The sequence below is a fragment of the Antennarius striatus genome, chromosome 2, assembly GCF_040054535.1.
Source record: "Antennarius striatus isolate MH-2024 chromosome 2, ASM4005453v1, whole genome shotgun sequence".
Classification (NCBI taxonomy): domain Eukaryota; kingdom Metazoa; phylum Chordata; class Actinopteri; order Lophiiformes; family Antennariidae; genus Antennarius; species Antennarius striatus.
This window is the reverse complement of record NC_090777.1, coordinates 7,000,482-7,071,887: the sequence shown is the minus strand read 5'-3', so window position 1 is coordinate 7,071,887 and position 71,406 is coordinate 7,000,482. Positions and strand designations below refer to the sequence as shown.

Genomic DNA, 71,406 nt, shown 5'->3' with positions numbered 1-71,406 from the left:
AGCATTCAGCTCCCTGAATGCTTCGATAGACTCATAACGGCCCTGCTGCGTGGCGGAATATCTCAAAACCATTTTCCGAAGTCTCAAAATTATTCCACATGTTGCAGTACTTATCTCTGCTAGCGCCACCTCATAAGATCCTTGTAATTCTATGGGCTGCAATAAAGTTATTTTAAAATTGAAAATGTTGTTGTCCGGGAAAATGTCATGACAGTCATTGGAAGGTAGTGTCACATAGAAAGACTCGCCCATTATTTTGTCAGTGTTTCTTGCTTCTTTTTCTTCTTCCCAAGCTCTAGGACCTCTTTAGCAGGAGTCAACCTGGCTAGGCCACCCTTGCCAATGGACTAAAACCATTTTCTGACCATTTTTGATTTTCTTATCTAAAATATTTTCTGTCCTAAATAGAGTGTCAGATGTGTTTCTCGCTATCTGTCAGTTTTCACAATTTCACATTAAATAAATATAGTGCGAAATACTCCTCTGAAAGTCCCAGTTAGCCCGTTGGATAAATATAAGATAAGAGAAAAAGAAAACTTGAATATGTAAAATATTTACAGTATGTGAACAGCAGTTTTATGTACAAATTGACAGATTAAAGTGTGTGAGTGTTCAGTCTATTGCACTTAAAAAAGAACCATATTGCACTAAATCCCCTGTGCGATTGTGGTGACATACAGGGCATCGTGGCTTCGTGAGGGTGACTACAGAGCACCACTGGAGTTCTGACAGCCTCTGGAAAGAAGCTGTTTTTCAGCCTGATGGTCCTGCTCCGGAGGCTCCGTAGTCTCCTGCTTGAGGGGAGGGGTTGGAAAAAACTTTGGGTTGGGTGGGTGGGGTCTGCCACGATGTGGGTGGCCCTCCTTCTATACCTATTCATGTACATATCTGTGATGGTAGGTAGGCCACCCCCTACAGGGGAGTGCAGCTGCTGTGTTGCTAGTTAACATGTTGTTACTAGTTTGTGAACCCATTAGTTAAATATTTTTAACTCTAACGTTGAAGTTCGCTTCTATCAGGAGTTATTTCTCCTACACCTGCTGGGATTCTTGTTTGTTTCTACTCATTATGGGGGACGTAATCTAGCTAATGGAGAAGAATCCAGGTGCATTAGGACACCCGGGACAAGGAAATAGAGCAGTACAGTCCTACATTTTCATTTGTTGCTGCTTGACTGAGGGGCTTGATGTCCGGACAAGCTCCTTGGCGCTGTCACTGTCCTCAAAGTACGAACTGGAGCGGTGCAGAAGATACAGTTTTTACTTCTAAAAATTTTTTTCCAGCTTTTACTGGAAGATCTCCGTTTTACAAAGGTAACAAGGAAATACTTGTGTGGTAACTAGCTAAAGATGCCTCTCCATGAATGATTACAGCAAACTCCATCAGAAGATCACTGAACTTGAATCAAAAGTACAACGGCTGGAGGTAAACACTGAAGTAAATGGACTGTGTGGGAATGATACTACTCTACCACTTTATCAGAGTAAGGGACAAGAGCATGCTAATATGCTGAAAATTAGCACCAACAAAGCCGCTGAGAAACGTGAGGGCCGTGTGCCTGTAAATAAATCTGCGGGTACCAGTCCTCCCTGGAATGCTCTCGGGGCAAAACCCAAGATTAAATCATCCTCCCATCACACAGGAGGACATGGTGCAGGCAGAATCCAGCGCCCAGAGATCTGCGATGCAATGGGCTGGCCAGCCTTATCGTCCGCCTCAACGTCTGTACAGAGAAGGGCACAGACGACCAACAAAAGTCCAGAGCAACCAACTGTGCAGCTACAAAACAGATTTGCTCCACTACTGCTGGACCCTGGATCTCCCTCTGACGACCTGGAAAATTACTCACACTCACAGAGAAGGGTAAGGTCTGAAAGTAAATCAGGACATAAAAAGCTACAGAGACAGCTACCAACTGGACTTCAAACTCTGATTGAATGAATGCTGAAGTGTTTATCAGTGGGCCTCTACCACCAGTCAGAGGAGGAATTGAAAGATTCAGCCGGTTGTTCGCACGGGATACATGGCTTTCAACTGCATGTGCTGTTCATTCAGTGCATTTCATTGACAATTATAACTTTTTCTGGGACTGCAGACATCTACTCAAGGGAGATGGATTTTCCCTAAATAAGTCAGGAGTAAAGCTTTTCACCTCCAACCGACTTCTTCCTGCGCCACACTGATCCCGCTGCCATGGCCATGCTGCCAGGGAAACCCAATCAGAAGGATGAGGTACCACAACATGCAAAGGAGATAACACTCCCTCTACCTGACACATGTCACTACAAAAGACATCAGAGCAAACATGAGGACACGCCGCTCCCACCAGCTGACTCTGCCGATGAGGATTCACCCCATCCGACCCTACCCAGTTCACCATCCATCCGGTCCCCCTCTCCCCACTGCTGGAGTTCACCAACTAAATGAAAAAACTTGTTAATATTGGCATCCAGCTAACTGCACGGACATGTACAATTTTTTCTCCTCAAATTCCACTTCGCACCCTTCAATCATCTCTGACCCTAAGCCCACCACCCCCACCCCCTCCACGACTGCATCAAAATCATCTTCAGTCTCCTGATAAGAGCTCAGCACCATCAACTGTCTGTAAAATCTGATATGCACTGGCTCTGGGTTTCAAGGCAAATACTTTTCACTTTTCCAAGAAAAAACCAGGGCCCAGTGTGCTGGAAGTTTCGTCAATTGATGTCTACGTAGGTAAGAGAAGAAGAAAGTTTTCCAGAACGGTCCCCATTAGATCAAATTTGATACTTACTCCTTGTCAGCCACATTCTGTTCCAAAACATGGGAAAGATAGGGCTTTTAACACATCACATTTAGCACTTTTAAATGTCAGGTCTTTGGTGGGGAAATCATTTTTAGTCAACGATTTTGTTGCTAAGCACAAACTTTTTGTGCTTAGTAATAATAAGTTTTGTGTTTTTAACAGAAACGTAGTTAGGACAAGATAACAGTGCAGCAGTTCTTATTGAGTCAACCCCTCCAAACTTCAGTTTCATGAGTGAAGCTAGAATGCATAAGAAAGGAGGAGGGGTTGCCATTATGTTCAATAACAATTTCCAGTGTAAACAAATATCCTTTGGGAAGGTCGATTCTTTTGAATATGTCGCTCTTCAGTCAAAATTCTAACATTGAGCAACATTTATAACTATTTACAGACCTCTTAAATACAACACAGAGTTTATTGACGACTTTGCCAAGCAGTTGTTAATTGTGTGCATTGAATATGACTATGTTGTTTTAGTGGGTGATTTTAACATGTTGATAATGTTACGGTTGCACGAAGAACCAGGCCCGAGAGTTCAAAAGTCAAAAATCCAAATCCTTTAATCAGTTCAAATTCAAATGCCAGGAAAAACTCAGAGCATACAATACCAGTGGGATATCAATAAATCATCGTCGAACAGGCAAGAGGTCAAAACCGAAACAAGAACAGACAAGGCAAGGCTAAACTCGGGGTCGTACAGAAGGTGGTCAGGTAAAACAGTAAACAATTAGCATACAGGATACTCTGCTACAAGGGATTACTGAAAAACGCTGTGACAGCACTGAACAGAAAAGACACGCCTTAAATAGGCACGCCAGGGTGCTAAATTGGCCTCAGGTGAAACAAATGACAAACTAATTAGCTATGGGGAGAACTAAACACGGATTGGCTAAACTCCAAACAAAACAATCAGGAAAAACAAACCAGGTGCAACAAATCACTAAATGTGGCAGAAACAGAAAAGTATAAGAACTGAACCCATAAAATAACATACAAAAGCAAGACAGACACAGACCATCACAGATAATATGAAAAATGGAAATGCTAAAGAACTCTTGAACCTTTTGGACAATTTTGGGCTTTCTCAGCATGAAACAGAGTCCACACATGACAAGGGGCATACACCGGATCTAATTATTTCCAAAGGTTTTAAAATTTCGGAGGTTGTGGTGACTGACTTTCTGATCATTACTGTGTTTCATTTAAAACAACCGCTCCTGCTAATCTGAACAAGGGTGAAACAAAAGTAGTCAGAAAGCGTTATATTAATGATAATACCTGTGCATTATTCATTCAGGCTTTTACACCCTCTCCCAGCCTGCCGTCAGATTCTGTATATGATCTTGTAAATGCATTCAGTTCTGACGTCTTAGCTGTTATGGATTCCATCGCCCCGATTAAGACCAAAGTTCTATCAGTCAGGGAAAAGCCACCCTGGAGAAATGCCATGCTGGTTAAAACCCAAAAAAGAGTTTGCAGACAAGCAGAGCGCAGGTGGCGCAAAACTAAACTCCAGCCAGGTTCATTATGACATCTACAAAGACAGTCTTCACATTTACAACCAGGAACTGAAAAATGCAAGACAATCATTTTTCTCTGAGATTACCAATAGAAATGGTAATAATGCTTGCACACTGTTTTCTGAGGTGGAGGTGGTAGGTAGCTACAAGTACCTGGGAATGCAGCTAGACAGCAGACTGGACTGGTCACTCAACTCGGACTGTATGTACAAGAAGGGGCAGAGGAGAATGTACTTCCTGAGGAGGCTGGCCTCCTTCAACATCTGTCCTAAGAACGGGATCAGTGGTCGGGCTGAGCCTGACCCTACTGAGCCTGTTAACAGTGGCCCCCAGGGAAAACCCTCCTGTGTCTGACTGAAGGGGGCCCTAACGTGTGACAGTCAACAGTGCAAAAGTGGACCCGAAAGAACCCTTTAAATGTCCAAAACTTTCTCTACCATAGTTTTCACCATACTGTTCTCAGTTTATTAGGAGCAACAAAAGAAGGTGAGGGGGCGTACCTCTCGTACATAGTTTGTTAGGTTGTAGATGGAGTCGGTGAGGTTCTCCTGATGTTTCTCCTTGTAGGTCGATTCAAGTTTAGCATGGGTTGGACCCTTCTTTGCTTGTCGGTCCACTCTCCTGTAGGTCAGCCTCTGGATCTGCTCCATCATTGTAGTCGGAGGTCTGAATATCTTCACGGTGTCCTCTGCTGGATAAATCCTCCGCCGCCTCTTTTATCGTGTTGTACATTTTCGTGCCATCTTTGTACTTGACTTGAGGCCTGGCCGGGAAGAGGGTCTGGAACTAGATTTGGTTCTCTTTCAGGATCTTACGGACCTCGGCATATTCTCTTCTTTTTTTGAGGATGAGCGGTGGATAGACATGGTCCAGGTTAATGTGGTTCCCCTGCCAGGTGAGGTCTTTACCTTGCCAGGCCTTGTGGAGTACTGTTTCTTTGGTTTTAAAGCTGAGAAACATGGCTATGATGGAGCGTAGCAGAGCGTCTTCTGGCGGCTGTGGTCCAGCCGAGCAGTGCGCTCGTTCAATATTGAGACACGGAGCGTCTTCAGGCAGACTGAGAATGTCTTGGAGCAACTTCTCCACAAATGAAGTGATCGTTGATGAGTCCTTCTTGGACCCCTCCGGTACTCCGTGAATCCGTATTTTGTCCCGTCTGGAGTGGCTCTCTAACTCCACAAACTTCTCCTCCAGCCTACCATGTAACTTTAATATCTCCGTCACAATGTCCTCAGTGTTTTGAATCCTCTCCTCCGTTTTCTCAATTTGCCCCTCTGCTTTGTCCAACCTGGTGTTCATCTCTGATGACACTGCAATTGTGGCATGGTTCCGGGAGGGTGATGAGGGGATGTACAGGGCATTGGTGGCTGACTTCGGTGAGCGGTGCCAACAGAACCAGCTCAAGCTCAATGTCTCCAAGACAAAGGAGATGGTGCTGGATTTCCGGCGGGCACCCCCCTCTTCACAGCCAGTGATCATCGAGGGCAGTGAGGTGGAGGTGGTAGGTAACTATAAGTACCTGGGACTGCAGCTAGACAGCAGAGTGGACTGGTCACTCAACTCGGACTGTGTGTACAAGAAGGGGCAGAGCAGGATGTACTTCCTGAGGAGGCTGGCCTCCTTCAACATCTGTCCTAACATCTGGCCTCCTTCAACATCTGTCCTAAGCTCCTTATCATGTTCTATCAGTCCGTAGTCTCCAGTGTGCTGTCATACGCCGTTGTGTGTCGAGGCCAGGAAAAGAAATATGGAACTTCTTAAAAGACTCATCCGCAGAGCGGGCTCAGTGGTCAGGCTGTGCCTGGACTCTGTGGAGACACTTCTGCAGAGCAGGACCGTGTCTAAAGTCAGGGCTATCATGAATAACACCAGCCACCCCCTGCACACCACCTTTTCTCAGCAACGAAGCACCTTTAGCGGCAGACTGCTGTCACACAGCGCCTCCACAGAGAGGCCGATGTCCTCCTTCATGCCCCGTGCCATCAGGGGTTCAGTGACTCTCTCAGGAGGAGCAGATGGGAGGTGGCGAGGTCTGCACGCGGTTGAATGGAGGGGAAATGTCAGCCTGTGCTGCAGTGTTGTGGGGCCAAGGTGTTGTGATGTTTTGATATTAGATATCCATCCATCCATCTTCCACCGCTTATCAGTAGTCGGGTCGTGGGGGCAGCAGCTTCAACAGGGAGCCCCAAACTTCCCTTTCCTCGGCCACATCCACCAGCTCTGACTGGGGGATCCCAAGGCGTTCCAGGCCAGTGTTGAGATATAATCCCTCCACCTGGTCCTGGGTCTGCCCCGAGGTCTCCTCCCAGCTGGACGTGCCAGAAACACCTCCCTAGGGAGGCGTCCCGGAGGCATCCGCACCAGATGCCCGAACCACCTCAACTGACTCCTTTCCACGCGAAGGAGCAGCGACTCTACTCTGAGCCCCTCGCGAACAGCAGTGTTTCTCACCTTATCTCTAAGGGAGACACCAGCTATCCGTCTGAGAAAGCCCATTTCAGCCGCTTGTATCCGCGATCTCGTTCTTTCGGTCATGACCCATCGCTCATGACCATAGGTGAGGGTAGGAACGAAGATTGAATGGAGAGCTTTGCCTCTCGGCTTAGCTCCCTCTTTGTGACAACAGTGCAGTAAAGTGACTGCAATACTGCTCCTTCTGCCCCAATTCTCCGTCCAATCTCACGCTCCATTGTTCCCTCACTCGTGAACAGGACCCCAAGATACTTAAACTCCTTCACTTGTGGAAGGACCTCATTCCCCACTCGGAGAAGGCAGTCCACCAGTTTCCTGCTGAGGACCATGGCCTCAGATTTGGAGGTGCTAATCCTCATCCCCGCCGCTTCACACTCGGCTGCAAACTGGATCAGTGAGCGCTGCAGGTCACAGACTGATGACGCAAACAGGACCACATCATCTGCAAAAAGCAGCGATGCAATCCTCAGGCCACCAAACTGTAAAGCCTCCTCACCACGACTATGCCTCGATGTCCTGTCCATGAAAATCACAAACAGAATTGGTGATAAAGCGCAGCCCTGGCGAAGGCCAACAGCTACTCGGAACAAGTTCGACTTACTGCCGAGAACCCGAAGGCAGCTCTCACTTTGGGCGTACAGGGATTGGATGGCCCTGAGGAGAGGCCCCCTCACCCCATACTCCCGCAGTACTTCCCACAGTATATCCCTGGGGACCTGATCGTACGCCTTCTCCAAGTCTACAAAACACATGTAGACTGGATGGGCATACTCCCAAGCCCCCTCTAGGATCCCTGTGAGAGTAAAAAGCTGGTCCGTTGTTCCACGACCAGGACGGAACCCACATTGTTCCTCCTCAATCTGAGGCTCGACAATCGGCCGGACCCTCCTTTCCAGCACCTTGGAGTAAACTTTCCCATTTGAGGAGTGTAATGCCTGAGGAGTGTGATGCCCCTGTAGTTGGCACACACCCCAGTCCCCAGGGACAACATGCCCCTGAAGGCCTCCTTCTTCAGTTGGACGGTTCAACTAACACGCACCTCTGTGTATTGGTAGAAATTGTACCCCCGTATTGTTATATTTTGTAAGTATTTTTTAAGCCTGGCTGGGAGTAAAGGTAATGTTTCTCGGGTTCGGAACGGGAGCTCTCACACTACGCGATCATCTCAACGATGTCCTGACCGGAAGTGAAGTTACCAGCAGGGGGCATCTTGGCGTATGTGTGCCTGCCCAGGTTCTCAATCTCATAGGCCAGCATATGAAGCGACTCGCCAGGAAGTCGGACACAATGCTTAAACTCACAGCGCACACAGTCTCTCAAGTTGGGCCCCCCAAACCGTCTCTGTAGTGCTCCCACCAGTGTTGTTTTGTTACGCCTCTCCTGCAGGTCAACCAGCAGCAGGCAGGCTGCAGCCTCCTCTGTCAGCGCCATTGCCAGCTGGAGGGTTTTTGTCGCATCAGTCCTGCCAGCTGCCTCAGCTAAAAGTTCAAACTGTGCCCGGCATGCCTCCCAGCTGCCTTTACCCGTGAATATCGAAGTATTAGTTTAGCTCACACACATGATTACACATGGTTAAAAGAGCCAGAATTAGCCAAAAGGCTTAGGACCAGGGCTTTGAACCGGTGCATGGAAATAAAACCAGAAACTTTTGGTATTTTGCCAGGAACGAAAACAAACAGAAAAACTTCATACTTTTTAATGTTCCGGAACAGAATGGGAAAAGAAAATAATTGTAATGGGTTAATACTGGGTTTTTTTTCATTCTTGAAAAAAATATCTGACCTCATATTTCCCTGACTGTCATTCACTCAATGCGTGATGACAGCGGAGAGAAGTTGAGGTATATCACCAGCAGTCAAGGAAATCTCCCAATCTAGATTATATTCATAACAGGTGTAAACACTGCTGTCCGTCAATCTGAAAAAATGTTTGATTTAGGCATTAACTCATTGGCTGACAGTCATTTTCAGTAAAGTGTGTCCCCGTACTGTCAGCACTTTATAGCAATTAATCTCCTTCGGTGGACTTCCTCCGACACTCCTGACATTTAAAGGAGTTTTCTTTCTATTCTTGACTGATCACAAAGATGCTTCGTTCAGAGCTCCATGTGTTCTCTCCCCACAGTGAGCTCTAACACTCTGACATACACAAACTTTGTTGCATCATAAGGTGCCACAACTTCTCTGTCATCATCTGATTCTCCATCCTCTGCTCCAGAACTCGATCAGTGCTGTTGTTCTATTTACTGCAGGGATGTATCTACAGTATGCAAACAAATTGATTTGATTGCCAATTTAAGAGTCCTAAGGCTACCTAGCTATTTATTTACAAGTAACATTCTTAACCGGTTTGGGAACTGTATTTTTCTGTTCTAACTGGTTCAGGATCGTCATTTCATGGGTGGAACTTAAAACCGGAAACAATATAATACTGTTTCTGTTTGGAACGAACCGATTGGCAAAAAAATTCCAGTTCAAAGCCCTGCTTAGGACCAGTAGAACGACAGCGCAGACCACCGCCATCTTCACAGACACCCACCTTGTGCCGTGCAGGTGCACACGTGTCGCGCTGGGCACCGCCATCTTTGTCCCTCCCGCCACTGCACTCTCTCTCTGCCAGCAAGCCGCTCCTGGCGCAGCCGCCCCCGTCCACTCGGCAGCCAGCACGAGGGTCCGACGGGTCACTCTCTGACACCCGACGTCCGCATGCACCGTGGGGTGGACAGCCGCTGTAAAGCCCACGTGCAGCTAGCAGTGGCAGTCAGGCATACACACCGTGCAGTCATCTGTCTCCATCTTCACCTTCACTCGTCGAACACGTGGGTATCCATATTTAACTCCTAACGAGCTCCAGGATAGCCGTTCTGAAGCAGGGTCGAAATCTCTAGCTTTGGGGGTCACCACAACAAATCAGTTGCCTCCATCTAACCCTGTCTTCTGCATTATCTTCTCTCACACCAACTACCTTCATGTCCTCTTTCACTACATCCATAAACCTCCTCTTTTGTCTTCCTCTAGGCCTCCTGCTTGGCAGTTCAAAACTCAGCATCCTTCTACCAATATATTCACTATCTCTCCTCTGGACATATCCAAACCATCTCAGTCTGGCCTCTCTGACTTTATGTCCAAAACCTCTAACATGTGCTGTCCCTCTGATGTACTCATTCCTGATGCTATCCATCCTGGTCATTCCCAAAGAGAACCTCAGCATCTTCATCTTTGCTACCTCCAGCTCTGTCTCCTGTCACACTGTCTCTAGACCAAACAACATTGCTGGTCTCACCAGTTTTGTACACCTTTCCTTTCATTTTAGCTGAAACTCTTCAATTACACATCACACTTGACACTTTTCTCCACCCGTTCCATCCTGCCTGTACATGCTTCTTCACCTCTTTTCCACACTCTCCATTGCTCTTGACTGTTGACCCTAAGTACTTAAAATCCTCCACCTTCTTGATCTCTTCTCCCTGGAACCTCACTCTTCCACTTGGGGCCCTCTCATTCACACACATATGCTCTGTCTTACTGCGACTAACCTTTTTCCTCTCCTTTCCAAGACAAACCTCCACCTCTCTAGTTTCTCCTCCATCTTTTCCCTGCTCTCACTACTGATCACAATGTCATCTGCAAACATCATAGTCCATGGAGATTCCTGTCTAACCTAGTCTGTCTGCCTGTCCATCACCATAGAGAACAAGAAGGGGCTCAGAGCTGATCCCTGATGCAGTCCCACTTCCACCTTGAACTCCTCTGTCACACCTACAGCACACCTCGCCACTGTTTTACAGTCCTCATACATGTCCTGCACAGCTCTAACATACTTCTCTGCCGCTCAAGATTCCTCATACAATACCACAGTTCCTCTCTGGGCACCCTGTCATAAGCTTTCTCCAGATCTACAAAAACACAATGCAGGTCCCTCTGGCCTTCTCTGTACTTATCTATCAACATCCTCAAAGCAAATACTGCATCTGTAGTACTCTTTTTTGGCAAGAAACTATACTGCTGCTCACAAATGCTCTCTTCTGCCCATAGTCTAGCTTTAACTACTCTTTCCCAGAACTTCATTGTATGGCTCATCAACTTTATTCATCCATAGTTCCCATAACTCTGCACATCTCTCTTGTTCTTAAAAATGGGCACTAGCACACTTCTCCTCCATCCCACAGGCATCTTCTCATTATCTAAGATCTTGTTGAACAACCCAGTCTACTGTCACCTCTCCTAGACACTTACATACCTCCACAGGTATATCATCAGAACCGAATGCCTTTCCACTCTTCATCCTCTTCATTCCCTCCTCACTTCATCCTGACTGATCTTTGCTACTTCCTGGTCCATTACAGCCACCTCTTGTAGTCTTTGTTCTCTCTCATTTTCCTCGTTCATCAACTCTTCAAAGTACTATTTACCTGTACATCTTCCCATCACACTACTGGCAACTGTCAATAGACTTCCATCCTTATCCTTAATCATCCTAACCTGTTGCACATCCTTCACATCTCTGTCTCTCTGTCTTGCCAACCTATATAGATCAGTCTCTCCCTCCTTACTGTCCAACCTAGCATACAAGTTATCATAAGCCCCTTGTTTGGCCTTTGTTCCCCCTACTTTCACCTTACCCTGCATCTCCCTGTACTCCTGTCTACTCTCAGTCCTCTCAGTGTGCCACTTCTTCTTAGCTAACCTCTTTCTATGTATACACTCCTGTACCTCCTCATTCCACCACCAAGTCTCCTTGTCTCCTTTCCTTCCAGATGACACACCAAGTACTCTCCTACCTGTCTCCCTCATCACATTAGCAGTAGTTGTCCAGTCATCTGGAAGCACCTCCTGACCATCCAGAGCCTGTTTTAACTCCATCCTAAAAGTCATGCAACACTCTTCCTTTTTCCTCTTCCACCATTTCGTCCTGTGCTCTGCCTTTGCCCTCTTCATCTTCTTCACCACCATAGTCAACCTGCACACCATCATCCTATGCTGTTTGATTACACTCTTGCCTACTACTACTACTTCGCAGTCACTGATCTCCTTCAGATTACACCGTCTACACAAGATGTAGTCTACCTGTGTACTCCTACCTCCACTCTTATAGGTCACCTTATCTTCCTGCCTGTAGAAAGTATTCACTATAGCCATTTCCATCCTTTTTGTAAGGTCAACCACCATCTGTGCTTCTGCATTCCTCTCCTGGATACCAAACTTGCCCATCACCTCCTCATCACCTCTGTTTCATGCACCAACATGTCCATTTAAGGCTGCACCAATGACAGCTCTGTCACTTCTTGGTATGCTCAGCATCACTTCATCCAAGTCCAACCAGAATTTCTCCTTCTCCTCCTGCTCACATCCTACCTGTGGAAAATACCCACTAACAACATTGAACATCACACCTTAGATTTTTAGCTTCAGATTGAAGAGATTTAAATACATGCTATTATTATTTTGCTGGCTACAAAAGTATTTAGTTTTAATCATACAATTGTGGTGCCGAAGAATTGGAGTCGGAGGCGGAGTATCGAAAGGAACATAAACTTTACTGCTGAACATTGAGCATCGTAAGACAGACCGTGTAACACTTTTACCTGTCCGTGTAGGAACCCCCGAACTACACCCAAAGTACCTGGGTGAATTATGTGACCCCACTACACAAGCCCCCCCAGAATTCACCCATAGACAAAATCCCTCTCCCGGGGAGGAACCACAGGCCGACCCTTGCGGGTGCGAAAAACGGGGGCCGAGGAGGGAGAACAGCCAGGACCAGAAGGGCTGACGGGGGGCGCGGCTGTTGGCGGGCGGGGCAACGGGGGCCGTCCCCGGCGCGGGGCCCGGGCCAACTCCAACGGCCGGGAAACATCCCTGTGAGCTGGTTTGACCCTATCGATAGACACGGTCTCGGGTCTACCGCCGAAATCCACCGTCAAGCCTTTAGCACCGTGTCGCAAGACCCTGAACGGTCCGTCGTAGGGGGGGCGCAGGGGTCCACGGTGGGCGTCGTGGCGGACGAACACGAACTCGGCCCCATGTAGGCCGGGGAGCACCCGGAAGTCCGGGGTGCCGTGTTGCGAAGTGGGGATTGGTCTAAACGTCCCGGCTACCTCTAGCAGGGAGGAGCGCTGCTTGGCCGCGGACCACGGGGTGGTGGCATCCGGGATGAAGTCCCCGGGTACTCTCAGCGTCTGGCCGTAGACGAGTTCTGCAGACGAAGACTGCAAGTCTTCCTTGGGGGCGCACCGTAGGCCGAGCATGACCCAGGGGAGCTTATCCAACCAGTTACCGTCGGTCAAGCTAGCGCGTAGTGCCGCCTTCATGGACCGGTGGAAGCGCTCACACAATCCGTTTGCTTGCGGGTGGTAGGAAGTGGTCCGGTGCAGCTTGACTCCAAGGCTCTCAGCCACTGCGTTCCACAGCTCCGAGGTGAATTGCGCGCCGCGGTCGGAGGAGAGGTTGGACGGAGTTCCGAAGCGCGCAACCCATGTGGAGATGAATGCACGGGCCACGTCGGACGCCGCAGTCGAGGAGAGGGGTATGGCCTCTGGCCAGCGGGTCGTCCTGTCCACCATGGTGAACAGGTAGGTGAAGCCGTGGGAGGAGGGAAGTGGGCCCACTAGGTCGACGTTGACGTGGTCAAATCTTCTCTCGGGGACCGTAAAAGGCTCGAGGGGGGCCTTTGTGTGGCGGTGCACTTTGGCGCGCTGGCAGGCCACGCAGGAGTCGACCCATGACCTCACGTCCCTCTTGAGCCCCCGCCACACGAATTTCTGGGAGACCAGCTTCACGGAAGGCTTCCTGCCGGGGTGCGACAGGTCGTGTACCGCATCGAAAACGTCTCGCCGCCAGTTCGCGGGGACCAGGGGGCGGGGCTGGCCAGTGGAGACGTCACACAGCAGCCTGACGCCGGAGTCACCAACTGCAATGTCCTCTAGGCGGAGTCCAGTGTCGGCGGACCTGAGGGACTGTACCTCACCATCCGAGGTCTGGTCGGCAGCCATACGGGCGTAATCGAGGCCAAGCTGGACGGTCCCGACGGCGGCCCTGGAGAGGCAGTCTGCGACCGCGTTGTCTTTACCGGCGACGTGCTGGATGTCCGTCGTGTACTCGGAGATGTACGACAGCTGGCGTTGTTGTCGAGCAGACCACGGTTCGGCCACCTTGGACATCGAGAACGTGAGGGGTTTGTGGTCTACGAACGCCGTGAAACTCCGGCCTTCTAGTAGGAAGCGAAAATGGCGGACGGCCAAGAAAAGGCTCAGGAGTTCCCTGTCAAACGCACTGTACTTGCGTTCCCTGGGGGTCAACTGGCGGCTGAAAAAGGCAAGGGGCTGCCAGGCACCACCGACCCACTGTTCGTGCACTGCACCAACGGCGTAGTCCGAGGCGTCGGTAGTGACTGCGACTGGGGCCCCAGGCACCGGGTGGGCCAACATAGCGGCGCGGCTTAGCGCCAACTTGGTCGCGTCGAAGGCGGTCTGCCGCTCGTCCGTCCAGTCGATGGCCTGGTTGGGGGACTTGTTCTGCAGGGCCTCGTACAGCGGGCGCATGGTGTGCGCTGCTCGGCGAATGAACCGGTGGTAGAACGTCACCATGCCGAGGAACTCCCGGAGTGCTCGGGCTGTGTGTGGCCTGGGGAAGGCAGAGACAGCTTCCACTTTCGAAGGGAGGGGGACAGCGCCATTTTTGTCGATGAGATGTCCGAGAAAGTGAATGGAGGTCTGCCCGAAAAGACACTTGGCCAGGTTGATGATGAGGCCGTGCTGGTTAAGTCTCGTGAAGAGGTCCCGGAGGTGAGTCAGGTGTTCCTCCTCTGAGGAGCTAGCGACCAGAATGTCGTCTAAGTAGACGAAAACGAAAGGCATGTCTCTTAGCGCAGAGTCCATCAGCCTTTGGAAGGATTGGGCCGCATTTTTAAGCCCGAATGGCATACGCATGAACTCAAACAGTCCAAAGGGCGTGACCACCGCCGTCTTGGGAATGTCTGAGGGGTGTACGGGGACTTGGTGGTAACCACGTACCAAGTCAACTTTAGAGAAGACGACCTTACCCGCCAGGTGCGCCGAAAAATCTTGGATGTGGGGAACCGGGTAGCGGTCCGGCGTAGTAGCATCGTTGAGGCGACGGTAATCGCCGCAGGGTCGCCAACCGCCATCTGGTTTAGGCACGATGTGGAGGGGCGAGGCCCAGGGGCTGTCCGAGCGTCGGATTATCCCAAGCCGCTCCATATTAGCGAACTCTGCCTTGGCGATCGCCAGCCTCTCCGGATCGAGCCGCCGGGCCCTAGCATAGATGGGAGGGCCTTTAGTGTCAATGTGGTGCTCGACACCATGCTTGGCCGTGGCGGCGGAGAAGGTGGGTTGGGTCAAGTTGGGGAACTCGCTGAGGAGGCGCTGGTACTTGTCACCCTCCGAAAGAGAACTGGAGAGGCCGTTGTATTCTGCCTCGTCGCGGACGCACGGTAACGAGGAGAAGGTCAGTGCGTCCACCAGGCGGCCATGTTTGACGTCCACGAGCAGGCCGTGGGCACACAGAAAATCGGCGCCGAGGAGAGGGAAGGAGATGTCGGCCGTGACAAACTCCCAAGTGAAGCGCTGGCCTCCAAAACACAGTCTAACGGTTTTTGTGCCATAGGTGCGAATCGGGGTGTCGTTGGCGGACGTCAACGGCGGTCCCTGGGTCCCACCGGCGGTGTCACTCACCGTGGCTGGCAGGACGCTCCTCTGAGCGCCGGTGTCGCAGAGGAACTTACGTCCCGAGATAGAGTCTTTAATGAACAGTAGCTGGGTCGTGACGCCCGCGCTCACAGCCTTCACAGAGCGCGGGCCATAGCTGCAGGGGGCGCGGCACTGCTTCGCCTTCGCGCCGAAGCGTGCGTGGAAGTAGCATAACCCCGGGTCAGCACGGTTGGAGGTGGCGGGGGCGTTTCTGTCAGTCTGTACACCGGCGTACGGGGGTGTGTGACTGCGTGCCGGGGGAGCGTGACTGCGCGCCGGGGCCAACATATCGGGGTTGAAACGCTGTGTAGCCAAGAAGAAACGGTCAGCCTCCTCTGCTAGAGCACGGGGTTCGGTAATGGTCGTATTGGCGAGCGCCGTCTGCACGTGCGGCGGCATGTGCCTCAGGAAAAGTTCAATGAACAGGAAATTCGGTTCTTCCTTCCCCAGTAGGGCTAACATCATTTCCATGTGTTCTGAAGGTTTGCTGTCCCCCAAACCTTTAATGGCAAACAAACGCCTGGCTCTCTCAGGTCGTGACAGCTCAAAAGTTTTGAGGAGGTATGCCTTTAATGCTGGGTACTTATCACTCGCAGGAGGGGATGTGATGAAACCCACTGTCCTGGCTGCAGTAGAGCTCCCTAGGGCTGCGACGACGTGGTAGTAGCGTGTCGCGTCGTCATCCACGCCGCGGAGGGCGAACTGAGCCTCCGCCTGGGCGAACCATGCCGCGGCGGACGTCTCCCAAAACTCCGGCAATCTCAGGACGATAGCGTTGTTCGTCATGTTCGGATCAGTCTCGGAAACTTCGTCGAGACTGACGTCGGGGTCACCAGTGTGGTGCCGAAGAATTGGAGTCGGAGGCGGAGTATCGAAAGGAACATAAACTTTACTGCTGAACATTGAGCATCGTAAGACAGACCGTGTAACACTTTTACCTGTCCGTGTAGGAACCCCCGAACTACACCCAAAGTACCTGGGTGAATTATGTGACCCCACTACACAATAAACATTTATATCACTCTGTCTCAGTAAATTTCCATACACTTGAACTCGTGTAATTTACACACACACACACACACACACACACACACACACACACACACACACACACACACACACACACACACACACACACACACACACACACACACACACACACACACACACACACACACACACACACACAGGCACAGCATATTACAATAACAATTCATCATCAGGATGTAGGCGGGTTTGTTTACAGGATGAGACCGGAAATGGAAACTACACCGAGAAGATGCTGCCAAAAACCTGTCACGTTCTGAGACCGGCACAATAAGCCACTGGATTGTGCCCTCTTGCGGCTACATTGACAAAACACAGATTTTTTTCCTTATTTTTGCAAAAACACTTTAATCACGTTCAAACATTTTACAATTGTACATTAGATGAAAGCACTAAAGTGCTTCAGAAGAAGAAGAAGAAGATTTTTTTTTGCAAAAAAAACTTCAATCACATTCATCAACTAAAGTGTATAGGACATTTTTGTAACACCAGATGTTCCTAAAGTTATTCAGGTCTTTTGTCATTTTATAGAAACCAAATTCTAGCTTTAAGCGACATCTGATGTTACAGCAAAAAACAGTAGATGCTTCTTGAACAGTATTGTTTTCAATTGTGTTTAATTATATTTATTTTTTTGTTATTTTATATTTCGTTATTATTTGATTTTTGTCAAAACGAAATGTTTGCATTTCCTGTCAGTATCAGTAACGAACTTAAAAAAAACACCATTTCTCGTTATCATGATCATGTGGGAAAGGACGACGGTTTGTATGAGCCAATGAGCGTCAAGTCCGTTTACATGACAGTAGCTATTGGTTGGTTCAAAATGCAAGGCTTTGAGCGGTAACGTATTGTGAGCTTCGTTTGTTACTGGGAGAGCGTCACTGCGGTATGTTTTTCAACAAATAGCCTACTTAGTAAACCTAAAAATGTCACGGCAGTATGCGTTTCTGAATTTTCATATTTAAGGTATACTCAGTTGATTGGTTACTTCATCATCTACAAGTGCTGATTTGAATGAGAGGAAACTTTGAACGCTACTGAAGGTGTGCTTCGGACGGTAGCGGTAATGCTAACTAGCTTGATGTTTTTCGTAGGTAACTTAAGTAACGATACGCACAGGTTTTATCGGAAAATATCTTGTATGAATTAAAAGAATCCGGTGCTCTCGCAGTTGGTCTGGGTAGGCAAGCGCAGATGATGAGCAAAGGTAATTTCTAATTCGACTCTTTCCATATTTGTAGTGTTTTTTGTGCAGGGGAAATTTCGGATAAAACAGGTTAAAGTATGGCTGAAAGAGTCTCTGAGGATTCGTTGGATCGGTACGAATATGATGCCCCATCCGAAGTAGTCGACCTAAAAGAGCTGGATAATGCGGATGCCGATGATATGTGGTTTGGTAAGTTTCAAATATTTACTTGTTTCTAAAAACTTGTTTTAATTTTTGTTAATGTATACATGACACTGTTGCACGATGCACCATGAGAATTTAAAATAAGGTCCATCAGGGTTCGTCAATATTTTTTTTATTGAAAATGCTTAGGAAACGGTATTTTTCCTTCTGCGCGAGCGTTTTCCGTAGGCAGTCATCCATCCCCTAAAACCATGTTGGGTTGGGGTTATACAGGTCTGCTATTAATTCCAAACTACTGTATTGCTTGCACTATCCCAAAATAAGCTGTGATATTTAAGTTACTTTGAATGAACAGAACATGACATTGGGTGCCTCTCAGCGACTGGAGAGCAACTTTAGAAGTTCTCGTACAGCTGTACTCAGCATGTCTGTTCAGAATGGGTAATTTTGGTTTTGACCCGTTTGAGCTTTTTTGAGAAACAGTTGTTGAAAGAACTTCTCACTTTAAGTTTCCTTGTACCCTAAGCAACACATCTCCCAAAATAGGGCTGCATTTTATCAAAATCTGACTTTTAAAATGAGAAATAAAAATATTAGAAATCAAGAAGTTAATCTGGTACTAGGTTATTATGAGGCATGGCTATTCGGTTAAAATTGCTTGTAGTCCAGCAAGTCCACCATCCTCCCCTGTGGAGGCCTGAATGTTAAGATACCGAGGCACTCATGTTTTTTTCAGCTGTAAAAAATAAATACTCCGAGTGCCTCGATAAACAGTATTAATTTAACATTTCAAATTAATTTCATTGTATAAAATCCAAAAATTGTCAAAGAAAAATTAAACACTGTCCAGGTATACCCATTTCAAGAGTTGTTCATGATGTTTTCTAATCATTCATTCATTTTCTGCCGCTTCATCCGCCGTAGCGGGTCACGGGGAGCTGGAGCCTATCTCAGCTGGCATAGAGTGTGAGGCGGGAGACACTCCGGTCACGATGCCAATGCACCGCGGAGCCACACACAGAGACAGAAAACCATGCACACACACATTCACTCTGACAGGCAATGTGGGACTGGCCAATCAACCACCGTGTTGTGAGGCGACAGTGCTACCCACTGCACCACCGTGCTGCCATTGTCTAATTATAAAAATTGTATTCATATTTTAATTCACAAGCATTGTCCTGAGTTTCATTTCAGTAGAGATATTGGGCATTCTCCTTTACTCAGTTCTTTAGACATTAGAACAAATGGGATTGGTGCCAATCTGTAATAGCCAAAGGAGTATTAACATATATTGGTATTTTCCTGCTATGTCAAAAGGCTTTGTGGTGTAGATTTGGCACATAATCTGCCCAATGGTGACCCACTTTAAAGGATTCCAGAGTATAACAAGAAATGCTCATCATGAACACAAATGATGCTTGTAAATCTACATATCAGTGATATGCCATAACTGCATCATTTAGGTTTTTAACACTGGTTAAAAACCACTTTTCTCTTGATGTTTATGTCCTCAGGGATATGAAATTGTCATACATTTTTGTTTAACTTCAAACTTGCTCAAATAAGATGTTGAATCATTTGCTGGATTTGAGGCATTTGACTGCTAGTTGAAAAGTTAAAATTACTGATTTACTTTCAAAAATGACAGTAATTGATCAGCAGGTTATATGAAAATAAGCACTTTTTTTCATAGGGGAGGGGGCTTGGGATGAATATTTAAATGTGAACCACTGCATGAGGGATTATGGGTAATTTTGAGTTATGTTTTAAAAAAAAGAAGATATGAAAACTTGCGGTGTTGCTCTTCGACTATATGTTACGGAAATCGCTTAAGAGGACCTGTAAGTGGAATTCACACCGTCCTGATCATTTATCATCTCTTGTCCCTTGCATGAAGAACAACGAGCTTTAGGTGCAGATATAAGCTTGGAAACACCTCTGAGATCGGACAGACCCTCTGCGAGAGGTGATTTGGTCAGCTTGCCAAAAGCCATTGTAAAGCCACATTTTGACATGGAAACAGCCTCGGGTGAGATATCTTTTTGCAGTATAGTTTAGGAACATGTGTTTAATCATAGTTATGTGTTATGATGCCCTAGTCTTGTGTGTGCTGGTTACTCCAGTGTCAACTAGCACACCAGTAGTGTGTTTGTCTATTCACATTGGTCAATGAATTGTAAAATTAGCAAAGTATAAGCAGTTACGAATTCAGAGATCTTGTAAAAGTAGTAATCATTAACAAAAATGTAGTCCTCATTAGTATTCCAGGAATAATTATGACTTTTCAATGTTGGAATTGGAAATATTCGAAACTTGTGTGGTTCTGTATATTTTTCAGTAACTATGTGAATGATCATGGTAGGTCTGTGCTGAATTAAGTCAACTGAATTTATGGGAAAAGCTTAATTGTTTTTCCTGTCATCCAAGAGACGTCACCAGTTCTGGAAGGCTGGTCTACAGATCCATATATTTAGTCTAGTTGAACCTGGTCAACTGGAAGAGAGATGCAGTTTTTCCCCACAAGTGTAGTTGACTTTATTCAACATGGAGTTCTAGCATGACATAGATGACAGGTTCTCCACAGACATTGAATATTTGTGGTTTAATGACAGGGACCTCCTCATATTAATCAATCTTTTAGGCTCAAACACATCTGTACCTCAGCCTTCAAATATCGTCCCATCCTGGGATACTGAAAGTCCTGCGGATTGCACCTGGCAAAGCTCTCAATCCTCTGCACAGCCATGCAGGTACAGTTGTCAATATGGCTTGTTTAAAATTTTTTGTAATGTCACTGTTATTTATTTCAAAGTTAACCTATTTCATGTGCGTACTTGGTTTTATCGTATTTCTTGAACAGAATCTTGCTATTTAAGTCAACTGCCATTTCAAGGACAAACCAAATGGAAACCGCTCTGCACTAATTGGCAGTAAATTATTGGCAATACATATATTTTCCAGCATCATCTGTTAGATGACAGCTCTTGTTCACTCTGTAATTCTGTTTATTAGGTGTTTAACACCTAGTTTACGTTGCCTGCTGACTAAACAAATTACAGTAACCAAACTGTGTACAAAACTGCATCTAAATGGAGAAGAAGAAAGCTATACATGTGTATACAGTTTTAGACTCTGATGATTTTCTTTGCATATTATTAGGGTTTCCAAACGGAAAGGTCAAACCAGCTTACCAGCTGCACCAGCCTCAAAGAAATACAAGAAGTATGTATCATGATGACTCTCTTTTCACACAGCAGTTCATACAGACCTAACATGTTTCTTAATATTTTGGTAGGGGTCCTGTGGCTCAACCAGACACTAAACGAACCACTGTCCGATGTAAAAGTGGGCTACTGAATTCCAAGACCACCAATAAGACTGGTACAGTGGCATCCGCCATGGGAAATGCAGAGTAGGTCTACTGCAGCGTAATGCTGCTAGTTCGGTTGAGCCCAAGAAATAGTTTTGCATTTCACTGCATTAAATGAATTGAATTATATTACAATCGTAGTAAAGTGTATCTATACTACGATTTGAATAGTTTAGATACACTATATTGTGAGATCAAAATCAGTATAATCTAAAACCTGTCACTATCTTTTTTTGAACAGGCCAATCGGCTCAGAAGAACTGGAGTTGGAGCGCATCAGAAACCTCCAGAGGAAAGTAGCCTTGCATCGTAGGAAAAACGAGGCCAGTCTAAAAGCTGCTCTGGCTGGCAGTATGTACAATATGTTTCAAGTATTGTATGGTAGTCAGTTGTTACCATTTTAGATTTGCAAATGCCTCACCTAGTTCCTGAGATTCTCAGTTACTTGGGCCCTGTCCACATGGTGCAGATTCTTTTCAAAAATGCAATTTTTTTGTTGCAGTTACGCATTCCGTCCACACAACAACGCAGATATCCGGGAAGAACATGCAACTTTTTGAAAACGCTGGCCAAAGTAAAGTTTTTTGAAAATACCGAATCTGCATTGTCGTGTGGACGCTGAATCCGTAACTTTTCCTATCCGGGGGGCGTCTCCCTGTGACAAACTGCTGGGACGTCAGCGTGGGTCCCGTGTCATCATATACAAACTGAGTGGAAAGAGTGAAAACCGGCTATTTTCTGGCGTATAAAAGCTCCATGTCACAGACCCGTTGATAAACATGCTTGACAGTTAGATATTTGTTTCTTTCTTTGAGTCAAAAAATTTATTTATTCATTCGTTCGTATTCCTCGCCTAAAATGCTGACACCAGGTCTGGGTCAGACCGGGACGCGCCGTCTGCTGATGGGAGAACTCTGACAGAAGTCGTCCTCCAGGAGGATCAGCGTGAATTTCTGTGTGTCCCGGTCCTCTCTCCTGTCGTTTTCGGAATTGTTCTGCTCATAAACATGCTGATCAACGCACTTATGCGGTTATGTGTGGGCAGAGTTTTTTTATTTTATTTTTTTTGAAAACGCTGTCGTGTGGACTCAATTTTTTTTCTATACAAGGTGAAAAAAGTTGCGTTTTTGAAAAGATCCGGCTACATGTGGACATGGCGTTAGATTCTCAATTACTGTTGTTTCAGATCAACCAACAAAGAAGATGGTTTTATCAGCCACTGTGCCAAAAGAATTCTACTTCAACACAAACAGGCGTGCAAAATCTGCTTCATCTAATGCAACCCACAAAAATGTGGACTTTATCACACAGTTCCGCAAACCATCACTACCAGTGAGTACTAAATTAAAGTGATTGATGTACATAACACACTTAAATGTTTATTTCATCTTCCCATTCAAAGGTTGTTTTTATTATTGTGACTAAACATTGTACATTATAGATATGTGTGTGTGTGTCGATATATCTGTGTTCATGCGTGTTCGTATAAGTATGCTGTAATTCCTCGTTACTCGCGGTTACTGGAATTTCCGCACTATAAGGCGCACTGGATTATAAGGCACACCTTCAATGAATGATCTATTTTAAAACTGTTTTGACCAGAATAGGATGCACCACATTATAAGGTGCATAGAATAGAAACTATTGTAGTGGATGTGGTTGCGTTATGCATCCACAGATTGAGTTGCGCTAAAGGGATTTCATTCTCTACTGCAGCCTTTTCTTAAATTTTAAGAGCCAAGTCTCTGCTAGCCAAAGGGTGCCTGGCATGCTACAAATGTTTTGCAAATGTGGTTGACACTTGAAACAGCAGGTAACTGGGGGGGCGGGAGCGCAGTTTAGGCCCTGTTCAGACTGCAGGCATATCAGATTTCCTTCCATGTGTGATTTTTAGGGTTGACTGTTCACACTGGGCGGCACGGTGGCGCAGTGGTTAGTGCTGCCGCCTCACAACACGGCGGACGTGGGTTCGAGTCTCGCTCCATGCGGAGTTCGCATGGGTTCTCTCCAGGTTCTCCGGCTTCCTCCCACCTCCAAAAGCATGCGCTTCAGGTTGATTGGCTGTTCAAAATTGCCCGTAGGAATGAGTGTGTGTGTGCATGGTTGTATGTCTTTGTGTGTGGTTCTGCGGTGCACTGGTGTCGTGCCCGGAGTGTCCCCCACATAACGCCCTATGCCGCCGAGATAGGCTCCGGCTCCCCGTGACCCGCTGCGGCTGATATAGAGGTGGTAATCTGAAGCTGACTGTTCACGCTGTTTTTAGCGCATGTCCAAATGTGATCTGGCTCTTTTCAGACTGGGCCATCTGATAGGTTGCCGTAGCAATGATGTTGGGGCAAAGTCATTGTTGAGTGTGCGTAAGGTGTGAGGTCATATTTTGACGGCGGCAACCATGACGATGAATGAGACGTTTTGTTACCTTAGCGCAGGGATATTCAACAATGTGTTATGTTGCCCCAAAACCCACTATGTCTTTATTGAACATTCGTTTGCATTTTGCTCGGTTATTTTGCCCTCAGCTCGGACTTCAGGGGATAACTTTGCTCAAAAGCTCTGTGCTTTGTTTCGTAGTGGCCCTTCACGTTCTCATTTTCAATTAATGCTATGTGTTCAGACCATATGAGACACAATGGTTTTGAACTGCCTGACGGAAGAATAAACTTAAATTTCTTTGTCTACTCATTGTTAACCAGCGGTTTTCCTCATTAACCTTCCTTCATTTGGAGCCATGCTGTCTTCACCATCTGCCTTCCTCTGTACTCCGCTGTAGCGGTAAACTCAGCGGCAGCGAGCTTTCTCACTTCGAGCTGCGCTGACAACCAGGGTAAAAAAACAATCTGATTGGCTGAACTGAGTGGCGCAACTACTGTATTAACTGGAGCAGCAGTTCTCGCCGTTTGTAGCCGCGACTGTCAGAAAATGTCCTCAAGGAAAATCTCTCGTGAATTTATCATGGAGTGGTCACGGGTCCAGACAGAACCATCAGGACCGCGGTCCACCATTTGGTGACCCCTCCCTTAGCGTATTAGCGATATTACTGTGGTAGAGGTGGGGAAAACACACAACCGACATCGACAAATTCTTCTTTCGTGTTTTACCTCTCCGTAACGCGGGACACTCTTATGTCTGGTGCCTGGCTCTCGCGTTGCGAATATGACGTTGTGGTCCGCCATATCTGATTTGAGTGGTTGGAGCTGTTCAGACTGCAGACGCCTCTGTCCCTATCCGACACAAACTACCTCTCAAATATGGTTTCAATCCATTCCACAAAAATCCGATTGGGACTGTTAAGACTACACACGAGATATGCAACATCAATCTGCATGGGCAAATAATCGGACATAGGAGACTAGTCTGAACGGGGCCTTAGACTTGTGTATTCTGTCTGGGCTGCTGACTAGCAACAATGTGGGGGTTGAGGTTACAGCTGAGAGCTGAAAACTTCGATTTTTAAAACTTCATATGTAAGGAGCACTGGATTATAAGGCGCACTGTCAGGTTTTGAGACCAAGGTTTTTAGGTCGTCCTATAGTGCGGAAAATACTGTAATGTGTTTCAGGTCCATTGTGAAAACAAAATTCCGCGATATAGCAACAAACTATTCTATTGTTAACGGTGATTTAAAGTTTATGAAGCCTCCCTATACTAATATTAAACCACTTTTATATCTGTATTACTCTTTCCCACTCTCCTATAGACTCTTTAAATATTAGTGTATCACAGAAGTATTTTAGCGCACTTTCAGATGCTGTCAGCCAATAGCATGCGCGTACAGTATCACTACTTACTAAGAATCTGCAATGTAGTGAAGCTGTACGTCTTGAAGCGTGAACAAACGAGGGATTACTGTATTTGTGGGGAAAAACTTACACGTGTATATTAATATATATACATAAATATACGTGTGTGTGTGGGTATGTACTGTATATACAGTATGTGTACAATGTGCCTTCGCCCATCAGCGCTCACGACTTCACCTCATCGCAGATTTTTGGCAGGCAGTTCTGGGCTCTTTGGCTACCTTGGCTACCTTTCGAACTATCTGTCTCTTCAATTTATCGTCAATTTTCTTCTTGCGGCCACATCCAGAAGTTTGGCTACAGTCCCTGTGGATCTTAAACTTTTATGTGCCACTGCTGTCACAGGGACATCAAGCTGCTTAGAGATTGTCTTATAGTCTTTACCTTTAATTTTCTTTCTAAAATTTTCGTTATAAGCTCCTGAGACAACTCTCCCTGCTTTCGCCTTTCCATGTTCAGTGCGGTACACACTATGTCACCAAACAGCACAGTGACTATTTGTCATCCTTTAAATAGGTAGACTGACTACTTATGAGATTCAACACACCTGTGATGCCAATTACAGGACACACCTGAGTGTGTGTGTGTGCGTGTGTATATATATATATATATATATATATATATATATATAAAATATATATAAAATATATATATAATTGAATGCGTGTGTGTGTACACACATATACAGTATGTTATTTATTTTCTGGTTGTGCTCTATTTTAGGCAAAGTCTACAAAGGGTGCTACTGTGCCTCAACCCTTCAACCTGTCATCAGCAAGCAAGAGAAATTTGGAGGAGTCATCTGTCTATATACCCATGGCTCAGCAAATACAGGATTTTCAGAAACGAACTCCAGACCGCTATCATCTGCGCAGTCATAAGAGTCATGACAGAGGTGTGAATCATATCTCTCTCGGTAGATAGGTAGAAAGGTGTAAAGGTGTGTGTGCCAGGGCATTTGGAACACAATTGGTTCCAAGACGTCTAAGTTGTTAAATTTAAAATGTGTAAGTGATAAGTTATTAACTTACACAGAAACAGAGACACAGCTCTAGCTCATAACTAACTCACTAGCACTCGTTGGCATATAAACAGTGCTACGTGAACAGGGTGGGGGGGGGTGACAGATTAGAGGCCCGCCCCTTTTTAAACGTAGCACCTTGACCAGAAGTGATTTTATCAATGTTCAATTAAAAATATTGAGGCCCATTGATCGGTTTGGAGCAAATACATTTCAAATGCAGTGTAGTTGGACATCTGGCAGGTGAATGACATGAATTTAAAAAAGCACAATAGAGTTTTTTTAAATATATACATGTGGTTCCAATACCCGCTGTTTTGAATACTCATTAGTTCGGGCATGGTAAGCATTTCCTTATAATTCAATCCTCGAGGAGAAGTAGACAATTTCTGAATTAACCTGCTACTAGATTTTAAAACGCATCAAACGCCATCAACGTCGGCTAAAATTTTGACAATCCACTGTACAGTTCTGTTGTCCCGGGATGTAGCTTACCTTTAGATCGATGGAGGAGGGAGAGGTTATTGTCAGGATATGTGTTTGTCATATATATGTATATATAAATGTATATGACACACAGGCACGTATTATTCCCTAGGACCATCCCCCGTGAAGGGTGACAACATGAAGCTCACCCATCCTCACACACCCCGTCTGATGACCCAGCAAAGGAGCCGGCCATCCACAGTCAAGAGCTTCGCTGAATTAGAAACAGAGGAGGTCGACCAACTTCAGAAGTAAGAGCCATAGATTTAATCCTACGCCAGTTGGTAAACTTGAATTAGTAGATTAGTCCTTTATTCTTTATTATGACTCGTGCATCAGATATTGGAATTTCCACAACCTTTGGCTCATTTTGAATGACAGGTTCAAATTCAAGGCCCGGAATCTGAACTTGAAAATACTAAAAGGCGCAGAGGTTCCAAAGAAGCCTGTGACAAAGGCACCCACTGTCCCAGAAGGTTTTGAACTGCAAATTGAAAAAAGGCTCCAAGAGAGACAGGCTATCAAGCCTCAGGAAGGCGAAGAGAAGCAGCACACTTTTAAATCACAGCCTCTACCCAAAAATATCCTGGAAGGCGTTGTGGTACGTTGAAATACTGCTGCCAACTTCAGTGTCACATTAAAAACTGTTTTGTGAAACTATTGGGCTTCTAAAGGCTATGTTAATTTGAAAGCTAGACATCATTTCTCCCGTTAATAGGGTGTACCAGTGAAGAAAGTTCTTCTTCCAACTGTCGCAGAATCTCCAGCATTTGCCCTCAAGAAGAGGATTCATAGGGAACTGAAGCTTGATGAGGTAACCAGTTAGATTGTCTTGAATTCAAAACAAGCCAACATTACCCCGCTAAACACGCATTGACCGTCCCACTACTCCTTTTTCCAGGTGAAACAGCCCTCATCAATCAAGGCCCCTAAAGTGCCTCATTTTGGCCTCCCCTTCCAGCCCTGCTTACCAGAGCATCACCTTATAGAAGTCTGTCCTTTCTCCTTTGAAGAGAGGGAAAAACTGAAGAGGGCACTGAAAGAGAAGAATATTGACGAGAAGCCAAATGAAGAGGTAGAGACCCACTTGAACATGTGTACTTACACTTACAGTGTAAAAGTAATAGTTTTATTACAATGCTGTCTCTCTTTAACTCCAGCTTCCGCAGTTCAAGGCTCAACCACTGCCAGATTTTGGCAGTGTGGTCCTCCCAGAGAAGCTGAAGCTGGAGCCCACAAAGCCAGAGCCCTTTAGACTGATGACAGATGAACGAGGAGCTGCTAGCAGCACTCGCTTGGAACAAATGGTTCGGAAGGACATTTTAGTTTAGTGATTTCTTTCTCAATGAGAAGTATTTCTAAAGTTGAATTTAAATAAAACATCTATGTCTTGTAGGTAAAAGAAGAGCAAAAACAATTGGAGGAAATGGCCGCATTCAAAGCCAGATCCAACACAGTCACACGTAAGGAGCCTTTCCAGCCCAAGAGGGAGAGCCGGGTTGCAGTTGGTAAGACTTAAAATGCAGGGCCGCACTAGTAACCTATTTGTCATATATAGAACTTAATTACCGTATTTTACAGGACCATAAGGCACAATCTCAATTACAGGTCTACAGTAATCCCTTGTTACTCAGGGTTAACACGTTCCAGTACCACCCATAAAAAACAGAATTCTGTGATACTACAACTATTTTTTATTATTTATGATAATTTAAATGTTTATGAAGCCTCCCCATACTAATATTAAACCACCTTTTATCTGTATTATTTTTTTCCAAGTCTTTGGGCTGTTAAATTTTAAACTTGTTTAAATGTTAAATTTTTGTGTTTCACAGAAGTGTGTTGTGCTCCGTGAGTCTCGGAGGTATCACGTGACTACCTTCTAAAAATCTGCAATGTAGTAAAGCCATGAATCTTGAAGCACAAACAAGCGAGGGATGACTTAAACCATACATAGGGAGCGCCATATTATTAGGCGCATTCGAAAAACAAGTTAACAGAAGAAAACCAGCAAGTTTGGTTCAACATTATTTTACTACGCATTTGAAACTTAAAAATACACCCATTATTTTTTGATCAAACTGTCAAAAATCCATCAAAGTCATTATCTCTGTCTCTCTTACAATGAAGATAAGGACACGGTATTTCTTTTGCACCCAACTGGTCAAGGTGAATGGCAACCCTCCAGAGTCTGGGTCCTGCCCGGAGTTTCTTTCTCAATGAGGGAGGGAGTCCACTTAAGCTTTTTTTAATAGAAGACATTAAGGACCACACATCGGTTTGGGGCAATACATTTCAAATACGGTGTACAGTGCGCATTCGCGCATCAACACCTGCGACTTCACGTCATTGCGGATTTGTGGTAGGTAGTCATGTGATACCGTACGCACATTGTATTTGCTGACTGCGTCCGGAAGTGCGCTATGTTCTCTGATTCTTGGAACACAACGCACTTCCATGAGACAAAAGCGCTTTATACAGCAATAAGAATATGTGGAAAAAGGTAACACGAATGTTGGTTTAATATCAGTATGGGGAGGGTTCATAAAGTTAAAATTAGCGTAAATAATAAGAGGAATAGTTTCTCGCTGTATCGTGGAATTCGTTATTTCTGTGTGGTTCCTGGAACGCATTAACCGCAAGTAATGAGGGCGCACTGTAGTCGGACATCTGGCAGCTGTGTGAAATTATTAAAAAATCTTTGAGAAATAGCATCAAATAGCAAGTAATTTACTGTCCCTGTTGCTGGTAGATCTCAATTTAGACACATTTTTATGAAGACATTGACTGATTTTATTGTTTCAGCTTGTTGCTTTTTACATATCAATGGTTGTCACTCAAACCCTGTCCTATCCTGTGACCTTGTTGGTGTACCGTTACCTTCATAAATTTACAAGGTAGACTACAGTAATCCCTAGGTCAGGGGTCACCAACCTTTTTGAAACTGAGAGCTACTTCAAGGGCACTGAGCAATGCAAAGGGCTACCACTCTGATAATACACTTCTGAAATAACAAAGTTACACAGTGTACCTTTAATTTTATATTATTATTAATGATATTCTATGTCAAGACACTGATCGTTAATGATCCATCTCAATAATCAGAATGATTAAACAAGGTAGGAAACAGATACATTTTAATATGCAATATCCAGTTGTTTTAATTTCAAATGATCACTTCCACAACATTTTGTAGGAAATCTTTTTTATTAGCCACTAACAGTTTTTATCAAATCAAACTCTGAACCATGTTTGTACAAATTATCAATTATGTAAGATTTAACAAAAATCGACTCCTTTTAAAATAAATCTTACCACATCTGTACTAATCACTATATTTGCAGCCATTAAAACAAATCACCACGTCTGTTATGTGTTAGTAACACATCTGTAACAGTTTTTCAATATTTTAATTTATCTTTGCCATGGCACTAACATGTTGCCACCAACAACATCTGGTGTTTGTTTCTTTGTTAGTGGGAAGCCTGGCATTGCATGCTCTTCACCAATGTACTGTAATCTGGGATGTATGTTGACACTGCAACTCTGAGTGGCTCTTGCAGATGTGCATCAGTGAGGCGGGTTCTGTGTTTGTTCTTAATGAAGTTCATGTCAGAAAAGGCTGATTCACACAGATAGATTGAACCAAACATGCTGGCAACCTTCATGGCTGCTGTGCATACACCACTGTACTTTTCAGTGTCTGCAAGGTACCAAAAGTTTGATGCGGCCTGGTTGGCTTTGAGGTGGAGGTCATTTTGCAATGTTACAATTTCAATCTCCACCTGTCCCACATCCAAGTTGAATGTTGCACTTAGTTTCTCAGCAATGCATGTTGTATCCACTTGCATGAAAGGATTGGAAATGAATGACACACATGGCTCAAGCTGATCAAAGTCACAAAACATGTTCTCAAACTCTTGCTCAAGTCTGTTAATGACTTGAGAGTACTTTTCTGCAGTTTTGTCAAAAGTCTCAGATGCAGAAGCATTGTCTTTCAGCACTGAGTACACAGAGGGAAAGTGCAGCACCTTTTTCCTCTGTAAATGCATGGAGAAAATAGTCATCTTGGCTTTAAATGCATTGACAGAACTTATCATGTCAGCAACAGTCTTACCTTTGCCCTGCAGCTCACTGTTCAAAAGATTTAGTTTCCCAGTGATGTCAGTTAAAAATGCAAGGTCAAGTATCCACTCAGTGTCCTCCAGCAGAGAGGTGTCTTCACCTTTGGACTGAATGAACTCTGATTTCACCTAGTGACAAAAAACGTTGCAAAATTTGTCCCCTGCTCAGCCATCGTATTTCTGTGTGCAGTAACAGGTGACTATATTCAGCTGACAAGCTCCTCCAATAGCACCTTGAAACTCCTGTGCTGTTTCGCTTTGGAGTGGACGCCGTTTATGATCTTCACGATGGGACTCATCACATGCTCAAAGCCGGTCACTTTTGCACATATCGCCTGCTGGTGAATGATGCAGTAATGGTGGGAAGTCTGTGTCACCTTTACAGTGTGCGATGAATCCTGCATGCCGGCCGGTCATAGCAGGAGCTCCGTCTGTAGTCACTGATAACAACTTTTGCAGTGGTACTTTTTTCTCCGCAAAAAAACTCTTTACCGCATTATAAATTCCCCTCGTAGTTGTCTTCAGGGGCAGTAGTGTCAGGAGTTCTTCTTTAGTGGAGAAATCATCAAATGCCATCCGAATAAAGATCATTAGCTGTGCAGTACTGCTGTTGTCCATAGACTCGTCGCACTGGATGCTAAACCAGCTGCACCTCGCCAGATCCCGGTCCAGCTGCTCTGTCAAGTTCCCAGACATAGCACTCTTCTAGCCATCGTGCTCGCCCCCAGCTGGACATCGGACAGAGTGGAGAGGATATCAGTTCCATTCTTCTCATCTTTAAGTACAGTGTTCGCAATAATCATCATTGCTTCTTTGAAAACCTCCCCGTCTGAGAACGCCTTCTTCTTCTTTATGAAAAAATGTGTACTTCTCAATGAGGCTTCGGTTGCTTTTTGAGAGTTTTTCACCGGCCTCGCAAAAAAAGACTGCCGTTTGCCCAAAGCTGCCTTTAACTCGCAGGCTTTTTTTTTCCGTTCGTAGTGCGCTGCCTGGTTGGTAGTTAGCATGGTAGCTTTTGTGGCATGTACGAAAGTGTCTCTCCACGTTGTGCCGCTTAGCCGTCGCCACAGTCGCACAGCAAATGATAAACGGTTTTCTTTCATGTTAGTAAAAAAGAACTCGTCCTCCCATTCACTGTGAAACTGATAAATTTTCTTCATTTTTTCTGCCATGTTTCTGTGGGTAGAAAACACGTTCGTCTCCTAATCTTAGCAGCGCTTATGAGCTCCTCTCAGCAAAGCTGGTTTGTCATGCGCACTAGACTGACCTCCAACCCATACAACGTCAGAGTTCGTATATTAAACTTTTTTTTGATGTACTTTTTTTAAACGTTTTTATGTATTCGTTTTTAAATTTATATCACTGTAAATGTAATTAAAAAAGAATAGCAACACAAATAAAATTTTAGACGGAGCTAATTTGTAATTAGTGCTATTTTTAGAACTTGCATACGGGCGACTGATGTGGTCGCTGCGGGCGACCTGGTGCCTGCGGGCACGGGGTTGGTGACCCCTGCCCTAGATACATAGACTACAGTTATTTGTGGTTAATGCGTTCCAGGATGACCTGTGAAAAACAAAATTCCGCGGTATAGCGACAAACTATCTATTTTATTACTTACGGTAATTTAAACGTTTCTGAACCCTCCCCATACTAATATTAAATCAACTTATATCTGTATTACCATTTCCCAGACTCTAATAGACTGTTTAAAACAATTTGGATTTAAAGTGTTTCTTTGATGTGCTGCAATGCACACACGGATGCTGTGAGCCAATAGCAGGCGCATACGGATTACGTGACTACCTACTAAAAATCCACAATGCAGTAAAGCCGTGCATCTTGAAGCGCAAATATGCGAGGGATTACTGTATTTAAAGGGGTTATTGAAACAACATTCGGAAGGCAGTTTCATATTGCATTTGAACAGATGCAGCTCAATCCGAACAGCTCCAAACACAGCGATCAGTTTTTGACTGTCCATGATGTAACTCCACGTGCCGCAAGAGCCAATATGCATTGCGGAGCGTGGAGGATGCCTCCCCCCGACGTCATTGCTATCTGTCAGGTCAGCCAATAATGTGGCCCAGTCTGAACAGAGCAAGATCACATTGCTAAAAACCGTGTGGACGGTCGGCACTAAAAATCAGATTTGAAAGGAAATCGGATTGGAATTTACCTGCAGTCTGAACGCAGCCTAAGTCTATGAAGTTATTGTTCTTATCAATTATTTCACTCTAAATCTGAATCCACCCTCACCCCCAAATCATTGTTTTAACATTTCTAGTTCAGCTGAAAAACATTTTACTCTCATCCCTGTTTAAAGCCTTTTATTTCCTTCCAGTTCCAGAGGTTTTTGAACTGTCAACAGAACGACGAGCACTGGAGCGGCAAGAGTTTGACCAGGTGGTTAGTGAGAAGGAAGCTCACAGAACATTGATGGAGGAGAAGCGGAGGCAAGAGGCGAGCCAGAAGGAGAAAAGGGATATTGCCAGGCTGCGGCAAGAACAGGTACCTGCAAAACAGTATTTAGAAAGGAAATTCTTGGCAAATTTATATTCCATTCTCTGATGCAGGTGAATAATGCATCCATTTGTTTAGGTGTAATTGACACTGCGATCCAGAAAGTTTTGATAAAATTATGCCTGGGTTTGTCTGGATTCCTTTCCAGAATTGTATGAATTTCTTTTGACGCGTTCTCAGCTCTGAAAATTTGTTGTTTTTTAGTTAGACAAAAAATGCTGGCAAAACCATTGTCATCTTTGCTATGGTTTTCCTGTAAATATCAGTTGTGACTGACATCTGCTAGACATGGTTAGACATGTTCTGTGACACAGACCAAAACACATTGAATCCTCAGTGATTAATTAACCCCTTGGCTGCCGGCTGTTTTCACAGCAGAGGGCCACATATTGCCATCAGTTTTAGAGCATTTTGACCAATATTTCAAGACCCACAGACTATTGTGTTCTATGAGTTTGTAAATATTGATCCTCCTGAAAGTCATTAAGAAAGAAGTTTTCTTTTTGTGTTCTTAAATAATTGGTACTACCTTGACATGTGAGCGACTTGACATACAAGTTTTTTGAATTACGAGCTGTTGCTTGGTCTGTGTTTTTGTTCTACATATGAGCAAAAATCCAAGTTACGAGCCATGCTTCAGGACACCACCTCCAGCTGGTGGACATCAGCTAAGACTGCATCTAATTTGTTTCTTGTCGTACTTTATCATTTTTGACGTAACTTGTGTATACTTAATTATACACAGGAACAGGTTGGTTAATCAATTTTTTCCCCATAGTTTAGGGGGTTTGGTGCTTTCTTGCAAGGCTGGGATGGATCAAAATTATTGTAGTTATTTAAATGAGGAAAATTAGTTTGAGTTACGAGTAGACTTAAAAGCTCAGTCACAGAATAAATTAAACTCATCTCTCTGTACAACATAAGTTGGTTATAACAGAAACACTAATTTTTGGTTTAAAAAAAAGTCTCTCTGATGAAGGGCTGTCTGCAGTCTGCTGCTGAAGGAGCTTCTCTGTTGAGAGAATGTGTTGTGCAGGGGGTTGCTGGTGTGACTCATGATAGGCCTGGCCTTGGGTATGGTCCTACTTTCCAGGCTCTGACGACCACTGTGCCAGCTCTGCTGATGAGTCTGTTAAGGGTTAGGGTTGGTGGAGCCAGCTCCCACCACCCCATCACATAATGGCATGGTAGAAGAACAATTTAATTACAAAATATTACTTTTCAATGTCCACTATGTTTTTAATGCTTTTGCAGCTATAGTAAATGTGGTGAGCTCCACAGCAACTCTCTGCAGCCCAGGGGTTGCAGTGAAGGGAATTTGATTTGGAATACAGTTGTGCTGTATAACTGAAGTCTGCTTGAGATTGTAAACCGGAGTCTCCCTCAGAATTTTCAAATACAAAGCAGAGTTCATGTTTCTATAAAACTTGGATAAACACTCATGTTAAGTTTTTTTTTACACCGTATGCCCTTCCTGCCACAAGCCTTTAGCATTTATCCAGACTTGGGACCGGCCTACAGTTGACACTGACTTCTGCCCCCATAGAGCTGCGGAAGCCAGATATTGGACCTTGGGCAGCTTACATGTGAAGTATGCGCTCTACCACTGAGCCTACATCCCCAGTGATACAGAATTCATGGTTTTATCAATAATGGAAAGTTGTACCTGATTTAGGCAGCTTACGACACGAATACATTTGCCTATGTCAGCAATTATCTGCGAGCTAACACAGCATCAGTCTGAGTGAAGCATTTGCATTTGGTCAAGAACAGAAAACAAGGATAAATGTCCGGCATGTCGGAGAAAGTCTGCCGAAGGAGATCAATTGCTACAAAGTGCAGGTGGCGAGTGAGTTAATTAAGTCTGGCCATGTAGTACTTGGCTCATCGCTCACCTTCCTCGTGATCACAGATCTTGCATGAGCCCCAGACCGAGGGAGATTAGCTGTCATTTTGAACTTCTTCCATTATCTAATAATTGTCCCAACAGTTGTTGCCTTCTCACCAAGCTGCTTGCTTATTTATTTTTGTTTTAGATACTGTCTCACATTTAAAAGTATGACAGTTAGATTCTACATGCATTAAGTGGAAAACCTGCAAAATTGGCACTGTTTGAAATGCTTGGTCTCCCTACTGCATATCTTCTAAATTGGTCAATGTATGATCAAAAACGCCTGTGTTTATTTCCACCCACAATAAAATCTATTGACATGTTGTATTCATCTCTTCTCCAGGTTCACAAGGCTCAGCCCATCAGACACTACAAATCTGTGGAGCTGAAGAAGAGTGATGTTCCTCTTACTGTTCCCCAGTCACCAAACTTCTCTGACCGTTTCCGCCTGTGATGAGTGTCCTTCAGGCTCTTTTGAAATTGTTTCATTTATTTCTGCTAATTTTTCTACTTCAGACGTTAGACCTTTTTGAATGCTTTCTTTCCATGCTGTATTTTTATTAAAACATACATACTACTGTTGAGAAGGGTCTTAAATCTAAAATTCCGACAGGATTGAAATCACAAGTTTAGCAAGGTAATACTCAATGTATCCTTACTTCTGGTTTGTTAAATGTTTTATGGCAATGCAGCTTAAATGTACTAATTTTGACTAGATTTAAATGAATCTTTTCTGTACTCTGTACCTTACATATTGACCAACAGCTCAATTGTAATTTTTCTGGGACTGATCTGTTTTACTGGTCTAATTTGTTTTCTTTTGTAGGTGCAAGTTTATTTTATATCTAAAGTATATTCTATGTCAAGTCCAGTTCCTTCATTAATAAATGGTACATTTATTCTCATCCATCTGTGTCTGTCCATAAGAGTGCTGGCCAGATGTACTGCTATCTGAAGATGGCAGTACATCTGGCAAATCAGATTCAGCTTGGCTGAGATAAGGAAGTGACAAAGCAGTTGTAGCAGACTAATAGTACTGGTCAAATTGATGCATATAAAATTAATTTCTCTGGTTTAATTTTGCTCAGTGTAATTAATTTTTTAAGGTAACAAATTTTACAAAAAGGACTAAACAGTAGTGCAATGAGGTAGATGGCATTCTGGGCTATTGCATAGTTTTGCTACAAACTTCAATCCTGATTATTTAGGTGTTCATGAGTGACAACTAAGGAAGGAAATTCTATGAGAAAATGTTCTGTAATGCTGATCAGCGGGGAGGAATTTGAAATAAACTGCCTAGAATGTACAAGGTCTGCAGTTCATTTTGCTGCTTGACTGAACTGACAGATCCCTGGAGGGATGGTAAACATTGATACTCTGCAGACTGGATTTTTCCTTGTATTCTTGTCCTGTTGTGAAAATTATATTTTTATTTTTACAGTATTGAAATTAACAAATGTGTCACCTCCTGGAAATTTGGGTTAAATAACCCAAGACTGCAATTAGTCTTGGGTTATTTAACCTTTGCAACTGGCCTTTATAATAGTATACTGTATATAAACAACACAACTTAAAAAATATAACATTAAGAGTGGCAATATTGGCAGTTTTCCTTGATAAATTTCATTACATCTACACCAACATTCACATGCATATACAAAATCTGTGTATGACGATGTAATGTCATGAATAGAGGCAGAACAGAATATACCCTACAAAACGCATGATGTCATGCAACAGGCAAGTTCATTAAGGACTGCAACGTTAAAATTGAAACTGCAGTCCTTTATGAACTCACCAATTTAAACTTTAAATGCAGAACAAGATGGCCACTCATTGCTATGTACCTAAATGTGGATGCACAACAGTGTGTTAAAGGGGTGGAAGGAGAACAAAATAACCAGGGAAAAGGAGGATTCCAGTCATTGTGTACAATGACCAATATGTATATTGCTGACAGCTCACAGTTTTGAATACAACACAGCTCAATCAGTTCAACAAATCCATCAAAAGTCAAACTTTATTTGTCATTATACACACACAGTGATGGTACAACAAAATTAATTACAAGGCCAGATGGGTAGTTGGTCCAGAGCCGCTGCACCCCCGGCGCGCCACCACTACGGTCCAACATGACCTAATATTCCCTAGATGCATGTTTTTCCTGATAATCATCACTGGTCTACTCTGCACATACATAAAGCCTCTCACTGGAGTTAGCTGATGGGAAAGATCAAATGTTCAATTGATGAAGGGGTGGCATACTTGTTAGAACTGTTGACACACAGCAAGAAAATCACACTTTCAATTACCAGCAGCATGGATGTCCTGTGGGTGCTCCAGTGCCCAGTTAAAGATATTACTGGGTGATTGAAGCATGAAGCTGCAGAGACTGAGAAATGTAAATTTTCACATTTGATGTGTAAAACCTATGTTACAATGTTATAAAGCTTCGTCGACACTGATGATGGTGTAACAACATCGAAAATGAAAAAACTTCAGGTCAATTTTTTTTTACAAAATTTAAAAAGACAAGAGACATGAATTGGAATAGTGTGGGTCAAACTTCCATCATTTATCTATTAAGTCTCTTGTGAAGGGGTCCCTGGATCTTTCAACATCATCAACATTTTAAGGCCAATCTTTGTTGTCACTGAAAACTCAGCCCTGGATCTCACATTCAGTTCACTTACCATCATGTCAATCATTCCCTTAAGCTCAATGACTGCTTCAGCCTTCAGTTATTATGCTTGATAAGCTCTTGAAGGATGATGACAGATTTTGATTTTGCTAAGCTAATTTACCATTTTCTGTGATAAATGTAAAACTAGACTGGTCAAATAAATCTGAATTAGTCTTAATCTTAATGCCTTCAACTACAATGTCACAGATTTTACTTTGAGGTTTGACAACAAGTTCAGTTTTCAACTTTATTCTAATGTCTGATGGAGTCCTGTCACAAAATCCTGATAGCTTGAGTCTGAAATGAAACAATAGCATATAACTTAAGAAAGCAGTTCTGAAGTACATGATATCATCAGAGGAAATTGTGTAGATGACCACAAACCTATGTCTGGATCAATAAATGAGTGTCTGATGAGGAAGTCCAAGACCACCATGGCACAGTTTGGTTTGAATTCACCAGTAGCCACCAGTTCTTTTACCTGAATTATGATCACCCAACATACAGTAGTAACATGCTGGTTTGTGGTAAGATGAACACAGTATTGTTATTTCACAGGAATAGTGGTCGTACTAGGTGCTATAGGTTAGGAATACTAACCTTGTCGATGGGCAGTAGGTAGAAGTCTTGCACCTCTCCGTCACCTACTTTGGGCTTGAAATCCATAGGAAGTTCCAAATCAAATGTGAACAAACTCTTTGCAAACACCTCCTCATCATGAACGTGGGTATAGCTAGAAAATATATCAAACAAGGTTGTTATGGGATCTGGAGGAATGTCATTTTTTTTATCAGCAAAGTCTTCAACATTGTATCAGGATGAGTATTTCTGTGGAATGGAACAACACCATCAGTTGTTCATTAGACAAACTGAAAGGCAGGGTCTGGGTTCACCCCTCGAAGAAATTGATCAATTGTCACAGTGACCATTTTCATTTTCCTCTACAAACAAAATATCTACATTTTATTTATTTTGCATTAAAATGTCTAGAGACAATATTGGTTGTGCTAGTTAGCTAGTGACTTAGTCACTTAGGGGGGTGTGGGTAACGGGGACGATAAAAATTCAGTGCATAAGGGACAGTGTAAACATGTTTAAACTATCTCAGTGCATACCCACACTACTCTATAAAATCACCTAAACAAATTGAGGATGAGTAACGATAAAACTGACAGAGCTATTGACTGGAATCTATTTAAATGAACTGATTTTACTCATTTGTTTATTGGTCTCACTTTAAGCAAGATGACGCTCCTTTTCTTCTATTATTTTTTAGCAAGCTAAGTACTGTACCAATGTTTGTCTATATGAAATAAAATAATTTCCTCATTGTGGGACTAAATAATGTTGTTTCTTCTTTTGAAAAAACAGTCATCAATTATCATTAAGTTCATAATCATTGTTCAGAGTTATGAGTTCTAAATGTAGCAGTCCTTGCACAATCACATACTGTCTCTTTCAAACGGTGACCGAATGTTTGAAACAACAACTATAAAATAACATACCAATTCTTCAAGCTTAGCAAGTGATGACAAGAAAACATGATTAAATCCTCCTATTTTCGATTCAAAATGTTCTTTTTAAGTGTGCTACTTAAAAAAAGTCTATAATGATATGCTATCTTCTTTTCACATAATTGCAAGTCTCTTTCAAGTTCCAAACCAGGGACTTATACCCCATTGGCTTTACTATTTGTCCCTATGTACTGTATATGACATTCAGCAAATAGACTGCAATGCATTTCTCAATTTTCTTACAAACGTGTGGGTACAAAAGCGTTGATGGCAATATTAACATATCTGTCCTCCTCAGATGCTAACCACCATTTGTACAACAGTGATGTAATCAAAACAATGTTTTTGTTGTTTCGATAATGTGGGTGACAACTAAATTTTCCCCCAAAAGCTTGTCCTGTGGGGAATTTGAAATGCAGAAATACAGTGTCCCTTAAGAGCTTTTAGAAAACAGTGGAGTTCTGTGACATATTCAATACAATAGACAGATTTTCTTACTATTAAAATACAGATGTATCCTTTAACAGGCTTCTTTTGAAAGAAGTCATGGTATTCAACCCACCTTACTGTGGATACAGGTTGGGCCTTTTCAGCAATGGCCACTGGGATACAGGCTTCCTCCAAACATTCTTTGACCACAGTTTGTTTGATACTATCACCAGCAGCCAGACTTCCTGCTGCCTTTCAACATAACATACAGAACATTTAAGCCTTGATACATTCAAGCAATTCTGAATTTTTAGGAACTTGCAACTTTAAATGTCTGTTGTATTAACTATGCCAATATAAATGGACAGGTTTATATACTGCAGGGGTGTCCAAACAATTTTCAGAGAGGGTCACATACAGAAAAAGATATGAAAGGCCTGCCCACTATTTAAATTAACCTTAAGAAAATCAGTCAAACGTGTGCAAATTATGCAGGATACTTCAGTATTATGAAAACTAGACAAACAGATTAAAAAACCAGCCCTAATCACAACTTGACACAAAGTGACATGTCACTCTTTTTACATGCCGTTACATCAACTTGTCCTTTTCCAAGCTCCGATAGGATTCAGACAAATTGGATAAAATTTGACTCAATACTGCCACCACATGATTTGGCATGCTTATAGCCGTCCTCGAAAACGCACTGCTGCGTTTACGTGTGGGCGGAGATTTTTTTGAAAACGATGTCGTGTGGACGCGAATCGTTTTTAAAAAGTTGCATTTTTTTTAAAAAATCCGTCATCGTGAATGTGTGATAGTGAACACTTCTGCTTTGCTGAGATAATCCATGCTACCTCACAGGTGTACCACATCAAGATGCTGATCTAACATCATGATTAGTGCACAGGTATACCTTATACTGCCCACAATAAAAGGCCACCCTATAATTTGCAGTTTTTGGGGGGTTTTTTTGCTTTATTGGGGGTCTGGCGACTCAGAACCAGTCAGTGTCTGGTGTGACCACTATTTGCCTCATGCAGTGCAACACATCTTCTTCGCATAGAGTTTATCAGATTGTCAATTGTGGCCTGTGGGATGTTGGTCCACTCCTCTTCAATGGCTGTGTGAAGTTGCTGGATATTAGCGGGAACTGGTACACGCTGTCATATACGGCGGTCAAGCACATCCCAAACATGCTCAATGGGTGACATGTCCGGTGAGTATGCTGGCCATGCAAGAACTGGGACATTTTCAGCTTCCAAGAATTATGTACAGATCCTTGCAACATGGGGCCATGCATTATCTTGCTGAAACATGAGGTGATGTTCATGGATGTATGGCACAACAATGGGCCTCAGGATCTCATCACGGTATCTCTGAGCATTCAAAATGCCATCAATAAAATGCACCTGTGTCCATAACAGATACCTGCCCATACCCCCACCACCACCATGGGCCACTCGATTCACAACATTGACATCAGCAAAGTGCTCACCCACACAACGCCACACACGCCGTCTGCCATCTGCCCTGAACAATGTAAACTGAGATTCATCCGTGAAGAGAACACCTCTCCAATGTGGCAGACGCCATCAAATGTGAGCATTTGCCCACTCAAGTCTGTGGCGACGATCTGGAGTCAGGTTAAGACCCCGATGAGGACGACAAGCATGCAATTGAGCTTCCCTGAGACGGTTTCTGACAGTTTGTGCAGAAATTGTTTGGTTATGCAAACCAATTGTTTCAGCAGCTGTCTGAGTGGCTGGTCTCAGACAATCTTGGAGGTGAACCTGCTGGATGTGGAGGTCCTGGGCTGGTGTGGTTACACATGGTCTGCGGTTGTGAGGCTGGTTGGATGTACTGCCATATTCTCTGAAACACCTTAGGAGACGGCTTATGGTGGAGAAATGAACAGTCAATGCACGAGCAACAGATCTGGTTGACAGTCCTGCTGTCAGCATGCCCATTGCATGCTCCCTCAATGCTTGTGGCATCTGTGGCATTTTGCTGTGAGACAAAACTGCACATTTCAGAGTGGCCTTTTATTGGGAGTTGTATAAGGTACACCTGTGCACTAATCATGATGTCAGATCAGCATCTTGATGTGGCACACCTGTGAGGTGGGATGGATTATCTCAGCAAAGCAGAAGTGCTCACTATCACACATTTAGACAGATTTGTGAAATATGTTAGAGAGAAATGGTAATATTGTGTATCTGGAATTAACTATAGATCTTTAAGTCCATCTCATGAAAAATGGGAGCAAAAACAAAAGTGTTGCGTTTATATTTTTGTTGAGTATAATACCACACAGCATTGTCCCATTTAACTTTCATCTTGTTGACGGCATTTGACACAGCTTTAGTCATTATTGTGCGATTCAGACTGTTGAGATTGAGCAGCTTTATTCAAAACTACTGACGGAGAAACTGTTTCTGGATGTGCTCACGTGGTTGATTTCTACAGGAGGCATCTTTTTTTCAGCATATTATTTTTGTGACTTCAGCATTTGATTCTGTCAGTTTGAGTCATCTCTTACATTTTCAGTGATTAATTTATGGGGACATGTTTCTGTATTGAGAATTTTTCAAAGAATATGTGTGGCTCCACTAGTGATGAACCCAAGACTTATAACTCAGTTTAGCACAAGTACACGGGCCATAATCTGTATATTTTTATATTTTGCTGAACAGCTTGTACTCACCACATGGTCCAGTAGCCCTGCATATGTCTGCTTATTGTAAGATCGTCGTGCAAGCCACATGCAGACATGCCCGTTGCCACTCACAGTGTAACCATTGATGTGAACTCCATACTGTTTCACGCCAAAAACACCTGTAGCATCACAATAAACTCAATGGTAATTAAAGAACTTAATATGGCGCTGCCACTGTGTGCCAAAAACTTACTTGTAGCAGCTCTTTCCATCCACATCAAAGGACGGTCACCAAACTTTGGCATGACATTGGACTTCTAAAAGATAAGAATTCTAAATTGAAACTAGTTGTTAGACATGTGCTGTTTTTGAGAACCTAATTTTGTAGTTTCTATGTGGGTCCCTAAATTAACTTTTTGTGAGAGAAAAACATTTATTCACATAGTCTGTGTTATTGTTATCTGTGTAATGAATCAATTTGATCCTTATAAACATATACATGTGTATATGTACATATACATATATGTACATAGTTGGTCACTTGATTGTTTCATCAATAACCCTGCAAACCCTGCCACCCTGGAGTTGACTTTCCTCATTTGTATCTTTTCATGTCTTTCTCGTTTCCTTTCATGAAACAAAGACATGAAAAGCAAAACAATGGAGTCATGCGGTTTAAACATTTATTTACTGTGTACAGAATTAATGGCACACTAAAAATATATTTTTTAAAAAAATCATTCCTTTCCATTTCAGTGTTGGTTTACACAAAAAGTAACTGAACTTTAATCATAATGCCAACTACCAACAAGCTACTACAAATAAGTTAAATGTGTTGGGGAGACATTTAGTATGCTACTCCCCAACACTTGTCACTTTCTCCTTGTCTTACCTCATCTCGCCATCCTTCAAGACAGATTAGAGAGCCCTCTTGTCTTAAAGCCTGCAGGACATCATCCACGGCCTCAGATCTCCTTGTGTACGAGTCCAGATTGTCACACACTGTCACTGTGCCATCTTGTGTCCGAATGAATACATCCGGATACTGCGTCAACAATGAAGAAACACGGGGATGAACCCAACCTACTTTAGCATTGCTTATCTCAAATCTCGCGAAGTCGGCACGACAGGAACCTGTGAAAACAATTTTCTGTGGTTATCTTACTTATAATGATTTCCAAACGTCAACGTGACACTGACGATTAGCCTACCTTGTAACTAGAAGTTACCTACCGTGTAAATAAAAGTTATTCATCCTTCGAAGGAGTTTGAGTATTTTATATGACCAAGTGCATACGGACATTTGAAATTCGCAATGTCAACCAGTCAATTCCTATCAAAAATAAAGTAGCTGTACAGTACAGTAAAGTCGACAAATAGGTACGCTGTCTGACTCGGGAGGGAAAGAAAATACGGAAGCTTAAAATATGTTATCGGGACAAACAAAAAGGACACAAAAGTAGAATAAGAATACTATTAAACCGTATTAATTCATTTTTGTACGTCCAGCATTTTTGGTCTTGTGTTTATTAAAGCTAAAGTGGCCTTCGTTTTTCAATCTTCTTCTCAGAGGATTAGCGGCAGTAAATGTCGCATTACTGCCATCTAGTGGATTTAAAAACAGCTGACCACCAGTTCTCTAAATATAACGGCCACACATTCCCAGGAAGTTCTTGCTGAAAAATCAATCAAGCAATCTAGTTGGTGTGAGGGAAGAAGATGCAGAAGACAGGGTTAGATAGACGCAATTGATTCGCTGTGGCGACCCCTGAAGGGAAAAGCCGAAAGGAAAAGAAGAAGAATCAATCAATCAATCAATCAATCAATTTTTATTTATATATCGCTTAATCACATCTGAAGATATTTCAAAGCGCTTAACAGATAGAAAGCCAATGCTGTTTGTTCCTTTGTATCGGACGTTCCTCCATTCCTATCATCGCGTCCAGTCTTTTCCCCACATTTATCCCCCAAGTAATATTGAGAAATTATATATATATATATATATATATATATGCAACAGTTTAGATTCCAACCTATGCCAATACTACAGAGATGGCCCTAAATTTTTTCCCACTGTGTATCACAGCAATTCAACATTGTTGTTTGACAGTGGTAGTGATGAATTTCAATCTTCTTCAAGCGCCATGCTCCAGTCCTATAGGTGGCGCTAAGTTATCTAGGTTTTTTTTAATTGCACGGCTTTTAAAAATACATGAAGAACTCGAGTCAGGACATTAGCAACATACTGAAAATTTTGTATTATTATTTAGTATTCTTCAAAACCTTTTGGGGGTGAACACCGAGCAGATTGATGGATGCATGAGCTTTATGCACTTTTGTCTACCTTCCTGGATAAATCAAATAAAACTAAGGTAGTTCAGTGGTTACAGCCATGTCGAGCTAGCGCTCAAATCGTACAGCTACATTTTCTGCTACAAAACCAGGTAAAAACATTTAACGTCAGCTCTAAATTCAACTGTTAGATGAGCTTCATCCGATATTTCACGTCTAGCCTGAGGCGCCTTAAGCTCCATCTACATTACGGAGTGGGAAATCACATCGAAAAATGGGGCCAAACCAAATTGCAAAAATAAAGTATAAATTTAAACTGGTGTTAATATTTCGATCGTCACTTTGTTCAATTAAACCGTTGCAGTTATTTAATGTACATTTTCTGCACAGTTAAACTGAGTTCTGAGAGATAAAGAATCTCTGCTTCATAACAAAAACGAGTCTTTCTCTGCTGTTGTATTATTTGTTGTGAACCTCCATCTGTATCGTCTTCTATGGCTTTCTCAGAGATCAACAGTGTTCTAACATGAGTGAGGTTGTGATTGTTACCATACCTGAGCCCGCTGCCGAAGACCTCCAATCTGGGACCAAGGAGGATAAAGTGCTGGTTACTGCAGAGCTGACTGCTCGGTAGGGATAATATTAATATTTTGCGTTGGGATTTTCCTCTTGTTTAGGTTGAATTTGAAGTAAAAACTCTATTTTTTTCTTATGATTGTTCAGGGAAGACATTTTCTCAGTAGCCACAGAGAAGGCAGAAGCTGAGGCCAACAAAGCAGATTCGTTGTCAAAGGAAGATGGAGTCATTGGTATGCCCTGCATGACTCACACATTTTTCATTTTGTAAAATTACTATATCAAGGATACAAGACAAATTATCGCACTCGACGTTTAGGTTGTCATTAGATAGTTCATTTTATTTAGGAATATCTCAACCTTAGTGAATTCACTTGTAACCATATAAATGATAAGGAAATATGCTTCAGTGCTTCTTTTGTTATTTCCTTTAGCAAATGATACAGTGGACTGTCTTTTGTGAAATTAAATTAAATAACACTATCCTCATTTATCATTTGGCAATTCACCAAACCAAAGTTTCAAGTGGTATACCACAAAGGATTATTTTTAGCTAAAATAATTTCAAATCAAATTGAATCAAACCTTTTGCTTGTTACTAAGTTGTGTGGTAATTCATTAAACAATGATATGTTTCGAAAATCACCAAAAAAAGGAAATTTTTATTACTTTTCTGTTTTTAATTTTTATTTAAAGAATGGTGTGCAGCAATAGATTTGTAAACCTAAGTTATTATAGAAGAGTGTAATAATTTCACAACATTTTACACTACATCAGACTAGCAAATTGGAACATCATTTTACTGCATTTTGAAGCAACCGCAACTAACTACTAGTTAACACCAAAGTAATGACAGCTGAAGGAGGTGACGAATGGGAAAGAATATGCAAGAGGTGAAACCCAGAACCAATTCATCGTGTAAAAAAAAAAAAAAAAAGACAACTGTTTGGTCTATGTATTTCTCTTTGTTGTTCATCCTCATTAAAATTTTTACATTGCCTTTATAATGGGTGCTGCTACTCCAACATGATGATCAATGAAATTTTTTTTCTTAGTATTGGTTATGCAACTAAGGAGCCACTTTTAATTTTCCATCACCTTGTCATTATTGTTTAACAGATCCACTGCTGTGACATTCGCCGTAGCATCATGTAGCTCAGTGTAGCTTCAGCGCTGTTCAGTCTGCAGACATATCAGATTTCCTTCACTCTTGGAGTGTGAGCTGACAGTGGGAGGTGCCAGCTCACCTCCTGAGCACTGCCGAGGTGCCCTTGAGCAAGGCACTGTCCCCTCTACAAGCTGCTCATTTGGGGAGCTCCAAAGATGGGGTTGCCCGTCACTCAGCCTCCCTGTATTTACTGCATGCCTATAAGCTCCGTGTGTATGATTGGTTGTTTCAGGGACCTGTACAAAATAACATATATAAGCGTGATTACTAACCATTAGTGAAAACATAGTAATTACCCTACGGGGATCAATAAAGTATATTTGTTCTTCTTCTGATTTTTAGGGCAGACTGTTCACACTGTTTTTAAGAAGTGTCCAAATGCGATCTTGCTCCGCTCAGACTAGGCCACATTATTGACCGAGCAACGACATCAGGGTGGAGTTGTAATTCAGTGCGGGTAATGTTTGAGGTCATATAGGCGTGATGGCGGCAACAACGATGACGAACGTGAAGTTTTGTTACTTTAGCGTATTAGCAATATCACTGTCTGGTAGAGGTGGAGAAAACACACACACCAGACATTGTGTTTTACCGCTCCTTAATGTGTGATGCTCTTCTGTCTGGCACCTTGCTCTCGCATCCCAAATATGACCTTGTGGTCCGCCGAACAATTCGGAGTGTTTGGAGCTGTTCAGACTGCAGACACCTCGGTCCCTATCCGACACAAAACTACCTTCAATCCATTCCAGAAAAATCCAATTGGGACTATTCAGACTATACGCGAGACATGCAACATCAATCTTGATGGGCTAAAAATCAGTTGTAGGCGACTAGTCTGAACAAGGCCTTGGTGGCACTCTGGTTGGATTTGGACTGTGGCTATGTTTTCTTTAATTTTCATCTGACATTTTTCACATAGATCACTGAAAGATATGGACAAGTGAATGAAAAGATGATCGATGGAAAAGCATAATTTTTTGATATTTTGACTGCATTCTTGGTTTTGTTTTATTTTGTACAGGAATGTTGTAATCCAGTTTAAAAAAAAAGTACATCTGTGATGGTCTGTATTATGTGAATCAGATAAGTACAAATTACAGTGGTACCTCTACTTACGAAATTAATTGGTTCTGGAAGAAATTTTGAAAGTAGACAATTTCGTAAGTAGAAACGCGTTTTCCATGCAAATTCGATAATCTGTTCCAAGCCCCCAAAATTCAGACATAAATGTTTTATAAAGCATAAAAATGCATCAAAACATGTAACAAATACATGTTACATTAGATTATTACACAATAAATGAGAGTTGTGCATAATGTAAAAAATAAAGAATAAAAATGATGGTCATTTACCTTTTAACTGCTGTCCTCATTGTTTTTGCCCTCTTTGGTTAATGCGCTCTTGCCTCACCATGAACAACAGAGTGAATTCCAGTCCTCCTTTTGAAATTCTCCAACCATCCACGCAATGCCTTAAACTCCTTAAAGGGACAGTAAAGTTAATTTTAAGTGACATATGTTATTCATCATTATGAAAAATAGAGGAAAAAATAAATTTTATATGAGTAGCATCCGTTAGGTCAAAAAAGCTTAAAATCTGTGCCGCAGCAGCTTCAGCATTCAGTGGTCATGTTGGGCGTAATACGTCACTGGGGCCAAACAGCTAAGCAGCCATAAGAAACAATGCAATTCTAGAGGCGATTAACACCAAAAATATCATGGTTACCTGCGCGTGAACGGTTGTGTCAACAGAAAAGCAAAAAGACGCGACTTTCAAATAAATTTGCTGTAAAAGTTAAACTAGAGTTGTTATTAATTCCGCAGCCCAATAGTAATAAATGGCGGTTAGCTCAATGCTAACAATCCCATTGACGGGCTAGCGCGTTAGCATCTTTAGCACGATTAACTTTTCCGTACACACAGTAAACCAAATCAAGGAGATAACCTCCCGAAATCTGAGGTAATTGTTATAAATTACTAACAAGCCACAGGGGAAACGAACCCCATCAATTTCTCTGTCACGTTTGATATTGTTTATTTTTCACGAGTGCCATAATCGCATGATAATCTGGTCATAAAAACATTTATACAATATCTCCAGTAGCTCCCGACATTAATTACCCACTAAACCTTGGGAATTCAGAATAAATACTGTGGGTTGTCTGAAAACGATCTTACCTTCATATCTCTTTGGAAATCCTCCGAGGTAAAGTGCTCATGACAAATGCTCGGATCCTTGATCATTTTGACCGGGTTTATCCGTGCTCTCCATCTCCTTCCTAGCTTCGCAGAAGGTATTCTAAAGAACGACAGGTCCTTGTCTTCGCGTCTTTTTGCTGTTCTGTTGACACAACCGTTCACCGCGCAGGTAACCATGATACTTTTGGTGTTAATTGCGTCTAGAATTGTACAGTTTCTTATGGCTGCTAAGCTATGTTTGGCCCCAGTGACGTATGAAGCCCCCATGACCACTGAATGCGGAATCTGCTGCGGCACAGATTTTAAGCTTTTTTGACCAAACAGATGATGCTACACATATAAAATTTATTTTTTCTTCTATTTTTCATAATGATGAATAACATATATGTCACTTAAAATTAACTTTACTGTCCCTTTAAACTTCCTTTTGTCCTAATAACGTGGCGATTGTAGATGCGTTACGGCCATATTCTTTGGCGAGAACAACCAAACGCAATCTTTTTTCATGCTTTTCTATTATCTCTTGCTTTGTTTTTATGGACAAAAAACTATTTTCTTCGTCTTTTCTTTTCCTCTTCATCACTTTCTTGGGGTCCATAGCGAATACTCTAAAAGTTAATATATTTACGTTAAACTATGAGAACACCTCATGGGTCGAGGGCCGAACGACGAGGATGCTGAATAGACGCCTATCTAGCTACACACAGAGGTCCCTCTTAGCCAGTGGGATGCCAGGATGCTAGGTAATAGCCAATGGCAGAGCAGCTATAAGAAACTTGCATTCAGGAACCTTTGGGAGCTGCGAGTAGCAGCCCATACTGTATTTTTTACCTTTCATAAGTCGAAATTTCTTTCGTAACTAGAGGCAATATTTTCCTGTTGAGGTGTTTCGTAAGTAGAAAATTTCGTATGTAGAGACATTCGTAAGTAGAGGTACCACTGTATATATAATTCAGTCTGTGATTTTTTTCTAACATAATTATGCTCCATATATTTCATGCAGTCATGTGAATGATGTAATTTGATGCATATCTAGGTGTGTCTTCTGTCCATGCAGTGAAGTTAGCTGAGGAGGTTGATGTTGAAACCGATGTCGTCTATCCAGTCACCTGTGGAGATGCTAAAGCTATGCTTGTCTGGAAGAAGTTTGTCTGCCCAGGGATCAATGTTAAATGTGTTCTGGTATAAACTATTTGTAATAATAACAGTAATTTTGTACACATAGAATATAGATTAGTGACATTGTGACAATTCTTTCCTCCTCAGTTCAATGATCAACTCATCAGCCCAAAGGAATTTGTATGTTTAGCAGGGAAGTCTACCCTGAAGGACTGGAAGAGGGCCATCCGGCTCAACGGCACTATGATCAGGTCTGGACTCATTCTATTATTTATTTAACTAAATGATTTTTTTAAATGTTATTTTCCATACGGGAAAAAGACGAGTTGGTGGTATTGGGACATTGCATGTCCTGTCTCCTAGTTGACAGAACTACATAGGTATTAAGAAAAGTACTTCAAAATCAAAGCACATATTCACACAACAAAATATTAACCAGCAATACAAAGTTAATTACGTGGTTGTCCAGATATTTCTAGCCAAGTTCAAACTTGAAATTTGCAGAGCCCGTAATAAATTGAGTTGGCCGCCTTGGCTAAGGCCCCGTCCACACGATAACGGATATTTTAAAAACGCAACTTTTTTGTTGTGTTTACGCCTTCCGTCCACACGACAACGCAGATATCCGGAACGAAAATGCAACTTTTTAAAAACGCTGGCCGAGGTGGATTTATTTAAAAACGCCGGGTCTGCGTTGTCGTGTGGACGGTGTATCCGAGACTTTTTAAAAACGCTGACGTCTTGCCTGCAACGAAAACCACTGTGACGTCATATTTATGGGCCCGTGTGTTGTGACAACAAAACACGGAGGATTCTTATTGGATAAAATTTGACTCAATACTTATAGCCGTCTTCGAAAACGCACTGATGCGTTTACGTGTGGACGGAGATTATTTTAAAAACGCTGTCATGTGGACGCGGATCATTTTCAATGCATTTTTAAAAAGTTCCGGTTTAAAAAAAATCCATCATTGTGTGGATGGGGCCTAAATTTGTTTCAGGAGCTGCAGAGCTTATGTAAGGAGCTATCCTGCTTTGTTATGCAAAAAGCAGAATTGTGAATTTTCACAATAATGTTGGTATAATAGCACCTGAATATGACACTTTCTTTACAAAATATCAGGAAATGGAGGAAGAGAATAGGTTAGGGCTGCAGTAATCAATTTAGTAATTATTATGATGTTTCAGTAACATTACATTAATAAGTACAGTAATTGTTTCCCTTTTTGAAAACCATTGTTTTTTTTAAGTTCAGGTAATAAATAATTAAATTAAAGTATATTATCTAAATGCACTAAACTAATTCAGTCCAGAAAAGTGAATCCATTTTTTTTAATTTAAGTTTTTATTGAACAGACGGTTTGAGACAGTGAAAGAATGAAATAAATATTACCCCCCCCAAAAAAACATTAAACGAACAAAATTTAACATACTGACGTGGGAGTGTCCTCTATCACACCTTGTCCTATATAGCACTGATCTAATTTGATGTCTCCCAGCCTGCTATGTCAGCCTTTATTTGTGCAATTTTTACATTCAATCCATTTTTCCCACTTCACAAAAAATGTTCCCATCTGTAGCCTTAATACGTGTGAGTCTTCCATGGTAAATTTTTTACCCACTATTCTGTTCTAATATTGTAGGTGGGTCAGCTGCGCACCGAACCTTTGTTATAGTTTTCTTGCTGGCGGCTAGCTGTGCCTTTATCAGGTATCTGTCCCTACCCTGTGTGTTTTCCTGCATCAGATTCCTTACATATAACAACTAACCTGTCTTAGGTATTTCATATCCTAGTACAGGTATCACCAAATGGTGGACCGCGGTCCAGATCTGGACCGAGTGATGGTTCTGGCCGGACCCATGACCACTCTATAATAAATTCACGAGAATAGATTTTCTTCGCACATTTTTACTGATGGTCACGGCTATAGACAGTGGGCGCTGCTACTCCAGTTAATGCAGTGGTAGCGCCACTCAGTTCAGCCAATCAGATCGTTTGTTAACTACGTGTTCAACGGACCTGGAAGTGCCGCTACCACTGTGAGCTTACCGTGACAGCAAAGTAAAGTGGAAGGGAGACGGTGAGGACTGCTGGTTAACAATGAGTGGATGGAGAAATTTATGTTTATTCTTCCATCAGGCAGTTCAGAATCATTTTACCTCATATGGTGTGAACATGTAGCATTAATTAAAAATGGTAACGTGAAGTGCCACTACGAAACAAAGCACAGAACTTTTGAGGAAAGTTATCCCCTGAAGTCTGCGCTGAGGACAAAATGACCGAGCAAAATTCAAACAAAGGTTCACTAAAGGTATAGTGGATTTTGGGGCAACATAAAAAATCTTTTAGTGATGGGACAATTGCGAAGGAGTGCATAAAAGCTATTGAAACATTATTTGAAGGAAAACAGAAAGATGAGATGTGTGATGACAATCAAACAAATCCCAATGTCATCTTCAACAGCAACCAGAAATGAGTCTACAGATGTTACTGGTAATGTCCAGCTTTTGTGTGTCAGTGTCCTTCATGAAGATAAAGAGCTATTTGCTGGGGGTGAAACACACACACTAAGAGAGGACATACATGCGGCTGTACGAGATGCTGACAAAGAGGGACATAGATCTGAAGCGGGTGGTCTCTGTCACCACAGATGGGGTGTGAAAAGAGAGGGGGGCTGTGCCAAACAGTCAAGGTGTGCCATGTACACACATTGACTGTTTGGATTGACTTGCAGCTGTGAGTCAACTTTTTACACCATGAACATTCACAAGAACAAGTACTGTTCTAGACTCACCAACAGCTGCTTGTCTGCATGAGAATGACACTGAGTCCATTCCAACCAAGATTTCAACGACTGGCAGGCCATTCTCATTCCCCCTTCTCTCATAAAGAAAGTGTCTGCATTTTCCTCTGAAAGAGCCACTTTTTATTCATGCTTTCTGAAGATGTTAATGTTTTTTACTTGAAGTGTAGGCCTTCAGTTCTTTAGGCTGGGACGTCTTTATGAGAAAAAAATGATTATTCAGCTCTGTTTGCACTTTATTTTTAATTCTGAGGTTTGTGTGTGTTCTTCAAAAGAACAAAAGCTTTACATTTATTTGCCTGGGTCTACTTTTATTTATGGCAAAAGAGCTAGTTGTGCACTCAGTTAAACATATCCTGCATTGAAAATTGATAATAAATAATAATGTGGACATAGCGCTGGCTACAAGACACACTCTGGACTTGGGTTCAGACCTTTTACAAAGAGGAAATTTTAATAACTGGATTTTTAATTGAATACCTCTCCTTCAACACTTCCCAACACTTTTTTTTGCACTTTCAAAATATGTGTGTATGGTCCACTCTCTCCTATCCACGCAACCTCCAGCAAATCCTCTGTTGTAGGACATACTTCCCTTTTTTCTTTGGCGTTATAAAGAATGGAATGATATTCTTTCAGCTCAACCCCCCCCTACTCTTGACGCAGTGGTTTGAATACTGCACGCTGCACAAATTATGCGTCCAGGAGGCATCCTGAACAGATGCCCGAGCCACCTCAGCTGGCTCCGCTTGAGGCGGAGGAGCAGCGGCTCTACTCCCACATCCTCCCTGGTGACTGAGCTCCTCACCCTATCTCTTAAGGGTGCGCCCAGCCACTCTAAGGAGGAAACTCATTTCAGCTGCTTGAACTGAATTGAATGTGTTGTAATAAAACCACATTCAGGGGGTAGTTTTTATGTCAGATATGGACAGATGCATCTTCAGTCTGACCAGCTCTAATCGGATACGGCAGACCGCGACATAATATTTGCGTCGCAAAATCAAGGCGACAGAAGGAATAGCATTGCGCATTACAGAGCGGTAAAAAACTGGAAGGAGGAATTGACGATGTCTGGTGTGTGTGAGATTTTCTCCACCTCTACCAGACAGTGATAATGCCAATATGCTAAAGTAACAAAACTTCTTGTTTGTCATTGTTGTTGTTGCCGCCGTCGCAATTATATGACCTCACACATTACGCGCACTGAACAACGACTCCGCCCCGACATTGTTGCTACGGCAATCTGTCAGATTAGCTGATAATGTGGCCCAGTCGGAACAGATCCAGAATACATTTGGACACTTGCTAAAAACAGTCTGAACATCCATCCATCTTCAACTGCTCATCCTCCTGAGACTGTCGCAGGAGCAACAGTCTCAGGAGGGATGCCCATACTTCACCCTCCCCAGACACCTCCTCCAGCTCCTCCTGGGGGATCCTGAGGCGTACCAAGGCCAGCCGAGAGACATAGTCCCTCTGTGGTGTTTTATCCAGCAAAATACCAAAATAAAACTAAAAGCACATAGAGAGTGTTTTTTCAGCCAAAACGGGAATTATTTTATTGATTCGCAGATCATCAGTACAGATCAATCAGGAACAGCAACTGGATGCATGTCTCCTGACCCTTTTATAGTCACAGTCCTTCATTCTTGTGTATGTGAGAGGTGTGCGTGTCTTATTCATGGGAGAACAGAAAACATCAGATTTCCCGACGAACATCCAAATCTAAACCACCATCCAGTGTCAGCTTGACCTGCTCCCTATCTTCTTGTTATTTGAACAATTTGGTTATTCGCTGCCAAACTTGAAAATGTGTTTCCTCTGATTTGAAGTGTGACCTACGCATGCATTATTTCGCTTCCACACCTCCAGCATGTCCTAGGTCTTCCCCGAGGTCTCCTCCCGGTGAGACATACCCAGAACACCTCCCCATGGAAGTGTCCAGGAGGTATCCCATACAGATGCCCAAGCCACTACAGCTGGCTCCGCTCGAGGAGGAGGAGCGGCTCTACTCCAAGCTCCTCCCTGGTGACTGAGCTCCTCATCCTATCTGTATCCATATCTGGGATCTTGTCCTTTCAGTCATGACCCTAAGCTCATGACCATAGGTGAGAGTAGGAACGTAGTTTGACCGGTAAATCGAGAGCTTCGTCTTGCGATTCAGCTCCTTCTTCACCACGACAGTCCTATACAGTGACTGCATTACAGCAGAAGCTGCATCGATCCGTCTGTCAATCTCATGTTCCATCCTTCCCTCACTTGTGAACAAGATCCCAAGAAACTCCTCCACTTGGGGCAAGTACTCTCGACCGACCTGAAGGGGGCACAGCACCCTTTTCCGGTCGAGAACCATGGCCTCTGATTTAGAGGTGCTGATCCTCATCCCACTCACGTCACACTCAGCTGCAAACCGTCCCAGTGTACGCTGAAGGTCCAGGTTTGATGAGGCCAACAGGACAACATTGTCTGCAAAAAGCAGAGGTGAAATCCTTTGGTCCCCAAACCGGACTACCTCCGGACCTTGGCTGTGCCTAGAAATTCTGTCCATAAAGATTATGAACAGAACCGGTGATAGAGGGCAGCCCTGCCGGAGTCCAACATGCACCTGGAACAGGTCTGACTTACTGCTGGCAATGCAAACCAAGCTCTGGCTTCGGCTGATAGGGACCGGACAGCCCTCAGCAAAGGGCCCCGGACCCCATACTCCCGAGGCACTCGCCACAAGATACCACGAGGGACACAATCGAATGCCTTCTTCAAATCCACAAAACACATATGGACTGGTTGTGCAAACTCCCATGAACCCTCGAGCACTCGATGGAGAATGTAGAGCTGGTCCAGTGTTCCACGACCGGGACGAAAACCGCATCGTTCCTCCTGAATCTGCAGTTCGACTATAGGTCTAATCCTTCTCTCCAGTACCCAGGAATAGACTTTCCCCAGGAGGCTGAGGAGTGTGATCGCCCTATAGTTGTAACAGACCCTCCGGTCCCCCTTTTTGAAAAGAGGGACCAATGCCCTGGTCTGCCAATCCAGAGGTACTATCCCTGACTGCCATGCGATGTTACAGAGACGTGTCAACCATGACAGTCCCTGCACATCCAGAGACTTGAGGTACTCAGGGCAAATCTCATCCACCACTGGTGCTTTGCCACCGAGGAGTTTGGCAACCACCTTGGGGACTTCAGCTTGGGTGATGGACGAGTCTACCTCTGAGACCTCAGCCTCTGCTTCCTCTGTGTAAGACATGGCAGCGGGATTGAGGAGACCCTCAAAGTATTTTTTCCACCTCCCGACAATATCCCCAGCCGAGGTCAGAAGCTCTCCACCTCTACTGTAAACAGTGTTGGCTGTGCACCACTTCCCCCTCCTTAGGTGCCGAATGGTTTGCCAGAATTTCTTCGAGGTTGGCCTCCCCAAACTCTTCCCAGACACAAGTTTTTGCCTCGGCGACAACTCAAGCTGCAGTACGCCTGGCCTGCCTGTACCTGTCAGATTTGGTAGGACTCTTTCTTCAGCTTGACGGCATCCCCTACTTCCGGTGTCCACCATCGGGTTCAGGGGTTACCGCCGCAACAGGCACCAGAGACCTTGCGACCACAGCTACGACCAGCCGCTTCGACAATGGAGGTGGAGAACACGGTCCACTTTGACTCAATGTCCCCAGCCTCCTGCGGGATCTGGGAGAAGCTCTCCCAGAGGTGGGAGTTGAAGACCTGACTGACAGAGGGTTCTGCCAACGTTCCCAACAGACTCTCAAAACACGTTTGGGCCTGCCGAGTCTGTCCGGCCCCCTGCTCTGCCAGCCGATCCAGCTCACCACCAGGTGGTGATGGGTTGACAGCTCTGCCCCTCTCTTCACCCGAGTGTCCAACATACGCGGACGGAGGTCTGATGATAATACGACAACAAAGTCGATCATCGACCTCTGGCTTCGGGTGTCCTGGTGCCATCTGCACTTATGGACATCCCTGTGGTTTAACAAGGGGTTCGTTATAAGCAAATTGACTAGCAATAACAGAACACCACTCGTCTTCAGATCAGGGAGGCCGTTCATCCCAATAACCCCTTTCTAGGTCTCACTGTCATTGCCCACGTGAGCTTTGAAGTCCCCAAGGAGAACAATGGAGTCCCCAGTCGGAGCACTATTCAGTACCCCTCCCAGGGACTCCAAGAAGGCCGCGTATTCCACACTGCCATTTGGCCTGTAGGCCGAAACGACAGTGAGACACCTGTCCCCAACCCGAAGGCGCAACCCTCTCGTTCACCGGGGTGAACTCCAACATATGATGGCTGAGCTGTGGGGCCACAAGCAAGCCCACACCAGCCCGCCGTCTCTCACCTTGGACAACACCAGAAAAGTGGAGAGTCCAGCCCCTCTCAAGGGTTTGGGTTCCAGAGCCCAAGCTGTGGTTGGAGGTTAGCCTAACTATATCTAGTTGGTACCTCTCAACCTCCCTCACAAGCTCTGGCTCCTTTCCCCCTAGCGAGGTGACATTCCATGTCCCTAGAGCGTGAGTGTCTGGGGGTTGGGTCGTCGAGCCCCATGTACATTCGGGTACATGCTGACGACTGCCACCCAATGCACACTGCACCCGTCCCCTACGGTTTCCTCGGCGGGTGGTGAGTCCACCGGAGGTTTGGCCCACGTCGTCCTTTCCGGGCTGCCCCCTGGGCAGAGGCCCGGCCACCAGGCGCTCGCATACGAGCCCCAACCCCGGGCCTGACTCCAGGGTGGGGCCCCGGTTGCGCCATACCGGGCGAAGTCACAATCCTTGATTTTCTACTCATCATAGGGCTTGTGCTGCTCTTTGTCTGGCCCGTCACCCAGGACCTGTTTGTCAAGGGAGACCCTAGCAGGAGCATAAAGCCCCTGACAACATAGCTCCTGGGATCATTCGGGTACTCAAACTCCCCCGCCGCGATAAGGTGGCAGCTCTCGGAGGAGAGCTACCACTTCATCCCATTCTATAAAATTGACTTTGTGGTATTGGTATAGGTAAGGAATAACGGAGAAACAACAGCTTTGCAATATGCTCATTTTCACTATTTCAATTCTAGATCTAGTCAAAAGTTTGCGTTGTCCACCTTCCATTAATAATTTGATGTGTCTCACGTGAGACAAAAACAATGCTTTAAACAGTCGATAAGAATGTGTGAAAAGATAATACAGATAGAAGGTGGTTTAATATCAGTATTGGAGGGTTCATAAATGTTTAAATTACTGTAAATAATAATGAATAAATCATCACTCAATCGTGGAATTCGTTAATCACGTGTGGTTCCTGGAACGCATTAACTGCAAAGAACGAGGTCACACTTTACTCAATCAGCATAGATGACTTATTTGTTTAATTGGCCAATTCTGCATTTTTCTTTGAAGTGATTCCTCTTTATACAGATGTGATTGTTTTTTGTCTTTCAAGTTTTACTGATATTTTAGAAACATGCCTCAGCTTGGTGCTGTTGTATCACATGGTAGTGTGATGTAATGTCCATGTAAGCTTTAAACTTAATGTAAATTGTAAATAGTTTTCTCTATTCTTTATTGCTTCTCTTCCACCTTTTAATGCACCGACACCACGTCAAGTTCCTCGTGTGGTAAACTTTACTTGGCAATAAAGTATTTTCTGATTCTGATTCTCAAAAGTTTTTGATTTCAAAGGAAGATCATGGATTCTGGTGAACTAGACTTTTACCAGCACACAAAGGTCTGCTCCAACACCTGCCGCAGCACAAAGATTGACCTGGTAGGAACAAAAGTCTCCATCAACAGTGACAAGTCAGCTGAGCTGATCCCTGTGCCCTCATCAGCTGGTTGTAAGTTCAATATTGTTCATCACTGAACCTAGTTCAGAATTCATTATAATCTCATTTTACTGTATTTGGTGTAGGATGCATTGCTCTAATTAGTCACTTTGCTATATTTGTCTATATGTACTACAACATTGAAGAACCTCATGTCATGTAATTATCATGACACCTGTTCGTGGGTGAGATACAGTGGGTACGGAAAGTATTCAGACCCCTTTAAATTTCTCACTCTTTGTTTCATTGCAGCCATTTGCTAAAATCAAAAAAGTTCATTTTATTTCTCAGTAATGTGCACTCTGCACCTCATCTTGACAGAAAAAACCAGAAATGTAGAAATTTTCGCTAATTTATTAAAAAAGAAAAACTGAAATATCTCATGGTCATAAGTATTCAGACCCTTTGCTGTGACACTCATATTTAACTCAGATGCTGTCCATTTCTTCTGGTCCTCCTTGAGATGGTTCTACTCCTTCATTGCAGTCCAGCTGTGTTTAATTAAACTGTTTGGACTTGATTAGGAAAGGCACACACCTGTCTTTATAAGACCTTACAGCTCACAGTGCATGTCAAAGCAAATGAGAATCATGAGGTCGAAGGAACTTCCCAAAGAGCTCAGAGACAGAATTGTGGCAAGGCACAGATCCGGTCAAGGCTACAAAAGAATTGCTGCAGCACTCAAGGTTCCTAAGAGCACAGTGGCCTCCATAATCCTCAAATGGAAGAAGTTTGGGACGACCAGAACTCTTCCTAGACCTGGCCGTCCAGCCAAACTGAGCAATCGTGGGAGAAGAGCCCTGGTGAGAGAGGTAAAGAAGAACCCAAAGATCACTGTGGCTCAGCTCCAGAGATGCAGTAGGGAGATGGGAGAAAGTTCCACAAAGTCAACTATCTCTGCAGCCCTCCACCAGCCAGGGCTTTATGGCAGAGTGGCCAGACGGAAGCCTCTCCTCAGTGCAAGACACATGAAAGCCCGCATAGAATTTGCCAAAAAACACCTGAAGGACTCCCTGACTATGATAAACAAGATTCTCTGGTCTGATGAGACAAAGATTGAACTTTTTGGCATTAATTCTAAGCAGTATGTGTGGAGAAAACCAGGCACTGCTCATCACCTGCCCAATACAATCCCAACGGTAAAAACATGGTGGTGGCAGCATCATGCTACAGGGGTGTTTTTCAGCTGCAGGGACAGGACAACTGGTTGCAATTGAAGGAAAGATGAATGCAGCCAAGTACAGAGATATCCTGGAAGAAAACCTCTTCCGGAGTGCTCAGGACCTCAGCCTGGGCCGAAGGTTCACCTTCCAACAAGACAATGACCCGAAGCACACAGCTAAAATAACAAAGGAGTGGCTTCGGAACAACTCTGTGACCATTCTTGACTGGCCCAGCCAGAGCCCTGACCTGAACCCAATTGAGCATCTCTGGAGAGACCTGAAAATGGCTGTCCACCAACATTCACCATCCAACCTGATGGAACTGGAGAGAATCTGCAAGGAAGAATGGCAGAGGATCCCCAAATCCAGGTGTGAAAAACTTGTTGCATCATTCCCAAGAAGACTCAAGGCTGTACTGGATCAAAAGGGTGCCTCTACTCAATACTGAGCAAAGGGTCTGAATACTTATGACCATGTGATATTTCAGTTTTTCTTTTTTTAAAAATTTGCAAAAATTTCTACATTTCTGTTTTTTTCTGTCAAGATGGGGTGCTGAGTGTACATTACTGAGAAATAAAATGCACTTTTTTGATTTTAGCAAATGGCTGCAATGAAACAAAGAGTGAGAAATTTATAGGGGTCTGAATACTTTCCAGTATATGTTCGATACTGTCATAGTCGAGCCAACCGGATCTCTCTGGTCCTCAGATACCCAGACATTATATAAAAATGTCAGATGTCAGCAAATCACAAGGTTTTTTAAACAGGCAGAATGAAACAAAACAAACTCTGCAGAGCATTCATTCAGTGGTGTCAGCTCTTAGCAAGAGGAAGTCCAATCATCAAATAACAGTCTGAACTATCTTTTCACCTAAGTCTTTCCTCTTTACAGTCAGTGTAGAATCTTAGGGATGGTTTATGCTATTTGGTCTAGACACTCTGACACTATACAATATTTTTAGCACCCAGACCTTGTGTGTGTGAAAAACAGGACATCATTGTTAATCACATATGAGAATATGCAGAATCATAAGTTTAAGTGATCTGACTCCATTGTACTAGTTAAAGAGTGAATTTAAAGCGTAGTTATAATGTACATAAAATTATTACATAATTGAGCAAGCACATCTGAGCAAACGAGTATATCGCTTATATAAGCGATACGTGAATGTAAAAACTGGTATTTTTCAGCTTTATTTTTATTTGAAGTTATAGGTTCTTTTGTGCCTTCATTGTCACTTTTACTCTGCGCAAATAAACTTTTCCAGGGCATTTGTTTTTTGTTGGTTTTGCTAGCTTGGGAGTTTCAGTTTAGCAGTAATGTGTTCTGTATTACCAGCCGGGGCAGCCCCTTTAAGAATATAGCCATATGACTGGGACAAGCATTTAGACAGGCATGAAGAATGAGTCATAGACAGGTGTTGTGGGGAGAATCCGTTTATTTTCCAAAATCATTCAGAATCAAATAATAAATAAAATGGAAACAATGTAAGTTATGTATGCTTTCTGCATGGCCCAGTACCGATTGACCAACAGACCGGTACCGGTCCGCGGCACTGCGGTCCGGGACCACTGACATAGTATACCACCTACTGTAGGTCTAGTGGAGTCAATGTCTTCAAGGGGAACCTGATATCAGTCAGGTAGTCGTAATAGGAATTATTTACTTTTTGTGCTGCAGTGAATGGAACAGCAGTCTCATTTCCAGAGATGACAGAAGAGACTTCAGAGTGGGTCACAGCCATTGGAGGTGATTGAAAACTTACATGCACCAATTCCCAATCATTTAGCATCAAATGATTTAAGTTGATATTGGTCTGTGATATGCTTGTGTTTCAAGAGGACTCAATGGCATTCTGGCATTCGGTGAAGGAGGGAGGGCTGCTAGAAGAGGTGGTGGAAGACTTTCAGAGGGAGCTGCAGGAAGTTCTGAAGGGACTTCAGGAGAGAGTGTGTGACCCACCATTACAGGTCAAAGGTCGGTAAGGTGTATATGAAGTTCAGCAAAAAGTGGCACCCAGGTTATAAACTTCTAGCAAAGCCAGACAGTCTTCTACGTACTTTTTGAACTAAATTAAATTTCAAGTGTAGCAATCATATTCATAGCCTATCAAAAACAATATCCACTATTCTAAGGTCACCAAAAGAAGGGTATGTTCTATGTTGATACTTTGTTCTAAAATCTTAAGGGGATGTTAGGGCAGTTGTATTGTGTTTACAAGTCTATAAGTATACAGTAATCCCTTGTTACTGTGTTAATGTGTTCCAGGACCACCCTCAAAAAACATTTCTGCATATAGCAACCACATATTTATTTTTTAAGGTAATTTAAACGTTTATGAACCAGTATATTCGTAGGAAGAGAGAGAAGAGGAACTCCCAAGAGTATAGGACTGAGAAAAGGGAAGTTGAATGTTGGATCTATGACAGGAAAAGGTAAAGACTTTGTTGGCATGGTGCAGAGAAGGAAGGTAGACATACTGTGTGTCCAGGAGACCAGGTGGAAAGGTAGCAAGGCTAGAAGTTTAGGAGCAGGGTTCACATTGTTCTGTCATGGTGTAGATAGGAAGATAAATGGAGTAGGAGTTATCTTGAAAGAAGAGTTTTTAGGAATGTCCTGGAGGTAAAAAGAGTCAGAGTGATGAGTTTGAAGCTAAAAAGGTGTGATGTTCAACGTTGTTAGTGGGTATGCTCCACAGGTAGGATGTGAGCTAGAGGAGAAGGAGAAATTCTGGTTGGACTTTGATGAATTGATGCAGAGCATACCTAGACGTGAGAGAGTTTTCAGTGGTACAGACGTCAATGGACATGTAGGTGCATGAAACAGGTGATGAGGATGTGATGGGCAGGTTTGGTATCCAGGAGAGGAATGCAGAAGAACAGATGGTGGTTGACTTTGCAAAAAGGATGGAAATGGCTATAGTGAATACTTTCTTCCAGAAGAGGCAGGAACATAGGGTGACCTACTGTATAAGAGTGGAGGTAGGAGCACACAGGTAAACTACATCTTGTGTAGATGGTGTAATCTGAAGTAGGTCAGTGACTGCAAAGTAGTGGTAGGCGAGAATGTAGCCAAACAGCATAGGATTGTGGTGTTTAGGATGACTCTGGTGGTGAGGAAGATGAAGAGGGCAAAGGCAGAGCACAGGACGAAATGGTGGAATAGGAAAAATGAAGAGTGTTGCATGACTTTTAGGAAGGAGTTAAGACAGGCTCTGTGTGGTCAGGAGGTACATCCAGATGACTGGACAACTACAGCTAATGTGATCAGGGAGACAGTTAGGACAGTACTTGGTGTGTCATCTGGAAGGAAAGTAGATAAGGAGTCTTGGTGGTGGAATGAGGAGGTACAGGAGTGTATGCAGAGAAATAGGTTAGCTAAGAAGAAGTGGCACACTGAGAGGACTGAGGAGAGTAGACAGGAGTACAGGGAGATGCAGCGTAAGGTGAAAGTAGAGGTAACAAAGGCCAAACAAGGGGCTGATGATGACTTGTATGCTAGGTTGGACAGTAAGGAGGGGGAGACTGATCTATGCAGGTTGGCAGGACAGAGACAGAGATGGGAAGGACATGCAGCAGGTTAGGGTGACTAAGGATAGGGTTGGAAGTGTATTGACAGGTGCTAGTAGCGTGATGGAAGATGGAAAGAGTACTTTGAAGAGTTGATGAACGAGGAAAATGAGAGAGAACAAAGACTAGAAGAGATGGCTGTTATGGACCAGGAAGTAGCAAAGATAAGTCAAGATAAAGTGAGGAGGGCACTGAAGAGGATGAAGAGTGGAAAGGCACTCGGTTCTGATGATATATCTATGGAGGTATGCAAGTCTCTAGGAGAGGTGGCAGTGGAGTTTCTGACTGGTTTGTTCAACAGGATCTTAGATAGTGTGAAGATGCCTGAGGAATGGAGAAGTGTGCTGGTGCCCATTTTTAAGAACAAGGGAGATGTGCAGAGTTATGGCAACTACAGAGGAATAAAGCTGATGAGCCATACAATGAAGTTATGGGAAAGAGTAGTTGAAGCTAGACTAAGGGCAGAAGTGAGCATTTGGGTGCAGCAGTATTGTTTCTTGCCAAAGAAGAGTACTGGAGATGCAGGATTTGCTTTGACGATGTTGATAAAGAAGTACAGAGAAGGCCAGAGGGAGCTGCATTGAGTTTTTGTAGATCTGGAGAAAGCTTCTGACAGGGTGCCCAGAGAGGAACTGGAGTGGCAGAGAAGTATGTTAGAGCTGTGCAGGACTTGTATGACGACTGTAAGACAGTGGTGAGGTGTGCTGTAGGTGTGACAGAAGAGTTCAAGGTGGAGGTGGGACTGCATCAGGGATCAGCTCTGAGTCCCTTCTTGTTCGCTATGGTGATGTACAGGCTGACAGACGAGGTTAGACACAAATCTCCATGGACTATGATGTTTGCAGATGACATTGTGATCTGTAGTGAGAGCAGGGAACAGGTGGAGGAGACACTAGAGAGGTGGAGGTTTGTCTTGGAAAGGAGAGGAATGAAGGTTAGCCGCAGTAGAACAGAGTACATGTGTGAATGAGAGGGACCCAAGTGGAAGAGTGATGTTACAGGGAGAAGAGATCAAGAAGGTGGAGAATTTTGAGTACTTAGGGTCAACAGTCCAGAGCAATGGAGAGGGTGGAAAAGAGGTGAAGAAGCGTGTATAGGTGGGATGGAACGTGTGGAGAAAAGTGTCAGGTGTGATGTGTGATAGAAGAGTTTCAGCTAAAATGAAATGAAAAGTGTACAAAACTGTATTGAGACCAGTAATGTTGTTTAGTCTAGAGACTGTGACTAGGCTGGATAGGATCAGGAATGAGTACATCAGTGGGACAGCACATGTTAGAGGTTTTGGAAATAAAGTCAGAGAGGCCAGACATGTCCAGAGGAGAGAGAGTGAATATATTGGTAGAAGAATGCTGAGTTTTGAACTGCCAGACAGGAGGCCTCGATGAAGACCAAAGAGGAGGTTTCTGTTTGTAGTGAAAGAGGACATGAAGGTGGTTTGTTTGAGAGAAGAGGATGCAGAAGACAGGGTTAGATGGAGGTAATTGATTCGCTGTGGCGACCCCTGAAGGGAAAAGCCCAAAGAAGCCTTACTTTGAGGAATGTCTGTTTCACATAATTGACCAAACTGGCTATTGCAGTTTTTAGTTGTTTTATCATTAAAATTAATATTCCAAATAGGAAACTACTTGAAGTTTTAAACTTAGATCATATGGGTCCAAACTGCCCTAAATCCAGCATCACACATTTTATAGGTCTAGACTAGCGTTTTTCACGTAAGTATGAAGTACTTTTGTAAATTAGATAGTAAATTGAGATATGTACCGTATTGGCCCGATATAAGACGGTGTTTTTTGTATTGAAATAAGACTGAAAAAGTGGGGGTCGTCTTACATTCGGGGCCTAAACATTACACTCATTCACAACGCTAGATGGCACTAGATGGCGCCAGATATCTTTAAAGCGAATGCTGAACTGAACTCCCCAGGCCAAAGCAAACCCCTGTCACGAAGAAGAAAAATAAAAATAATGGTAGCACGAAGAAGAAAATTAAAAAATAGCGATAAGAAAGAAAAGAGAAGAAAATAAGAGAAGACATAACAGAAAATGGAGAAACGTAGTGGCAATCGGGAGAAAAGTGAGTTGAAGATCGGCCAGGTTAATCGGCAGCTGAGGAGAAGTTATGATGCAAACAATGTTTTTCCTTATTCAGATTTGTTTCAAGACTACAGTTACAGTTAGACTTTACTTTTATGGTTAATGCAGTTATTGCAATTTTGTTTTATCACAGTAGATTAGTTTATTTACATTTCAAAAACCAGAAGCCATTCATTTACAAATGTGATTGCACTTTAGTTTACATATTTATATGTTCAGATATTAAGATGCAATACAGTTTTTGCATGATCTGAATGAGGCAAAATAACATGCTTTTTCTCTTGAATATACTGTTATAATCATTTGATTCAGATGTACTGTAATTATTTTCTGTATAAAAATTAAATTTGGTGTTCATAAAGTCTTTTTTCAAACTTGAGTCTTGAAAAAGGGGGTTGTCTTATAATCAGGGTTGTGTTATATTTGGACCAATATGGTATTTATTGTATTACAATTAGATGCCTGTGTATTATTGCACATAAATTCTTGTTTGTGTTTCAGATGCTGTTTTGCTTAATAGCATAGTACAAAACTTTGGACTGTTGGACCTAGTGAAGAAGGTTTTGGCCAGTCATAAGAGTCAGATGGACCGTTACAGAGAGCAGTACACTCGCAGCCTTGCAAGTCAGTACAAATATAGTGGACAATCTTACATTTGAGCCTTGAAATGTGTGTAGCTGTTGTACAGTTCTACCCTGTGTTCTTGCTGTTGGTATTAATAAACCTTTAGTATATGTTTTTAAAGTATTGATAACTTGTAATATTCCCTGCAGCTCTGGAGCAGCAGTGTGATGAGCACAGGAAACGAGCCAAGGAGCTGAAGAGCAAATCCCAGCACTTAAACAATGTCCTGATGACCCTTACCCCAGTCTCTGCAACCCCAGCATTGAAGCGTCCCCGGTTGACCCGCGCCGTTTCTGGTCCGGCTTCAATCAGTGCTGTTGCTCCCAAACAAATCAGTCTTCCCATCAACCAGCTGACTGGGTTACCACTGGGCAAAGTGCTGACTGTGGCTGGAGCTCAGACTGGCACCAGCCTGGGTGGGTACACCCTCTTGACCTCTGCCCTCTCTACGTCAGAAGTGCAGTCTGATGCCTCTAACCTGGCTTTGCTGTCCACAACGCTGGGTCAGGAGGGCGCAGTTAGCACTGGCGGCACAGCCTCCACGGCCTTCGTTAAGGTGGTTGGCCCTCAGTTCCAGCTGGTGACACTACCGGCCACAATTCAGAGCTTGGCCACCAAACAAAGTACTGTTGTGCAACAACAGGTGGCCAGTGTTAGTGTGATGGATGGCACAGCAATTAATACACAAGTGGCATGCCAGGATGTCTGTGATGAAGGTCAGCCAGAGCAAGATGAGCCAGCAGAGCAGCAGTGAAATAGCAGACAATTATCCCATCTTCCAGTTTTGTAATCACTTCCATTTCACTATTTAGAACTGTAGACTGAATCTTTGTTTCCTTTGACACACTAGCCATCCTTTGAAAAATACTTTCAATATAACAAATGTGAACCCAATGTTGAGTTCACTTCACTTGCTTTTACATCACTTTTCCAAAAATGCTGTCTTTACCAACCTTGGAAAGATACTGTATTTTACCCGGTGTGAAACTGAGGACCAGAGGTGGCTGATCCTCAGTTTCACACCGGGTAACATACAGTATCTTTCTCTTCACTGGAATAGATTAAACTCTACAGAGAAGGACAATTTTTTTGCAAAAAACTCAATGAAATAGAATGGATTGATTTTCTTAGAAGTATAAACATTACACACATTCAGAAATTAATTTTGATTTTCCAAAAACAATAAAAAAATAGATTCGTCAGACCAGAAGACACTTTCAGTGTCAGTTCTTTACTGGAGTCATGACTAGGACATTGCTCTGGATGCTGATTTTGTTTTGAAAATGCAGTGACAGACTGTCCCATGCAATAATATAGTTCACACAAACATATGGCATTCATATAATGTTGATCAAAGGTCATCAAATTCATTGCCTTATTTTAAATTAATTTAAAAATGTTTTGTATCTGCTACTTATTTGTACCAATTTCTGTACATTCTCTGAATCCTTTGAGATGATGTGATGTAGATGCTGAAATCATTAAAATCCTAAGCAATTGTGTATTGAAAATGTTCATTCATTCCCCCTCCATCCTGGAAAGAAACCATATTATAAGCGATCCCTAATAAAAACAATAGTGAGATTTGTGCAGATTAGAATAGAATGCCTTTAATGTCATCATACACAGGTGTACAATGAAATTTGTAAGACAACTCTCAGTCCAAAAAAGCTCATGTGCAAGAAACAGGTATAAAAACAACACCGGTGCAAGAAACAAGCAATTATAAAAATATATTTACAATGAGCCGTCAAGAGTATAGGAATGTAATGCTGCACATTGCATTGCTACATTGTCTTCACATCCCAGCAGGTACTGTAGCGATGCGTCTATTTTTCTTTTCTTTTTGCTTTGCAAATGGTAGTTTTTGTATACAATGTGGGAGATGCCCAGTATGCCCCGCCTTCAAATGATTTACCCGTTTGTCAATTTCCCAGAAAATAAACCTGTCAGAATCAAGGAGGAGTTCCATGGAATTGCAGGCAAATGATGTTGAAATCTTATAAATTAATTTGAAATTTTATTCTCTTATTGACATTCTTAAAAAAAAAAAAATTTCTTTTAGGATTTCCCGATGTAATTGGCTGCACAGACGGCATCCACATCCCCATCAACGCCCCCTCATAATGAAGCTGGTTATGTGAATAGGAAGTCCATTCACAGCATATATGTACACGTACATGTAGATTGACTCCTGTTTCAAAACATTATTAGAGACTGCATCATAGATAAACTAACATCTATCCAGATCATATGTGAATCTGCATACTACATTTCTGATGTGGAGTCAAAAGTGGTGTGGACTGGTTCATGATCCATGGATATATGCTGAGTCTTACCTGAGCAACAGACTGGAACGTGGTAGGTAGCTTAAAGATTTGCACAATAATTCACTGGGGATCTGTGGTGGAGAACAGTGGAATATATCAATCAAGTTTTATTTGTAAAGTGCTTAAGTATGACAACAAACATTTCAAAGCGCTTTAACAGACAGAAAAACCCAACAGAACCCTCCAGAGTAAGCATAAGCGACAGCGGCGGGGAAAAACTCCCTTATTGAGGCTGAAATTCCACTCAGGACCCAGATTATTTTGGGTAGTCATCCGCCTTTCCATTCTTTTGGGTGGAAAAAAAATGCAATGAAGATAAGGACAGGGTAAGAGAAAGAGAGAGACAGAGAATTGAAGACAGGCCAGATAGAGTCAGTGTCTTTATGGTTTTAGTTAGGAGATTTGATGCAGGCGCTGAAGTGAGGATGGGAAAGTCAGGCTGCGTTCTCGACTCCTGGGTTGTTATCTTTAATACATGTTCCCCATCATGTAGTTAGTTAATTCAAAGCACAAGTACAGCTGCATGGATGACTGCATGATGGCACGGAGGAAGAAAGGCAGCAGGACCCCATAGATAGATGGGGGGTGATACTGGTGGGATTAGAGGAGCAGGTCCACAGCGGATGGACGGATGAGCCGTGAACCTGAGAAAATCTGTGAGGGCATAGAGCACAGAAACTCTGGGGAAGAAGTTGAGTTAGTAAAGGTGTGAATGGAGACTAGGAGAGAGAGGTCAGAGGAGGAGGAGTGAGAGAGAGGGTCAGACAGAAGGAGGACATAGGAGCTCAGTGTGTCTTGATGTTGAGTCTCCAGCAATGTAAGTTTATAAGAAAAAGAAAGCAGCCTAAGCCACCTTAATTGTAACGTTTTTGAAAAATGTTACAGTTAAGTCTAGTTTTAAATAATTTGAGGGTGAGGGCCTCCTGAACCGAGGTAGGGAGGTGGTTCCACAACAGAGGTGCTTGATGGTTAAGGCTCTAGCCCCTGTCCTACTTTGTAGATTCTAGGAACCACCAGTAGACCAGTATCTTGAGAGTGTAATGCTCTAGATGGATTATATAGAACTAAAAGTCCTTCAGATAGGTCAAATGTCCTTTAGCCTGACGAACTGTGTAGTTGTGTATCCGAGCAACCAGGGTCCATTCGCATTTGTAGTAGTTTGTCCTGTCCTGTCGTTCAGCTTGCTGGGCTGGTTCTTTTTAGGAATGCATGCTGTCTTCCAGAGAGTGGCCACCTTCTCGAGATGCGGGCTCAGATTCAAGACTCATTGCAGCGACTCTGATTTCAGCAGTACAGGCCTTGAGTAGACAGGGGCACACTCCACCTGGTCCTGCCGCTTTTCCGGGCTGCAACTTCCTCAGTTCTCCTCTTACCTGGTCTGCCATGAAGGAAGGAGGAGGCAGTGATGGTGGTGTGAGCTGGGGGGAGAGGGGATGCGGTCTGAAGTAAAGAGGAAGGCTTGGGGGTGAAAGAGCGGGAGAGGGAGGGGAGGGGGGAGCCAGGATGGGTGATGGGGGGCTTGAGGGTAGTAGAATAGCAAATAGGATAGGAGGAGGAGTGAGGGTCGGGAGGATAGGGTTTGAGGGAGACTTCGTTGCTGCAGAGGGGGGGTCGGTAGGTTGGGAGGAGAAGGAGGGGCTGGGGTGAAGAGAAATGGTGGGGGGCTGTTTTGTTGCTACAGGTGGGAGGGAGTGGTAGAATGGGTAAAGGGGGTAGATTGGGTGGAGAAGGAGGGTGGCGACGGGGGGGGGGCACTTTGGCCTTGTTCAGACTTGTCGCCTATATCTGATTTTTAGCAAATCCAGATTGATTGAGTCTCATACCACATGAAATCTGATTTTTGAAGGAATTGACGATGTCTGGTGCGTGTGAGATTTTCTCCACCTCTACTAGACAGTGATAATGCCAATACGCTAAAGTAACAAAATTTCATATTTGTCATTGTTGTTGTTGCTGCCGTCGCAATTATATGACCTCAAACATTAGGCGCACTGAACAACAACTTCGCCCCGACGTTGTTGCTACGGCAACCTGTCAGATTAGCTGATAATGTGGTCTGAACAGATCCAGAACCCATTTGGACACTTGCTAAAAACAGTCTGAACATCCATCCATCTTCAACTGCTTATCCTCCTGAGACTATCGTAGGGGCAACAGTCTCAGGAGGGATGCCCATACTTCACCCTCCCCAGACACCTCCTCCAGCTCTTCTGGGGGGATCCTGAAGGCGTTCCAAGGCCAGCCGAGAGACAAAGTCCCTTCAGCGTGTCCTAGGTCTTCCCCGAGGTCTCCTATCGGTAGGACATTACCAGAAAACCTCCCCAGGGAAGAGTCCAGGAGGTATCCGAAACAGATGCCCGGGCCACTTCAGCTCCACTCGAGTTGGAGCAGCGACTCTACTCCAAGCTTGTCCCTAGTGACTGAGCCCCTCATCCTATCTCTATCCGTATCTGGGATCTTGTCCTTTCAGTTATGACCCACATCTCATGACCATATGTGAGAGTAGGAATGTAGATTCACGGGTACATCTATAGCTTCGTCTTAAATCTCAGCTCCTTCTTCACCACGACTGACCTATACAGCGACCACATCACAGCAGAAGCTGCACAGATCCGTCTGTCAATCTCATGTTCCATCCTTCCCTCACTTGTGAACAAGACCCCAAGATACTTAAACTCCTCCGCTTGGGGCAAGGACTCTCGACCGACCTGAAGAGGGCACAGCACCCTTTTCCGTTTGAGAACCATGGCCTCGAATTTAGAGGTGCTAATCCTCATCCCACACGCTGCAAATCATTCCAGTGCATGCTGAAGGTCCAGGTTTGATGAGGCCAACATCGTCTGCAAAAAGCAGAGATTAAATCCTTTAGTCCCCAAACTGAACTCCCTCCGAACCTTGGCTGCACATAGAAATTCTGTCCATAAAGATTATGGACAGAACTGGTGATAGAGGGCAGCCCTGCCGAAGTCCAACATGCACCTGGAACAGGTCTGACTTACTACCAGCAATGCGAACCAAGCTTAGGCTTCGGTTATACAGGAACCGGACAGCCCTCAGCAAATGGCCCCGAACACCATACTACCGAAGCACTCCCCACAAGATACCATGAGGGACACGGTCAAATGCCTTCTCCAGATTCACAGATTGAACACTTGCGCACACGATGGAGAGGGCAGCATTGTTCTTCCTGAATCTGCGGTTTGACTACAGTTCTAATCTTCCTCTCCAGAATGCTGGAATAAACGTTCTACGGGAGACTGAGGAGTGTG

The 71,406-nt window shown here is 43.5% G+C and overlaps 3 protein-coding genes across 5 annotated transcripts; 2 read left to right on the top strand and 1 right to left on the bottom strand.

Moving 5' to 3' along the window:
- Positions 1–17,375: 17,375 nt before the first annotated feature.
- tpx2 (TPX2 microtubule nucleation factor) lies at positions 17,376–36,255 on the top strand. 2 transcript variants are annotated; one of them, XM_068335465.1, is made up of 17 exons: positions 17,376–17,423; positions 17,779–17,933; positions 19,789–19,920; positions 20,533–20,641; positions 21,051–21,113; positions 21,187–21,303; positions 21,503–21,612; positions 22,448–22,593; positions 25,785–25,956; positions 26,681–26,819; positions 26,950–27,169; positions 27,287–27,382; positions 27,470–27,643; positions 27,729–27,875; positions 27,965–28,076; positions 33,037–33,203; positions 35,450–36,255. In XM_068335465.1, exons 2-17 carry the CDS (start codon positions 17,822–17,824, stop codon positions 35,558–35,560), a joined length of 2,127 nt encoding a protein of 708 aa, XP_068191566.1. In that variant the 5' UTR covers positions 17,376–17,423; positions 17,779–17,821; the 3' UTR covers positions 35,561–36,255. The 2 variants fall into 2 exon arrangements, with proteins under 2 accessions (XP_068191566.1, XP_068191577.1); XM_068335476.1 differs by lacking the exon at positions 17,376–17,423 and adding an exon at positions 17,454–17,503.
- Positions 36,256–37,108: 853 nt separating this feature from the next.
- tpk2 (thiamin pyrophosphokinase 2) lies at positions 37,109–43,949 on the bottom strand. The gene is made up of 8 exons (XM_068328242.1): positions 43,625–43,949; positions 43,284–43,525; positions 42,645–42,708; positions 42,440–42,570; positions 39,866–39,984; positions 38,390–38,522; positions 38,174–38,270; positions 37,109–38,086 (listed from the first exon to the last, which is right to left on the bottom strand). Exons 1-8 carry the CDS (start codon positions 43,692–43,694, stop codon positions 38,037–38,039), a joined length of 906 nt encoding a protein of 301 aa, XP_068184343.1. The 5' UTR covers positions 43,695–43,949; the 3' UTR covers positions 37,109–38,036.
- Positions 43,950–44,601: 652 nt separating this feature from the next.
- gmeb2 (glucocorticoid modulatory element binding protein 2) lies at positions 44,602–67,309 on the top strand. Of its 2 annotated transcripts, XM_068328211.1 has the most exons (10): positions 44,602–44,835; positions 45,191–45,313; positions 45,407–45,492; positions 49,683–49,807; positions 49,892–49,995; positions 58,214–58,368; positions 61,201–61,269; positions 61,360–61,497; positions 65,685–65,807; positions 65,957–67,309. In XM_068328211.1, the coding sequence occupies exons 2-10, from the start codon at positions 45,210–45,212 to the stop codon at positions 66,559–66,561; spliced, it is 1,509 nt and encodes a 502-aa protein (XP_068184312.1). In that variant the 5' UTR covers positions 44,602–44,835; positions 45,191–45,209; the 3' UTR covers positions 66,562–67,309. The 2 variants fall into 2 exon arrangements, with proteins under 2 accessions (XP_068184312.1, XP_068184322.1); XM_068328221.1 differs by lacking the exons at positions 61,201–61,269; positions 61,360–61,497.
- The last annotated feature ends 4,097 nt before the right edge of the window (positions 67,310–71,406 follow it).

What these genes read in the sequence shown, in the direction of transcription:
- tpk2 (XM_068328242.1), bottom strand. Translation starts at nt 43,694, where the DNA reads ATGTCCGTATGCACTTGGTCATATAAAATACTCAAACTCCTTCGAAGG. An exon ending in TTGAAGGATGGCGAGATGAG is followed by an intron (nt 42,709 to 43,283) that starts GTAAGACAAGGA and finishes CTTATCTTTTAG; the next exon opens with AAGTCCAATGTCATGCCAAA. An exon ending in CAGGGCTACTGGACCATGTG is followed by an intron (nt 39,985 to 42,439) that starts GTGAGTACAAGC and finishes TTATGTTGAAAG; the next exon opens with GCAGCAGGAAGTCTGGCTGC.
- gmeb2 (XM_068328211.1), top strand. Translation starts at nt 45,210, where the DNA reads ATGAGTGAGGTTGTGATTGTTACCATACCTGAGCCCGCTGCCGAAGAC. An exon ending in ACTGCAGAGCTGACTGCTCG is followed by an intron (nt 45,314 to 45,406) that starts GTAGGGATAATA and finishes ATGATTGTTCAG; the next exon opens with GGAAGACATTTTCTCAGTAG. An exon ending in AAAGGAAGATGGAGTCATTG is followed by an intron (nt 45,493 to 49,682) that starts GTATGCCCTGCA and finishes CTGTCCATGCAG; the next exon opens with TGAAGTTAGCTGAGGAGGTT.
- tpx2 (XM_068335465.1), top strand. Translation starts at nt 17,822, where the DNA reads ATGGCTGAAAGAGTCTCTGAGGATTCGTTGGATCGGTACGAATATGAT. An exon ending in TCCGCAAACCATCACTACCA is followed by an intron (nt 22,594 to 25,784) that starts GTGAGTACTAAA and finishes GCTCTATTTTAG; the next exon opens with GCAAAGTCTACAAAGGGTGC. An exon ending in GGAGAGCCGGGTTGCAGTTG is followed by an intron (nt 28,077 to 33,036) that starts GTAAGACTTAAA and finishes ATTTCCTTCCAG; the next exon opens with TTCCAGAGGTTTTTGAACTG.